Source organism: Erithacus rubecula (genome assembly GCF_903797595.1).
Source record: "Erithacus rubecula genome assembly, chromosome: 25".
NCBI lineage: Eukaryota > Metazoa > Chordata > Aves > Passeriformes > Muscicapidae > Erithacus > Erithacus rubecula.
In genome coordinates, this window is record NC_136677.1 from 1,859,479 (window position 1) to 1,927,298 (window position 67,820).

Below are 67,820 nucleotides of genomic sequence, written 5' to 3' on the forward strand. Positions count from 1 at the left end.
CTTCAACGACATCAGTGAGGATGGCAAGAGGGCTCTCGACAGCCTGCGCATGGACCGCGACGGCGTCAGGGCTCTGGTTTTCCTCACGGCGGGCACCGACGTCTCCGATTACTGGTCCTACATCCTGAGCGTGGTGCAGAGGAACCTGCCCTTCTGGGACCGCCAGCGGGTCCGGCAGCACCTCGCCCTCCTGCTGCAGGACCTGGAGAGCAGCCGCAGCCAGACTGCCAATCCCTGGAGGAAAGCCAAGTTCCTGCGAGTCGAGAGCGAGGTCAAGAAAATGCTGGGGAAACTGCAGGATGGGAGCCTCTAAACTGCTGCCCATCCACCAGCCTGGGGTGGGGCAGTGCAGTGTGCCCAGCAGCACATTCCCTCTGCCCTTACCCACATTGAGATGCTGGGTGGATGGTGCTGACAAAGGTGCTGGGTGTGTGGGGCTCAGCCTCATCTGCAGGAGAGGCTGAAGTGTGGGAATGGGACAGAAACCAGGCCAGGAGCAAATGGGACTTGTTCTTCTGGGCTTGTGGAAAGCCAGCCCCTGCACCTCGGCCAGAGTGGTGGCAGGGAGCAGGATTGGGGCTTGTCTGTGAATCTTTGGGAGCATTAAAGTGCACCACTCTGTTTCCACTGAAGCACACTAGTACCAAGACTTGATCTCCTCTCTGGGCCCTTCCTGGGGAGGGATGTGGAGCTGCCCCTGCAGCAGCTGGAGTGGATGGTTCTGCCTTTCCCCATCTCACAGCATCGGCATGGAGCAGCTCATCTCTGCTCCAGTGCTGAACCAGTCATTGTCCCACCATGTCTCCCTGGGAGCCACCAGGAGCTGTCCCCATGCTGGGTGTCCCTGGGTGCTGGTCCCTGCTCCCAGCTCTGACTGGCAGTGCCCTGGGGCTGGGAGGGCAGGGGAGACTCAGAGCTGTTTAACCATTAAACCTGGGGCGTCTTGGAAGAGGCGGGGACACTTCCCTGCCACTTCACCTGTACCTTGCTCCCTCTGGCAATCCCTGCAGCCATGAAGCAAACAAAAGGTATGTGCTGGGAATCCTCTGGAGACCCTTCCCCACACACATGGGCCCTGCTGCCAGAGGGAGCAAGACAATGTCAGAGGCCAGGCAGCCTGTGGAAAGGAGCCCGAGGCATGCAGGAAAATGTCTCCTTGTGGGGATGCTGGGGAGAAATGCCCTCTCCCTGGGTGTGGGGTTCCTTGTGCCCAAAGAGGTGTGGAGGGGTTTGGGGGGTTGTGTGTTGGGGAAGATCTCTGTTTCCTTCTCCTGGCTCCAGCAGCTCTCTGGAGTCATGGTGAATGTTCTCACCTCTCACTGAAGAGCCTTGTAAACCCCCAGGACTGAGCCCCTTCTGCTTGGCCCTGCTTTGGCCTCACACTGCCCATGGGACCTGAGCAGCAGGTCCTGCTGTTGGGAATGCTGGAGGACAGTGGTGACAGGGCCAAGGAACAACCTGTGCTGAGAGACAGAGGGGCTTGGGGGCTGTGTGGGCTTGGCAAACCCCCTCACCCAGCATGGCAGGCTCAGCCTGTGAGTGGACAAGCCCTGAGTGCTGGAGAGCTCCCAGCCCACCAGCTCCTGTGCTGACATCTCCTCTCCCTCTGCAGGGCTCGAGGGAGACAAGATGTCCATCATGTAAGTGCTGATCTCCCCTTGACCAGGGGCTTTCTGGGGCTCAGGGGAGATGTGGGGAATGGTCCGAGAGGCAAATCCCCTCTGGCTTTGCCCAAAAAGGAGCCCCAGACCCCAGCTTGCCCTTTCTGAGAGGAACAGACTCCCCAAGGCTGGGGGAGGCAGGGGCAAGGCCATCCTGCAATAACATGGCCTCTCCTGCCCTTTATCATTTCAGAAAATTTGAATTTAACCCCAAAGTTGGGATCGACAACCCTGCCTTGACACTGACTGAGGACACGGGTAAATACACGCCCTCATCTCCCAGGGAGTCCCTGTGTCTGCACGGGCTTGTGGCACCTGGGTGTCCTTGTGTCTGTACAAGATTGTGGCACCTGGGTGTCCTTGTGTCTGTACAGGATTGTGGTACCTGGGTGTCCTTGTGTCTGTACAGGATTGTGGCACCTGGGTGTCCTTGTGTCTCCAGAGGGTTGAGGCACCTGGGCACTGCTGGGGTCCTGAGCTCTCTCACACTGGAGACCTGTGGGAGGTGAACACAGAAGGGATGAGCAGATCCCCAGGCCAGGGTGGGGTGGAGAATTGTGTGAGGATGCCAGCAGAGCCCTGCTCACGGGCTGTGCCCCCACACAGACAGTGAGGGTGTGGGGGAGCCCCGTTTCTACCTCCTGACCAAGGAGAACACGGAGACCTTCGGCTTCTGCCTGCACGAGGAGCTGGTGTGCCCCGGCCACGTCATCCGGCAGCTGGAGATGGGAGGGGTGGCCCAGCGCAGGGGGCTGCAGGACGGGGACAGGCTACTCCAGGTCAATGGCCACTTTGTGGATGACATGGATCACCTCAGGGTAAGCTGGGAGCATCCCATGGGAACGCCTGGGTCCTGCCCAGCCAGGGGCACGGAGGATGCACGACCCTGCTGACCCCAGGGATCAGAGGGGTGTCTGCCCAGGGCTCACAGCCTGGGTCCTTGCAGGTGGTGCAGAAGATCAAGGCCAGTGGGAACCAGGTCCTGCTGGCCGTGCTGGATGGTGACTCCTATGAGGCAGCCAAATCCCTGGGCAGGGACCTGTCCCAGATGCTGCCCGATGACATCCGCCCGCGCCTCTGCCACGTCACCAGGGACAAAAGCGGCTTTGGCTTCAGTGTGTCGTGTCCAGAAGGTAAAGCAGGACGCTGCCACCACGAGCCTCCCTGCTGTAGCACCTCACTCACCCCAAAGTGCCCCTTCTGCTCCTCCTGCAGGCACCAAGGGCACCTTCCAGCTGTCGGTGCTGCAGGACGGGCCAGCGGACAGAGCAGGGGTGCCACCAGGCTCCTGGCTGCTGGAGCTGAACGGGGACAGCGTGAAGAGCTACTCCCACACACAGCTCACCAAAAAGGTGCCTGCTCCTGGCGTGGGAGGGCGAGGGATGGGGCTGGGAATGTCACTGAGCACCCTGTGCTTTCATCCAGCTCAAGCAGAGTGGCAACAAGGTGACGCTGCTGGTGGCATCCAGCGCTGTGGAGGAGTTCTACCGCCTGCGGGGCCTGCGGGTCACGGCTGCCCTGGCTGACACCTCCAGGCTCCCCTTCAAGGTCCGGGAGCTGCACCTGGTGAAGGGTCCTGCTGGCTACGGCTTCCTGCTCAAGGAGGATGACTGCAGCTCGGGGGGAGTAGGTGAGGAGGGCTGAGAGGGGCGGTTTGTAGCTGAGCAAGACATTTCTGAGGGTTGGGAAGAGGTGACAGCTCTGTGCCTGCAAAGGGACCCTGTCCCCACCTGCACACGGGGCTCAGCAGAGGCAGTTCCCTGTGTGAGCCTGTCCCCTCCCTGTGCCCCGCTGTGGCAGGCCAGTTCCTGTGGGATGTGGATGTGGGGCTGCCAGCTGAGCAGGCAGGGATGAAGGAAGGGGACCGTGTGCTGGCTGTGAACGGGGAGAGCATCGAGGGGCTGGACCACGAGCAGACCGTGCACAGGATCCGCGCCCACCAGGACCAGGTGACGCTGCTGGTCATCGACCCCGCTGCCGACGAGTTCTACCACTCTGTAGGTGTTGGGGGCAGGGTCCTGCCCTGCCTGGGGAGCCCTGGGGGCTGTGAGGCTGCACATGGATGGGTGATCTCCACACGGGTTGTGTGTCCATCCCTCTTCTGCTCTTCCAGATGGGGCTGTCCCCCCTGCAGTTCTTTGAGGACAATGACACCGCCTCAGGCTCCTGCACGCCCTCCCTGCCCTCCCGGAGTGGCTCCCCTGTACTCTGTGACGTGGAGGTGGGACCCAAGGGACCTGTGTCCTGGCTGATGGCTGCTGCCAACAGTATAGAGATCATACAGGTAACTCCTCAGGCCAGTGCTCACAGCCTGGAAGTGCTCTGAGTGCTGCCACCTCCATTTTGCCCATCCAGATATTTCCCTGGCACCTGTGATGCTGCCAGGAGGAGGCTGTGTGGTTCCCTGGCCAGGCAGAAAGATCCCTGTAACTGTCCCCACAGAGCCACCGCCAGGAGGAACAGACAAAGCTGTGCCAGGCATTCTAACAGCCCAGGAGCCTCTGGACAGGCTCTCCCACACAGCACCTCCACGCAGCCCCTCGGGCCTCAGCGCTGCTCAGCATGGACCCTGCACACGCAGCTCCTGTGTCTCCATGCCTGGCTCACAGCATGACACTCCCAGGGACTCGTCTCTGCTCACCGAGGCTGGCTCAGAGCTTTTACCAACCACAATGGCAGCTCCTTGTAACCTGACCACAGACCTGTGTCTTTGCCCGCCCAGCTACCTCCAGGAATTTCTCAGGACTTTGCACTGAAGCCCTTGCCCAGCTCCAGGCTCTGGGAGTTCCCAGGAGAGCTGAGGCACTGCCCTCTGCACCATGACCCAAGGGACTCGAGGGCTGGCTCAGATCTGCACGTGCATGGACATTTCTCCTGTGCTTCTCCTCCCGTGCCCTCCCTGAATCTGTGGGCAGTCAGTGTCCACCACCACCCTGTTCCTGCACCACCCTTTTGGGGTGTGATTAAAGGACAAATGCACACTGCTGTTTGTGTGGCTGATGTTATGGACAGCACTGTCACTTGGCAGCACATCCCAGGGCTGGATCCATCCTCCCTTCCCAAGCCTGGAGTTGGGCAGTGGATGTAGGAAGTTCTCCAGGCGTGCTGCTGAGAGGATAGGGGCTGAGAACCATCCTGAGAGCTCCTGGGCACTGTTACCACCAGGAATTGAGAGCAAACTCCTGTAGCAAACTCCATGGAGCAAACATCCCTTGTTCTCCATGGCCAGGGCTGTTCCTGAGGGTTCCCTCACAGGTGACACATCAGGAGCATCAGTTCGTGCTCTGCCAGGGCTGTGACAATGCTGGGGGAGGGGGACAGGGGGGATCCCAGCAGGGGAAGTTTCACCTCTCTGTGAACGTGGGAGAGTGAAAACAAGCCCTGAGTTTTGCATATGGCCAAGAACCACAAACCTCTGGCTGAGGTTTTACCTCGGCCCCTTCGCGAGCGCGAACGGAAACGCGATTCTGGAGCATCGCCCCGCCAGGCAGGGAAACCTCTGTGTCCTCTGAGCTCACTGCAGGCAGCTGGGCTGCAAGGAGTTCTTGTGCAGAGCCTTTGGCAGCTGAGGGAGCAGGGCTGGCCAGCTGCAGGCTGGTTTGGGGCTGCATGTCAAGGGAGAGGTGGGAAAAGCTCATCTGGGAGCCCCCAGCAGCACTGAGGTGTGGGGTCTCTGCACCCAACAGCCCCAAGTGAAACCCTCTCAAGAGCCCCAAGTGAGAGAGCCAGAACAGTCCCAAGCAAAATCAACCTTTGCTTGGAGTCTCAGACATAGCTACAACCCCAGTGTGGAGCAAATCCTGCCCAGAGAAGCAGATAGGCAGGAATGCAATTACTCAAGCGTGTTCCCTGATCTCTTTGGATCAGAGCCACGGTGATTTTTGTACTTGGCTCTCACAAAGGCAGTGTTGCCCTCCCCACTTCTCTCCCCAGGTACTTGTGGTAGCGTGGAGCTGGCCAGGGCACCTGCTGGTGGTCAATCCGGCTTGACTATTAGCCAGAATCCATTAGCACCTAATGGGAAAAGCCTCAGGAACACGGCCTCAATAAACGTTGACATATTTGAGGTCAATATAATCCTTAGGAAAATTTGCCCAGGTAATTAAAGCCAGACGAGGAGTTGCCTGTCCCAGAAATATTTACCAAGCTTTACCAAAGGCAATAAAATGAAAGCAGGGAGTTTTACAACCAATCCATGCCAGGCTCCCTTGTTGTGTTTAGTGCTTCTTGCTGTGCTGTCCACCTTGCTCCTCAGCAAGTGGGAGCCACAGGGGAAGCAAAGCTCCTTCAAGGGGGTTGGATCCAGAGGTTGAGGCTGTGCTGTCCAACCTCCAGGCCCAAGTTTGGGGTGCTTGCCTTCACAAAACTGCAGCACGCAGAGTTTTCCTTTGCCTGGTTCCCTTGTGGTGAGGCTGATGCCGTGTGGTACCAGCCACAGCTGCTTTTTGCATGAGGATGTGTCTTTCTGCCTGGGAGAGGAGATGAAAAGAGGATCTGAAGGCAGCAAAGAAACAGAACTCAACTGACTTTCAAACCCATGTTGTAATTTTTTTTGAAAGTTTGGTGGTGTCAGCTCTGACAAACTCATGCCTTGGTTCCCTTTGCATTCCCTGGTCCCCTTTTCTCCCTTTCCTCCTTTTGACACCCTGGTCCCTTTTCACTGCCCGGTCCCATTTTCTCTCCCGACTCCTGTTTTCTCTCCCTGTTGCCCTGCTCCTGCTCCTTTTCCCTTTGGAGCCGGGCTGTTGGCACTCAGCCCCGGCGGGTTCCTCAGGTACCTGCCCGGTGCACTGGCCGCTCTCCCGTTCCCTTTCCCCGCCTGCCATGGGGATGCCGGTGCTGTTCCTGCCTCTGGCGCATCCCTCTCTGGGAGAGAGGGAGATGCAGCGCCGCTTCTTAGAAAAGGGAAGGCGTCTTCAGGAAAGGGGAAGCGATCTTGTTTCGCAAGCTGGGCCAGGGGCACGGGAAGGGCCGCGCAGGCCGCGGGTCCCTCCCGGGGGCGGCGGGGCGAGCGCGGCCCCCGCGTTCCCATGGCGACCGCGCCCCGCCCCGCCCCGCCCGCACCAGGCATGGCCGCCGCGCCGCCCTCACGCTCCGCTCCGCGCACGCGCCTCTCCTCTCCACCAATCAGCGCCGGCTCCTCCCCGGCGGGGAGGGCGTGGCCTAGCGCCGGGAGGGGCGGGCGGCCAATCAGCGCCGGCGAGGAGGGCGGGGCCTCGCTGGAACCGGGCGCCGCCGCCGCCGCCACCGCCCACGGCCGCCGCCGCCGCCCTGCCCGGCCCGGCCCGGCCCGGAGCGCCCTCCGCCCGGTCCCCTCCAGGGCCGCGGCCCCGGTGCCGGACGGGCCCCGCGGGCCGGGTGTGGGCGCCCCCATGTCGGCGCCGCTGAAGAAGGGCCCCGGCGGGCTCATCGGGCTGATGAAGGACGCGTTCCAGCCGCACCACCACCACCTCGGGCCGCACCAGCCCGGCGCCGTGGACAAGAAGATGGTGGAGAAGTGCTGGAAGCTCATGGATAAGGTGGGGAGGGCGGTGGGGTGGCAGCGGCCGGGCTGGCTGTGGGGTAGGGCTGCCCGGGGGGTTGGGGGCTGTGGGGTGGCTGGGAGAGGGGCTGTGGCTCCAGGGGGAATATTTGGGATACTGGGGAGTGTGTGAGTACAGAACGGGCTGCAGCGCCGGGGGGAAGGATGGAGTGGCAGGACGAGGGGGAATGGCCTCTCACTGATGGAAGGCAGCCTTAGGTGGGATATCAGGAAGAAACTTTTCCCTGGGAGGGTGGGCAGCCCTGGCACAGCGTGCCCAGAGCAGCTGTGGCTGCCCCTGCATCCCTGGAAGTGTCCCAGGCAGGCTGGACATGGCTGAGAGCAGCCTGGGACAGCGGAACGTGTCCCTGCCGGGTTCTGGGACAAGATGGACTGTAAGGTCCTTCCAGCCCCAAGCATCCTGTGACTCCATGTGGGATCTGGTGGAGGATGGAAATGGATGGCAAGGGGAAGGGAGATCAGCAGCTCTGCAGAGAACAAGCTGGAGGGAGAAGGGATAATTTGGGTTTGGTCCTGCCTGAGAGGATCTGGGATGTTTCCCCAGGACAGTGGGCACAGCCCTAAGGCTGCCAGAGCTCAGCATTTGGACAACACTCAGACACTGGGTGGGATTGGTGCCCTGTGCACTGGCTGATCCTTGTGGGTCCCTTCCAAGCCAGGATATTCTGTAATACCTGTATTAATAATATATAAGTATAGATAATGCCAATCCTGTAGGTGCTGGGGAGGCACTGCTGGTGCTGGGAATGAGAAGGGGCTGGTGGGGAGCTGCAGGTGGTGAGAAGTCTGGGATTTGCTCCTGGAAAGTGCCTTGGGCTGTGATAGAGCCTTTGTGACAGGTCAGGTTATTCCTTTTGGGATGAACAGGAGTGTGCTGCTGCACTCAGCACAAAACCTTTTTCCTTAAAACTGACAGCTGAGGGAAAACTGTAACAGCCTGAATGAACCCTTTTGCAATAACTATAACACATAGTTACAGAAAGATACAGAAAGAGACAGAAAGTATCAAGTGATGTTCAACAAGAAAAACTTGTGGCGTGGGAGGTGGGAAGGCCTTTTTCCATTCCCACACCTTTAGGAGGGGCTCTCTGGGGTCATTCAGACTCTCCTCTCCTCCTCCTCCTTTCAAAATGCCAGGAAATGGCTCTTGCCCCGGGCAGCCAGCAGCCCTTTTGGCCTCTTGGTGTGATGGGATATTTGATTTACTGGCCTGGCTAGGTGTGCTGGTCAGTCCAGTGTTGTCAGAAATCCTGGGCACTTGTCAGGAAATGATGGAGTGAGTGAGCACAGGCACTCAGAAATAGGCACAAAATAAAAATCTAACTTTTTTTGGTGGAGCATTTATTGATAATAACTGTTCAACCCTGAAATCAAGGCGTGTTGGAGTCTGAAATGTCCTGTGCATTTTATCACACAGAGTCCAGGGCTCTAAAAGCAGAGCAAGAGCATCACCCAAGTTGCCCCCAGGCCTTGGGGACTGTCACCTGGCCACCTCCTTCCCCTCTGGGAGCAGAGCAGGCAGGGATTTTGGGCATCTCTCATACAATTACCCCTCAGGCTTATGCATTTCCCTTCTCTTTCCCCTGCATTGTTTATCCTTGTCTCAACCTCCTGCAGTAGGTGCTAAAAGCAGGCAGTGCAAATGACTTCTTTAAAGCAAATTAAATGATATTCCTGCCAAGAAATCACTCTGTGCTGGCTGGCTCAACAAAAGCCACAGTTTATAGCTGTGCCTTGCTGTGCCTGTGATGAGCTTTGATCACCTACAGAGAGACTGGGGCAAAGAAAAAACCCTTTTGAGAAGTGCCATTGGCTCTGTTACAGCCACTGAGGGCCAAGCACAAGTGCTAATGTAGGAAAGGAAACAGGACCCTAAATAAGTGTAAACTGTAAGAATCTTCATGTATGGAATGTTTAAATATAGATGGCAGCTTGTGTTTGACCTCATAACCTGCTCCATTCAAAGGAAAAACTGAAAAAAAAGCTGATTATCACAGCATTTTAAAATGCAGTGGGGTGTTTTTTTGGGGTTTACTCAGAGACACTGTCAGGTTTGAAGTCCTGCTCAGTCTGATTTGTACAGAAAGAGAGATCTGCCTCTGAAAAACCTTTCAGATTTCTGTTAGATTTCAGCTGTACTTATGCACACTCAAGTGAACACATCTGAATTCAAATCTTTTTAGTGGTGTAGCAAACACCCATGTTGAGAAGGGCTAAATGAATGGAAGGTGTTGAGAACAAGTTAGATTTCTGGGCCAAGAATGTGAAAATGCAGGTGCAGATAAAAAAACCTGCCTGTGTGCATGTTTAATAGATGATGTTTTTGCTTCTGAGAGCTTCGTGCTGTGTCTGTGTGGCTCCACTACACTCACAACCTCATTTGTTAGTCTGCAAAATTAGCTGCTGTTGTCAAAGTATTCCTGCATCTCTGCTTTTGGATGTGGCTGATGAATTTCCTATGCAAGTTGATTCTTGTCCAAATTTTTTCCCTCTAATGCTCTCCATAAGCTGCCTGACATATTTATATCTTTCAGATTCTTTCATTTGAAAGCCTGAATTTTGTCAGTACCATTCCTCCCCCAGCTCCACGTGGTCACACAGAGCAAGGACATTAAAAAAATCCCTTTTCCATCCCCTTGAGCTGAACAAGGTGTGATGTTGATGCATTTCTCTGCAGAGCAGAGATGAAATGCAGCCCCCTGGAGTTGCCTGCTGTGGGTGGTATTTGAGGTGGTTTAGTCATGAGCTGCTTGGGATGGAGCAGAGTAGAATAAATGTGGGAAGGCACAGAGGAGATAAAACTTCTCTGAAGGATTTCCTGATGCCATTCAGTTCCTAGAAGTGACATAGAGAAGTGCCAGACACAAATCTAGCAAGAGATAAGAGATGTTTGAGTAGGTTTTGTTTTGCTGTTGGCTTACACTGGGCAGTTGGCTGTTCAGCTGCTAAAGGAAGGAAAAAAATGAGTTTTCAGAACTGCCCTGGAAGGAAAAATCTTACCTGGGAATAGCCCCTGGATGTTGGTCAGGCCTGGGACTTTTAAATCCAGAATTAGTCAAGGCAAGCTGCAGATTGTTGAGGGGAAAGGTTCAGTTCCAGGCCTTGATTAGATGGGATTATTTTTCCTAGAATGAATAGATAACAAATTCTTTCCTCAAAACTCAGTTGGGAAATCTGATTTATTTTTATTATTTTCTCCTCTTGAGTTTGAAAAATGGAAATGAGTGAAGTCAATTTTCAGGTTTTTTACAGGCCCACCTCTCTTCATGTGTGTCTAAAAACCCAAAAATGTTTCCCTGAAAGGCAACAAAACATAAACCAGGCAAACTTTTGGATGATAATTTAAAACCATGGATCTCTTCTGTTCGTTGCCATCACACCTAAACCAAAAAAAAAAAAAAAATAGCAGCAGTTCCTAGTTGTGCTGTGCTTCCTTAGCTAATTTTGGTCTGCTTGGTAAATAAAGAAGCTGATTTGATGGTGGAATACAGGCAGCTTTGACCTTTCTGTTAACTCTTTGTGGTCTGTGCTTCCTGGGAGGGATTTCCCAGAGCTCTGCTGCTGTGCTGGAATTGTTCTAATGGATACCAAAATCTGAAATGCAGCAGGTCTGGCTGTTTGCAGATTGTTCTCTATTTCCAGTTACTGAGGGAAGTGCAGACTCTGCTTGCTTCATGTGGCTTCCTTCTCAGAGCTGACTGTGTTAAGGTTTTCAACCCACTCTAGGATAAACAATTTCTGCTGAAGGAAAGGTTTTGCTGCCCAGAGCACAGCTCAGCTGGGTCTGAGGAGCCTATTTAGAACCTATTCATGCTCATAGTGAAACTACTTTGTTTTTTTTTTTCTTTCAGGGGACAAATGTGTTGACTCAATTTGTTGATATGGTTCATTATACAATGTTCACAGGCTGCAGGGAAGCAGCAGTGGAGGCATCAGCATCAATTGACTAAGTCAGCTGTCTGGCCATCCATCTCTTTATCTTAAGACCTTGGCAGCCTCCTCAAAATGGAGGGAAAGTTTTGGTAGTTTGTTTTTTCCTTGTATTTTTGCAGAGGTTTTGTTTTTTGGTTTGTTTTTTTTTTTGCTGTCAGTCTGATTTTTCTGGTTTGATTTTTGATACACTGTGTTCATTTCTCTTGGCTGAAATGGAACCTTTCTCAGGTCAGCTCTAGGTAAAGGCACTGCTGTAATTCAGATAAAATTGGAGGTGTCACTTCACAAGGTTGCTTTTTTTTGCACATAAATGGCAAAGTGAAATGCTAGGGGTGACTCTGTTTACCATCCATGTTTAAGGGAAGTAGATATTTAAGTGTGCACTGTAGGGAACTGCTCAATTCCTCTTGAAGGTTTCACAAGGTTTTGTGGAAGTGAGGTACTGCAAAAAGATGTTAAATTGCTCTTCTGCTTTTTCTTATCCACTTGTCTTAAGTTTTGCATTCTGCACTGTTTGATATCTGTAATTCCCTCATACCTGAGTGTTAAGCAGCCAGATAAAATTCATTATAGGGGAAAAAACTTTAGGAAAGTGTAGCAACATTTTGTGCTCAGATTTGCTGGGAATCACAGAATCTAGAAGTGTTAGACTGCTGCTTTTTACCTTGTCAACTTGATCCAAAACTGACTGCACAATTCTAATTCCAGCCCTTTCTATAACTGAAAGTTCACTACTTAATTTTTCAAATGATTGCTTTGCCATCAACTCTCCCTTTACTTCTCTCAGTTTAGATAATGGAAAAATTTGACTATGGCAGATAGTGAAGTGGCTTCCTTTCCCCTCCCCTGTCACATTAATTTATTATCATCAGTTTCATCAGTCCAGCCCAGAAATTGCATTCTTTTATGGTGGCTGGGCTCACTATCTGGGGAAAAGAGGCTCAGGGGAGACTTTATCACTTTAAAACTCCCTGAAACAAAGTTATAGCGAGCTGGGTTGTGCTTCCTCCAGGCAAGAGAAGAGGAAATCACCTCAAGGTGCAGCAGGGAAGGTTCAGGTGGGACAAGGCTTTACAAGGGGCTGCCAGGGAATGCCCAAGGAATGCCTGGATGTGGGACAGGCTGGGCATCATCTCACAGCTCTTTACCAGCCTCAGTGATTCTGGAATTCTGCACTTCCATCTGAACTCAACCAGCGAGCAGGATTTGCAAGCAGGATTTACCACAGCTAACCATTTCACAGTGCCAAGCTGATTCTCCTCTCCTTGCATTTTCAAGCTTCCTTTCTCCATTTCCCACAGGTGGTACGTTTGTGCCAAAACCCCAAATTGGCCCTGAAGAACAGCCCTCCCTACATCCTGGACCTGCTGCCTGACACTTACCAGCACCTGCGCACCATCCTGTCCCGCTACGAGGGCAAGATGGAAACCCTGGGAGACAACGAGTACTTCAGGGTCTTCATGGAGAACCTGATGAAAAAAACCAAGCAGACCATCAGCCTCTTCAAGGAAGGCAAGGAAAGGATGTATGAGGAGAACTCCCAGCCTAGGTAATGCAGAGGGGAATGCTTGTGTTTGTTGGAGGGAGGGAATGTGGCAGAGGTGTTGTGATTAAGGTGTTGGTACAAAGGTATTGTTGAGGTCAAGGGACAACTTTGAGGTGAGCAGAACTTAAAAAAAAAAGGAGAGGTGGAGGTAGAAACTGAATATAAACCTCTCTTGAACAAAATTTAATGTGTCTGAGAAGGTGTTACCTCATTACTCAAAAAAAAGGAAAGACAAGGTGATTTAAGAGCTCTGGGGAAGATGAATCTTGCACATTTATGCAGGGTACAGATATACAGGGCATACATTTGTAACACTGCAGGTTTTTAAAGTAGGTGTTGAAGTTTTTTTTAAAAAAAAGGATAGAAAAAAGTGTGAAAACCACCCAGTGGCTGAACATAATTGCCCTGGGGAGAATGTGGTTAACAGGCTGGCAACAGCTTGGAATTACTGGAGGGGGGAAAAGTGCTGGCACGTGTTTCTGGTTTAATATTGAACTCTGTGTAGCATATTCCATGATACTGAGCTGCAAAGGCTGTGGCAGTGCCTCCAGAAGGCATTGCTGCTGCTGCTTGCATTGCTGCTGACTGTGTGGAAGAATGGATTAAGAAATGGAAGTTTCTTTCTGGAGTGTTGTTAACTGTGTGTGTATTGTGATCTTCATAAATCTGATGAGTTAGTGACAGCTGTGTCAGTCATGAACCCAAAATGCCACCTTGCTTTTTCAGAGAGGAGCAAAGAGAAGTGATTCCAAGAGAGTTAATCATCCTGGTTGGTTTGCCTGAGGGAGCAGGGGGAATGCAGATGATGGATGTGAATGTCAGGAGTGCAGTTCTCACAGACAGTCCTGGGGGAATTGCTAATTGTCCCATTGATGAATAAACAGCTTTAGCAGGGAAGGAACTGTGTGTTAAACACAGGCATGAAAACAGCATCACATCCTGGCCACTCTCATGGCATCTTCCTCTGCAGTGGCTGCACCAGGGGGGGTCACACCAGGGGGATTTTCCTTGTGCTGCTGCTCAGCTTGGGAACATTCTCCACTCTTTAATTTGTCACCAAAAGGGACAAGTTTGGAGCAGTCAGTGCATGGATTTGTATGCAGATTCAAGAGATAGCTGCACAGAGAATGAGGGTTTTGGTTTGGCTGCACTGCCAGTGCCAGGCTCCATGATTTTTGGAAAACAATCACTTCAGTGCTCTTTGTTAATTAAATTAAATGGATTTCTGCTATAAATGCACCTGGAGATATAAAATATGTATACAAATCTAAAATGAAGAAACTGGAATTTTCTCACCTTGAAGAAAAATATTAATATGTTTGCAATAATTAATAATTTCAAAATTAATAATAATCTATCAGTACATTAATAAACTGGAATACTCCAAGTGTGGGAGGAGCTTTCTGGAAGATGGTCAGCAGTCTGGAAAGCAAACAAATAGAACCTGAACCTGATATTCCCTGGGAATGTACTCATGGCAGTGTGTATATATTAATATACATTTATATATTTGTATTTATATGATCTAGTTTGCTCTTGATCTCCTGCAGGTTTCTGGCCATTAATCTGCACTGTTTGGAGAACAGGACTTTAATATTTTAATAAATGTCTTGTTACTTTTCTGACTTTTCCCCCCATTGTTCTTGAAGATTTTTTCCTCCTCCCTTCCAGACTTTGCATTCATTTTGCCTCCTGTTGTGTATTGTGTTATTTTCTCCCCCAAATGGCTCCTGGTGTGCTGCAAAAGGCACAATTCTGACATTTGCATGAGCTGTGGTTTGTTCCTACAGCCCAGTTATAAAAAATGACTGAAGCAGGATCAGAACTGCCCTGATCACTTGAGCATCACCCTTCTACCCTTATTATTTCCAACTTTGTGGATTTCCTCTCAGAGATTTGGGAGATCTCTGTAGCTCTGTGGTTTTGATGTGCTTCAAACTAGAAATATATAAATTAACCATGGGTGCACCTCTCCTGCCTTAAACTCACACTGTGATTTTTGTGAGGAGAACTCACTTATTTTGTTAGGAGAGCTTTCAAGATGCTATTTCAATCCTGCTTTAGCTCACTTCCATGATTAAAAATTCATATTGCTCTGGGTGCTTTTAAATCTCTGGGTGCACTTCCTGACTGAGAGGTACCAGCAGTAACTTCTGGTGCTGTTTAAAACTGAATTTTAGGGCGTGGATCAGATGCAATTTGGTGGCTTTGAGGTTTTTAAAGTAACATCTGCAGGTTTGGAATCAAATAATGTTTGTAGAATTAATAATTTTGGATATTTTGTTGCATGATTGTAACAAGGTGAAGGCAAATCATCCAATGATAGGTTGGCTGTGTGCAATAATTGGGAATTCTTGAGGCTGAAAACATTTCCAGAGGTGCTGCTTCCTTTTCTTGCCACATCCAGGGCTAAATATGTGAATTCTCTATTGTGAGCTTCTTGAGTTTCCTTTTTAACAACAAAAAAAAGGATGAAATAAACATATTTTTCCCTGCAATGTGTTGGTTCCCTTGCTGGACAGGAACCATCCTTACTCTGAACATGCTGAACCTGCTCAGATCTCAATTTCAGTTTCATTTCAATGCTTGGTGGTTTTGCTGGTCTATTTATTTTTTTTTTTTTCTGTTTCCATTGCAGAAACCTTTTTTTTTTTTTTCTCAGCCCTTTTGCTTGCACAGAGGAGCTGCAATTTGTCAGCTTTCCACACTACATAAATTACTTCTTGCAGCAGTGGTTTTGCAGTTGTGTAAATAGATTATACTTGACATGGCAGGAGTGAAAAATAGCTTGTTGATCAGGAGACAGGTAGAGGAATTATCTGTTCCTTGGGGAAGGATTAATTAGGCTGAAGAGTCCATTTTTTACTAAAAAATCAAATTCACTAATTATGTTAAACCAGTCTATAAGGAGGGTTATTTTCTAAATAAATTCAGAGCACTGCAAATATTTCCACATTAAGAGCACAGCTATGGAAGCTGCAGGGTGAGTGAGGAGAAATAATTTTTCAGGATGTGGATTGGATATTTAAGGAATAGAACAAGTTATTTTTCTAGTTCATGTGTGGGAAACAAACTGTTAACAATGCCAAGTAAAAAAAATAAATATATCTGTAGAGAAAATGGGGTTAAGCAGGGAATATAATAAACTGAAAAAAAAAAAAAAAAAAGCTTTAATTGTTTAATTGTTCTGACAACATCTTAGGGGATGCTGGCTCAGCAGGATTTCATATTCTGCTCCAGTTTCAATGTTAAGACTCACTAATTTACACAGGAAAAAGCTACCAGTGTTTAATGTCTCCTGGAAATGACCATGCATATCTCTGAAGGGGAAGGAAGTGCATGAAGAATGACTTGAAGAAAATAAAAAAAAAAATAGAAAAAAAAAAGGAAAAGGTTGGAATTTAAAGAGGAAAAAGTTGGAAAACATTTGTGTTAACCCCTGAACCAGAAAAGCCTCTGGGAGGAGGGGGGGGTTGGTGCTGTAATCTCATTTTTGAGACCTCTTGCACACATTCCTGCCCAGTGAAAATGAGATAGTGCAAAATGTGGAACTCAAAATGGTGCACGAGTCCTCTTTCTGTCACTTCCTTCTAATACAGCAGCACTTTTTTTTTTCTTTTTTTTTTTTTTTTTTTTTTTTTTGTAAACAAAACCCACTAGTGTGAAGTCTACATCTGCATTTAAATTAGAACATCTTAAAGAAAAGCACAGGCTCCAAAGCTGCCCACAAGAAAGGTTTCCTTGCCAGGCTCCAGCATATGAACACTAACTAACTGCTTATTACCCAAGAAGAAATTCATTATCATGGAAATGTTGTTGGAAGGGAGGAATGTGAATTATTTCTTTCTAATTTGCTTTTAAATTGCAGTTTAGGTGATAGTTTTGGAACTTAAGTAACACTTAGCATAATTGGCTTAAGCTTGCATTCATTATAGTTTTCTCTCTGTCTGTAAAATCAATTTGTGGAAAAATGCAAGATTTCAGATGATTGCATAATAAGGAAGGAAGATTTTTTATTCTTTCCTCTCAGTGCCTATAAAATTGTAGAGTTTTATGGGAAGCTGTGGACTTGTTGTTGTGGGTAAAATTACAAGTTCATTTGTAGTAATTATCATTGGAAATGTGATGGATTTCTCCATGCTGGCCAAAAAATGTGCTGCTGCTGCTAATTGGCAAATGTACTTTTGTGCTTGGCTGGGCTGTTCAGGGCTGAAATGCCACATTTGGGATTTTTGGGGTTGGATTTTAACTCATCCCAATCCCTGTCAGGGGTGGGGTCACCTCCTCTGCCTTTGGGCACTCCCAGGGATGGAACAGCCAAGCCCTGCCCACCCTGAGAATAAAGAAATTAAAGATTATTAAAGAAATAATAAATAAAATAAAGATAGATATTTAATATCTACTCTGCCTTGGCTCCTTTTCATTCCCACTTGGTATCCAAGCCAGTTTTGAGGTGGCTGAAGATGAATCATGAAATATGGAATTTTCCTTGACTTGCAGGCAGGGATTTTGTGCTGTAGTTTTCTCTTGAACTGTTGCAAAGAGCCCCTGAAATGCAAATTTTGATTCCAGTGCAGAGAAGCCAGAATCAGGTACAATGAGAAATGTCCTGAGCAGTATGTTTGTTGTGTAATCCCCTTGAATCTGGTAAAATAAATTAATCTGTTACCTAAGTGAGAGTTTTATCCCTTACCTTGTCAGTCCTCTAAATATATGTTGAGCTCTTTAAAGCCCATTAATAACATCAAATATATTCCTCTCTTTAAAGCATTTCCTCTAAAATTTACATTTTAAAAGTGGGTTTTTAGCATTTTAACAGTGGGAAAAAATTATAACACCAACACTTGTGCATAAAATAAAAAATCCAGATCCTTTAAAGTTCATTTGGTTTGGTCCCTGTGGTCAGCACAGTGGCCTGATGTCCTTTCTGCTGCACATCACTCACAGCTATTTGCATACTAATAAGGAAATAGAACAGTTTGGGGTGGTTGGTGGCCTGCAGTGTGTTTTGTGTCACCTCCTGAAGTGATGGGCAGGCTCTGCTCACACAACTCAAGGTGTTAAAATTTATTTATGTGTCCTGAAAAAGTGCCAGGGTCCAGCAGAGCATAACACCTAAAACACTGAAAAAGGAGCTGGTGGTGAACAATTCTATAGAACAAACAATACATTTAATATTAATCTGTTCTTTTAGTCACTCTGAGGAAATCCTGTGTGTGTTACTCTGTTGAGCCAGCAATAGTTAAGTGGAATTTCATTCACTTCCTGTGCTGCAAGTTTTGTTGAAAGTAGTTCCTCTGTTTCTATTTTTAAGCCCTATGGCTGTGTGGAGAGGAGCAGCCTCAGGGTTACAAAAACCAGTTTGGGATCACCTGGAGCATTTCCACTGCCTGTGAACATGAGCACAGAAAACTCCTGGCTGGGCTGGGAGCACAGAATCTTCTGTTTGAAAGCAGGCACATCAAGCTGCTCATGCCTGGTGTGACATCAGCACCTCACTTTGTGGTTTCTGAAAGGTGCATTTTACTTGTTGGAGTCGTTAAAAGTGCTAGTTGTTGGTTTTTTTTTGGTTTTTTTTTTTTTTTTTAGCTCTTCTAGTATAAAATTGTAAGATGTAGTTATAGGAAAAAAAAAACAACTTGTGGGTTTGTGGTTTGTGTTTTCATGAGTAGTGGAGCTTGCAGTTTATCCAGTGGATGTTAACCCTAAACAGAATCTGGTGGTAAAGATGTAAGAATAAGAAATAAGGACAATAATTCCAGAGAAGTGAAACGTTCTGAGGTTGGTTTCTTGTGCTGCAGCTCCTCAATCCTGTGTGTTTGTGCCATGCCTTCAGCAAAATGAGCTTTACAGCAGAGTGTGCACATCAAATGATGGCATGTGAGCACAATATTGTGACTAAATCAGCCCGTGGAGCTGATCCTTGTGAGAGCAGCTAAATTATACTGTGTCAGCTGGGGAGCTGGAGAAATACTGGAGGAAAATAAAAAAAAAAAAAATTGTAGCTGGCAGTGGCAGAAATGGTTGTGCCACGTGTGCATTGCCTTGAGGGGAAAAGGCATTTAGTCACAAAGCACATTAATTTAACTAATTGTGCCAAGGTGGCTGAGAGACACATCCCTGATTAAACCATCCTCTGCCTTCAGTGCCTTTCCACTGAGCCCATACAGAGGAAAAACACTTTTGTCCAGGAAACTGGGAAAAAAAAAAAAATCTGCTGAGGGTCTGAGGGGAGACACCAGCAGCAGAACTGGCAGGAGGGGCTGCACCTGGAATTTCTGCTCAGCCTCTGGAATCCCACAGAATGTGAGGAGCAAACCCATCCTGGTGCAGGAGGGAAGGAGGGGGGAGTCTCCTGGAAAAACTCTTGCTCTCTGCTGCTTTTGCTCCCCCAGAGTTGTGTGTTCAGCCTGCTGAGTGTGGAGCTGTTAAAAACCAGCTCAGCTCTCCCTGAGTGACTGATCCCTCCATGTCCTGCTGCAGGTGTTCCTCACAACTGCAACACTTGTTTACTCTACACAGCAGAAAAAAAAAATGGTTTTTTTACATATTAATTCATTGTTTCCAACCCAAACAAACCCAAAGCTTTGCAGATGTGTGTGGCAGCACTGGGGGATGTGCAGTCCCACCTGAGCTGCTGCTGTGACACAGAGCACAGGCTCTTTGAAGTGCCCCAGGTGTTTCTGCAGCTGTGCACACTCTGGGGACACTCCACTGATGTGGCCTGAGCCCCCTGGGTGACATTTTCAGCACTTGAAATTCCCCAGCTGCAATCAGCTCTTCTTTCTGCTTGGCATTTAATCCTTTAACTTGCAAAACTTAATTTTCCTTAATTCTTTTTAAGATTTAATTCTTGAATTTGTAAGTTAACTTGTGCTGGAGCCCTTGGTGACATTTTTATGTGGATTGATGTGTTTAGGTAAAATTTTGAAAAATGGCCATTGTGGGATATTACTGGAGGTGTGTGGCCAAAACTATTTGGAAATCTCCAGTCTCAGACCCATAAATATTATTTGAATACATGCACCTTCTTCTGGGAGCACATTCACAACTTTGATATGCCAATAAAAATATTCTCTATAATTGCAAGTGTTTATTTGGTCTGCATAAATTTACAAATTCAATTGTTAAAATAAAGACAACATTTGTCCTTTCAGCATAGGATTGCTAACTGCTGTATGTAAAAGTATTTTGCAATTTGCTGCTCTTCATGTTCACTTCCTGTGGTTTTTCCTGTTATTTACCTACAATAGAACTGAATATTTATTAAAAAAATTTTTTTGATAACCTTGTGAATTTAAAATGTTCAGCTATCCAGAATGGTTTTGGAAACCAAGTCCTTCAATGTGTGTGTGTATAAAACCATTTGTTTATCCATCCTTAAGCCTGAGGAAGTTCTTATTTCTCTCATTAACTGATGTGCTCAGCTCAGGCAGAAGAGATAAACAATGGGCCAGGAATATTCACAATAACACAAACTGTCTTTTTTTTTTTTTTGCCATTTTATGGGAGTGAGGGCTTTCAGAAGTCCACAGCTCACACCTCTGATTTACAAATTTTCTAGTTTTTATCACAAAAAGGCATTACAAGGACATGGTGGGAATCCATGAGGGAAGGAACTGGGTGTGAATTTACAGTGAAATCATCTTCCTGTACCACAAGCTCACAATCTGAACCTTCTCCTTCCAAATGCAAAGAGAAACACACAGCTTTGAATTCCTGAAGATGCCAAATCCAAGCTGTAGAACTTCCAAATGCCCAGTGTGAGTGTGTGACACACCCAGAGGCAGCTGGGGAATGGGAACAGCTCCTGAAGAGCAGCTGAGCCTTTTCCTTCTGCTAATCCCAAGCTGTTGTTGGACATGTAAGAAATGGCAAAAACCAGAATTCCTTCCAGGAACACTTGGAGTGGCTTTCATTGCTGTGCACTAATTGAAATGTAGCTAATAAAGAAGGGTAAGAGAGAAGTGCTGTCAGAGAAAATTTAGAGTTTTGGGCTCTTCTAATCTACCCAGATTGTCAGGGTATGGAGAAAGAGCTCATGTAAATACTGAATATATGTCAAGCACTATGGTCACTTCCAGTTGAGTCTAGACCCTGTGAAAATATGGGAATTGTCCCAAATGTCCAGGGAATTTTTGTGGAAAGGCTGAAGGTCAGTTCTGCAATCAGGCACATTAACAGGAAAAATCTTTCAAGTAGGAATGGCATGTTTGGAGCAAAAAAACATCCAAGGTGAAGTGAAAAGGAACCAATCCAAGCAGAATACCAGAAAGTGGTGGAAGGCTGGAGCCTGGGGGAGTGGAGTTTGCTGCCATCACCAGTGTCTTCTGCAACAGCAGCAAACTCTGGGGGGAGAGATGGCAAAACAAGAAAATCCAATGTGTTTGGGGCTGTTCCCTCCCTCTGTGGTTCAATATTTAAATAATCAGTGCCATGAGAGATTCTGTGCCATGCCTGGGTGGTTGATGCTTCTTCTTTCCCACATGATGCCAATTCCTTCTTTTACCTTCAAACATGTGATGAAAAAAAAAAAAAAACAACTCTGGCCTAGAAATCTCCTTTTCATGAAGTTTTCCTTGCAATGGAGTGGAGGAGAAGAGAGGATCCTTTATTTGGATAAAATAGTGAGAGAAAGGTACCTGTGGTGAAATAGAATAGCAGAAAATATCTATTCTCCAGCTTAAAAAAAGGGCATATCCTCTGGGATAGAGCACTCCTCATCAGGCAGAGAAGGGACTTGGGGCAGCAGCTGTAATTGAAATTGGATAATTAAACACAATCCATTGGAGAGCCCTGACCATGGAGCTTTTGTGTGTGAGTTGTTACCATTTCAGGAAAAAGCTGCAGGTGTTTCTGCATTCCCTTGGGAGCTTGGGGCTCTTGTGATCAGTTTGCCATTCCCTGAGCAAATCCATTGTGTTGGGAGCCTCTGGAGACCTGCAAGGACATTCAGCTTCCATTGTCTGGGGCAGGAGCAGTTCCATGTGCTCTCAGAAGGAATATTCAGACCCAAAGCTGATGAGATTTTGTCCTCAATGCTTATTTGTTGAGGTCTGAGTGCTGGTTTTACACATTTTCTGTGGTTGTGTTCTTCCATGAGAGGATTTTTGCCTGTCCACCTTGTAGAGATTATACAGAGTTTGTGGAAAATGTTTTGGCAAACACAGACTTTGCTGGTAATTCCCATGTTTTGGATGTTCTGAATGCTGAGGAAACACTTGAAAGAGAGCCCCAAATAAGAGTTTTATATCCTTGAATTGTAATAACTGCTGGTTCTGCTTTGCTCAGAATACTAAACCCTTTTTTTTACTAAAAGAAACAAATTTTTGTGGTCCTTTGCAGGAGGAACCTGACCAAATTGTCCCTGATATTCAGCCACATGTTGGCAGAACTCAAAGGGATTTTCCCCAGTGGTCTCTTCCAGGGGGACACCTTCAGGATCACCAAGGCAGATGCTGCAGAATTTTGGAGAAAGGCTTTTGGTGAAAAGTAAGTTTCTAACTGTGCTTAGAAGTAGAGGGGTGGGAGCAAATTGCACACAGTGTTTCTTAAGAATTCTGTTCAGAAAGGTTAAAAGAAATGATGGGAAAGACCTGCTGGTCATTTGCTGTGAGGTAAGGAATTATTCCTACATCAAATTTCCCAGTTTTTGTCCTGTCTGGTTTTAAATGTGTGTGAATGAATCTTTCCCCAGTTTCCCCAGGAGACTCTTTTATTGTTACAGTGCTTCCCTTGATAATTCTGCTTAAATTTTCCTCTCCTTGATTTAATTCTTTAACTTGTGAGTAAGCTCTACAAGCTATGCAAAATAATCCTTTCTTCTTCCAAAGGTTACCATACCCCCAACATGGGTTGTTCTTTAGCTAAGCCATAATATTCCATTCTTTTCATCTTCCCTCCAATTAGTCTTTCTAATCATTTACTCCCCTCTCTTCTTCTCTGAATTTCTGTTTGCAGAGTGAAGGGGAATCACAGCAGTCTGTGTGTGCAGGTTTAATTTCTGTATCTAATGAAACACTGACTAAATGAACCATGGAGGTGTTCACAGCAATGTTGGGGGATTAAAGTTAATGGATTGGCTGCTGCTTTCAAACTGAGGCACTTCACCTAAAGAGTTTAATTAGTAGCTGTCAGAACAAAAAGCCAGAATGTATTTACTCATGGATTGCACAGTTGTCTGAAGTGAGGCATTTTCTTTCTGTGTTTCTGTACCACTGATATATTTTAAAAAAGGAAAATACTCCTTTAAACAGGAGCCTGTGTTTTGGCTTCTGATTATCTTCCTTCTCCAGTTAATCCTTTAGAGAGTTGGTTGCAGCCTTTTTTTTTTTTTTTTAACCATATAGACTTAACTCCTTCCCTACCAGCTGCAACATTGTGAAATTATCCTCAAGTGATGCTCTGGTAGAACTGCAAAAAGAAAAAAAAGAGAAACCAATGGGGGACTCCTAATTCCAAAATTTTGCATGTGCAGAGAAAATGATCTGAAGTTCATTTGGCTGCAGATTTCCTGCAGTACCAAGAAATCTGTGTTTGTGTGATGTGAGTAAATCTCTTGCAGCTATTTTGGATTTTTCTCTGCTCTGTTCTGCCAGCATGGATCCTCACAAAGATGCTGTGTGGGTGTGTTCATGCTGCATTTGCCATTCCCTGCTTTTCCCCAGGACCATTGTTCCCTGGAAGAGTTTCAGGCAGGCCCTGCACGAGGTGCATCCCATCAGCTCTGGGCTGGAGGCCATGGCTCTGAAATCCACCATTGACCTGACCTGCAATGATTACATCTCAGTCTTTGAGTTTGACATCTTCACACGCCTCTTCCAGGTAGGAATGGAGAAATGGCAATTATCTTCTTTATCCAGGCCAAGATTTTACACACATTATTTATACTGCATGGGGTTTGCTTGTCTTTTTTGCCCTCCTTAAACAGTAATATTTAAAAACCCCACATTGCAGTAAAAGTGGGTGATATTTCTGGCTGTAGAATAAAAAAAAAATCCCTAAATATACACTGCAACTCCCAGGCACAGTCAACATCCTGCCATGAATCAGGTTTTCTCTTTCAAAGGTCACTTTGAGACTGAAGCTCTGACACAGCTTCAGGAAATGTGAAGCTGAGTTTATCACTCTGTCTTCCCTCATCCCTTTCTTTATTGTCAGATTTCTTTTCCATGGATGGGGGGGGGGAGGTTGTTCAGGATGGAGCTCAAGCATGGAAATTTGGGCTTCCTATCTTTTGAACTGACCCAGCCAGGATGTTGTGAACGTGTCTGTGTGTGTGAGAAATCTCTGTATCACTGAAGGGATATTAATAGTAGGTAAAATTCTTCTCCTCAGTCTCTAATAGTGCTAAATTCAAAAAAACACAGCTTCTGATGGTACAATTGGGTATTTACAAGAACAATCACTTACTTCTTTGGCTCTGACTTATCTTTTCCCATGTGATGGGGTGGGTTGTAATTAAGATATGTCTAGATGAAAAATTCCCATGTTTGGTGTTGCAATGGAGCTGATCTCATTCAGCACTTTTTCCAAGTGTTGTTCATAAAGAGCAAGTCAAGAGCTGCTGCACATTCCAGAGGATGCAGAGTTCTTAGGGAGTGCTGATACCAGTTAAAAACCTTGGGAAAATCAGGTGAGATTTACACACCCAAAGCCTGAGATTCCAAATGGTTGTTATGACTTTTGGGGCATCATTTGAAGCAATATTTGAGATGTGTGTGCTGGTTTCTTTATTCAGATCTGAGACCTCAGCCCTTGCCACACCCCAGTGAGGTTGGGTTGGTGAGGAATAGTCACAAGTTACAGACAGTGAAACTGAGACTCAGAGGGGAGGTCACTGTCCCCAGGCCATGCAGGAAGTTGAGAGCAGACCAGTCATGGTTCCTGGGCCTGTGTAAAATCTCATTAAACTCCTGCCTTTATCCCTGTCTGGGCAATGAGTCATTTGCTCTGCAGAAGCAGCACAATTGATGGCTATTCTTAAGCTGTGACCTCAGTGACTTCTCCTTTTGTATTTATTAAAGGAGTTTTGATTAAAGTCTATCTCAGGTGATGATTTTATTCCCCAACAAGCAAAAAACTCAAATGCCAAGTGCTGCATGGGAATGAGTGTTTTGGTTTCTCTGCTGGATTCCTGATGGAACAGAAACATCTTCTCCAAGTGAGGAACCCTTTGAATATTGACCCTTCCCAGAAGTGTGTGGTTAATTTGTTTCTTTGGTGTTTCCCCAGCCCTGGTCATCCTTGCTGAGGAACTGGAACAGCCTGGCAGTGACTCACCCTGGCTACATGGCATTCCTCACCTATGACGAGGTGAAGGCCAGGCTGCAGAAATTCATTCACAAACCTGGCAGGTGAGAGGGAGCAGGGCTGACATGAGCTGTGCTCCTTTCTTCTGGGCTGCTTTCACACATGGAAACCTCCTCTAGTCTGTTTGCTTGTTGGCTTTCTGAAACTTGATTTCAAACAAAGGATTTTTCTTGCTCTGGATTCTGGGTTTAACTTCACCTGGAGACCAATGCTTGGAATTCTTCTCTCATTTTGTATCATATTGCAAAGTTCCCCTTTGAACTGGCTGGAAAGCTGCTACAAATGATCAAGTTATCCCTACTAATTTTATTTACTGCCTTGATACGGCCAGACAAAGGCTGCCTGCTTGTCATTGAATCTTTTCTGTCTGTTTCAAGCTGAAGTTTCTTTTCCTTTGTGTGTTTCAGTTACATTTTCCGGCTGAGCTGCACCCGCCTGGGTCAGTGGGCCATTGGCTATGTCACTGCAGATGGCAACATTCTCCAGACAATCCCCCACAACAAACCTCTTTTCCAAGCACTGATTGATGGCTTCAGGGAAGGCTTGTAAGTAACTTTATAAAAACCAGCACAACAAAGCATTCAGTGGATAGTCCCATTGCTGGCAGTGGGATAACTCATTGCTGAACTATTTTGGCATCAGGAGTTACTGACAGCTGTCTGCACTGGAGAGCTGTGCAGTAGCAGATGATAAATGTGCAGCAGTGTTTCTCTTCTCATAAATCTCTTTTTTTTTGTCAAACCCTTAATTTGAACCAACACTTTCAAGAATAACATTAATTTTGCTCCAATCATAAAATTCTCCCAATACTTTAGAATTCAGAATACCTTGACTTCCCACCTTTTGCTTTTCACCTTCATTTTTTCTTCCCTTCCCACCTCCAAAATAAACCTTAGATTTGTGTGTGTACATGTGTGTACAGGCACATACAGATTATTTTTTTTCCCCAACTTCTTCCAGTTATTTATTTCCTGATGGTCGGAATCAGAATCCTGACTTGACTGGCTTGTGTGAGCCCACACCTCAGGACCACATTAAAGTTACACAGGTGAGTAAAATATTCCATTCCATTCCACCAAACTCTGCCTTTCTCCCTGATTTCTACCCTCCTTAGCTATTCATCCAGTTCTGGCACACTTGGTATTCCCAAGACTTCTTTTTAGGGCTGCAGTATTTTACAGAAATCACAGAAATCTTTGCATAAGGATGGGCAGATGAGATTGCAGAGACAGATTTTAAAGGTTTGCTTTCAGAATGTTCTGCCAGCATTGATGCTTTTGTGCCATTCAGCATGTCTTGAACCTTGCTTTTCTTGGGATTCTTAAATGAAAATTACTGAATAATTTGAATTCCACTTTTTTCAGAGCTTGATAGATGCACCTAGCACATAAAATGATGGTGAAATCTTTGCATATTTCTGTTCTCCCTGTGATTTGTGCTGTCTTTCCCTCAGGAACAATATGAGCTGTACTGTGAGATGGGCTCCACGTTCCAGCTGTGTAAAATCTGTGCTGAGAATGACAAGGATGTGAAGATTGAGCCTTGTGGGCACCTGATGTGCACCTCCTGCCTCACAGCCTGGCAGGTGAGCCTTGGCCTCTTCTTTATCTCCCTGAGGGCAGCTCCTTGATCTTTTACAGATATATTCCCCTCTCAGAACTGTTCAGATGTGGAGAGAAGGTAACAGAAACATTGTCTCATAATGTCAGTGCATCAGAAGCTGTTTAGATGCCTGATCTCTAAATATGGAATAAAGAAAAACTGTAAAAACCTCCCTAAAGTGCTGAAAGCAGAAAACATTCCGTATTTCAACCCAGTTTGCCTTTATCTTCCTCTCAGCTGAAAGCTCCCTGCCCAAAAGCAGCTTGAAAGCTGACAGTTAGAGAAGCAGGTGCTAAAAGGTGATAAACCCCAGAGCTGCTGTGACAGATCTCTCCTGTCCCCTGCAGGAATCAGAAGGCCAAGGTTGTCCCTTCTGCCGCTGCGAGATCAAAGGCACCGAGCCCATCGTGGTGGATCCATTTGATCCCAGAGGAGGAGGAGGATTGGCCAGGCAAGGGGCAGAAGGAACCCCCTCCCCCAATTATGATGATGATGATGATGACAAAGCTGATGATTCTCTCTTCATGATGAAAGAACTCGCTGGTACCAAAGTAAGGTCCCTGGGATGGAGCTGATAAATGTGGCAGTGCCTTTTCTGCAGCTGTTTTCTCTTTTGGTTTGTGCCTGTGAGGGTTGGCAGGCTGGAGAACTAAAGATCCTGCTGTGAAAACAGGGATTCAGGTGCAGTTTTATCAGCTCACTTCACACTGTCATTTTGGGATCACACTTTGAAGCCTTTGATCTTTTGTGTGTTGTTTTGGAGGAGTGGCCAGAGGGGTGAAAAAGCTGGCCTGACCTGTTGGAATGGAAGAGCTGGGTTTGGAACACTCCTCTCCGTGTTAGATTTTGATTTCCTAGCCAGAATTCACCCAGCTCAGCAGAAATTCATCCATTTTTCCCCAGTGGTGGATACAGCCAGACAGGCACAGCTTCCCCAAGGTCCTGATGAATAGAGGGAAGGCTCAATTTGGCTGTCACCTTTTGATATGGTGGCTGATAAATCTGTCTAATAAAGGTGTGATAACTCTGCCATTAGTGCTGTGTACAGGCATTCTTTGTGGATGCCTGCATGGCTTTTTCATTTGCATTTCTCACTTCAAAATCTGATTGCTGCTCTTGCATTTTTTTTATTTGCCTTTATTTTCCATCCTGTGAAATAATGTACTAATATTTCTGGAGGGCTTTTTATACATATTTTGAGGAAGCCAAGCAATTTTCCTGGTGTGACATCCTGTCAATGTTGGTATTTTGTTGGCTTTAGTGAGCTTCACATATGTGAAGCTTTTCAACATTAAACACACTAGCTTTGATTGTAAAAAAAAAGAGAAAATAAAGAGAATAGCAGGCACTGTGCTGCTTTAAGTGGAAAAGCAGCTTTCCAGGGACAGAAATGGAGGGTTTGGTGCACACCAGTGCTCTGTGGTGAAAGAACGGGATGTTTTGCAGCAGATCATGCCCTCTGCTGTTGAAAAGCAGCTTGTCCCTGCTGAGGGACACTGGGACAAGTTTGTTACTCCACCAGAACAAGTTTGTGTTTCTAAATGTGCATTTCAGTGTCTCCCAGCTCAGCCTGGATTGCTCCAAGTGCTGCAGTGCTGTGAGCTGTTCCTCAGTTTGTCACCAGGAGAGCCTCTGCAGAGAGCAGGGGCTGTGTGTGTTGAGCCCTGTGCTGACTGTGCCTCTCTCCTGTCTCAGGTGGAACGTCCCCCCTCTCCCTTCTCTCTGGCTCCCCAGGCTGCCCTCCCTCCTGTGCCCCCCAGGCTGGACCTGCTGCAGCAGAGAGTGGCCAACCCCCCTGGGGCCTCCAGCCCTGGCACCACCTCCAAGGTCAGCCACAGCTCCCCCTCCTTCCTTCTGCTGGGATTTGGGTGACCCCAACATGTTCTCTGTGATACCTTCAAGTATTTTCTTCCTTTTTGGTCTGGCCTCCCCTTAGTGTGACTGATAAATTATTATTCTCTGGTTTTCAGCCTCAATCCCTGTTCCCTGCACCCTTCAGATTTTCCTCATATTTTATTCTAGCTAATACAGAATGTATCATATTTTTCTCCCAACTTTTCTGCATTCATTTTTTTATCAAGCATATTTTATGTAGAAAATGAGGGGAGGAATTCAATGTGTGTGACTGGGAGAAATGAACTGGCTTTCTGATTGATCAGCAGGTGGCAGTAGGATGATCTTGGTGACATTAAGTTAATGGTTCTTGAGATGCAGCAGCAGTTCTTCATCTGGTTCAGATGAAACAATGAAATTAGGAAAGTTCAGGCAGAAGAAAATACCTATTCCTGTGAATACTCATCACTGCCTGATGAATGTTAACTTGTACAAATAACCTACAATTGAATCATTTGTTAAAATAATGGGGAGGCTGTGTTTGGAATGCAATCTGAGGCTGCTGTAAGCTCATGTTTTCCACCAGGAAGAGGAATCTGGGCTGTTCAGAGTGCACACAGTCCCTGTGTTATCTCCTCCAGCCTGTGCAGAAGGCGTGGAGACAACTCCTTGTAGAAACAGCCCACACCACCCCAAAGCCTCCCTGCTGCCTTTGTCTCCCTGCTGAGCTGCTTTGCCCAGCACCTTCCCTCTCCTCCCGCAGGCGGCCCCCGGCGCCCCGCACAAGGACAAGCCGCTGCCGATCCCGCCCGCGCTGCGGGAGCTGCCGCCGCCGCCGCCGCCCGACCGGCCGCCCTCGCTGGGCTGCGAGAGCCGCCCGCAGCGCCGCCCGCTGCCCTGCACCCCCGCCGACGGCCCCGCCGCCCGGGACAAGCCTCCCCCGCTGCCCTGCGGCCGCCAGGCCGAGCTCTGGCCGGCCAGGCCCGTGCCCAAAGCCCCGCTGGGGGCGGCGGGCGCGGCGGAGCCCTGGGCGGGCAGGGAACTGTCCAACAGGCACTCGCTGCCCTTCTCGCTGCCCTCCCAGGGCGAGCCCCGGGCTGAGAGCCTCCGGCTCGGCAGCACCCTCAGCCTGGACAGCCCCGCCGTGAGTAGCTGGGGTGGGGCTGGGGGCAATGCGGGGAAAGGCTCCTTCTTCTCGCACTGAGGAGTGGGATTTTGGCGTGGGAGAGGTGGAAAGAGCCTGGTGAATTCCAGGGGAGGGAAATGCTCTCATTCCTCTTGGAAACAAGGTTGAAATCCCAGTTGCAGCAATTGCAGTTTCAGCAACCATGAGCCACGATTGCCTGATAATTGTTCACCTTTCAGTGTTCACCTTTCAGTGTTCACCCTTCACTGTTCACCTTTCACTGTTCACCTTTCATTGTTCACCTTTCACTGTTCACCCTTCACTGTTCACCTTTCATTGTTCACCTTTCACTGTTCACTTTTCAGTGTTCACCTTTCACTGTTCACTTTTCAGTGTTCACCTTTCACTGTTCACCTTTCACTGTTCACTTTTCAGTGTTCACCTTTCATTGTTCACCTTTCATTGTTCACCTTTCAGTGTTGAAAAGCTGAGAATGTTTTCTCTTGTTATCTGGAAAAGTCTGATTTACTCCACTGGCCTTTCAGCCCTGAGAAACCTACACACATCGTCTGTGAGGAGTTTGGGCAAAATCTGAGTTCAATTTGGGTTTGTTCACCTGCAGGACACTGTTACCAGTGGTCTGAGTAGTCCAACATTTTATTCTCTAGAAGAAATTGCAGGCAATTTTGCTTTCCTTGATGCCATTTCCCTAATTTTTCCTTCTAATGCTTCCAACTTTCTAAAATTGAAAGCAAGCACATTTTTAGCCAGGTTTTTTAAGAAAATGGCATGTGCACAGTTGTTATCCTGTCTCCAAATATGTGTGCTTGTCTGCATCCTTTTCCTCTTGGCTCCCACTTTGGCCTGTTTCAGCTGAATTTGCCAAAGCCTTTGGAATCTTAAAACATGTGAAGTTCTTCCTGCAGGAAAATCCCTGCAGTGTCCTCACTGAGGGAAAGCTGTCAGAGAATTCCTAGATTTTAGAGTAAATTCTGTGGAATAAATGAGGATGCTTCATTCCCACAAAGGGTGTTAAATGACTGGTTTTGCAGCTACACTGGGACATGTGTTGTTTCTGATTCCTGGTTTGGAATTTTGTCTTTCAGAGCTCCAGCAGTGGTCCAGCAGCAACCTCAGAGTGTGAACACCCCAAAATCAAACCCTCCTCATCTGCCAATGCCATTTACTCCTTAGCTTCCAGGTCTGTTGGGATTTTTCACACCTTACAGAATTGCAGGGTGCTGGTGCCACAACAGAGTTGGCACAACTTTTTCAGTCTTAGTTTTAAACTCTGACAGATTCAAAACACAGTTTAGAGAAAACAGCTGAAATCAGCATCCCAAAGAGTTGTGGGGAGTGGTGGGAGTTCCCCTAAGCTGTGGCAGAAGGAATCAAGCTCCAGTTGTCATCAGCTCTTGGATAAATTCACTTTTAAGTTGGGCTTTGTGTAATGTAAATGTGCATGATATTGTCATTTCCTTTTGCATCATGACCTTGTGCTGATGTGACCTTGTGGGCTGCATCCTGAAAACCAAATTATTTCTTTAGGCAGACTTGCTGTGAGGTGACTGTGGATTTTAAAAGGCACCTTGGTATTAATTAGATTTGGTGTAAATGTTTTATATCTTGTTTCTCCTGCCTCCAGACCACTGCCTGTACCAAAACTGCCTCCTGGGGAGCAGTCTGAGAGTGATGAGGACACTGAATACATGTCACCATCCTCTCTGCCTGTGGTGCCTCCAGGTCCTGCTGTGCAAAAACCAGAGCTCAAAATGCCTTTGGAAATGACTCAGAGTTTACGGTGAGATTCTGGCTGCTTTTGCATTTCCTCCTCCCAGCTCTGGGGCAGCACATTTGGGACATCAGGGTGGGAATTTTGCTTGCTCAGATTTCTGAATTCCCTCAGTGATATTCACCAGATCTTGACTAAAATAGCAATAAAGGAAATGTGACCACTGCTCTTGTGCAGAGTCCTTGTACAGTATTAAAGGACTCAGATATCCCCTTCCTTCCCACTCTCCCTGCCAAAAACCTTTTGAGAGCAGAAATTCAAAACTCCGACTAAAATGTAATTTTTAGTGGTATCAGTTTTGCTGGTATCATTTTAACTCTTTTAAGCTGAGGAGCTGTACAATAAACATTAATAGAGCATTTTCTAGAACAGATACTTCACAGAGCAGTGGTGATTTCACCTTGAAACAAGAAGCTGTGCACAAACTCTGTCACAGAGACAGGGTGCCACCTGTGTGAAGGGGAATGTGTTCTCTCCCTCAGAGTTTTGGACTGTGACCAGCAGCCTGAGGGCTCCATGTATGAAGCAATGTACAACATTCACTCCCAAGCAGCATCCTCTGCTTTCGAGGCTGTCAACACTTCTGGTGAGTGGGTGTGCTAAAAAGCAGCTGAGGAACTGGGGTACAATGAATTGCTCCCAGTGGAACAGCATTTTAGGCTGAATTAAAGGAATTACATTTGTTTTTGTGTTAAAATAGCCGGGATGTATGTAGAAATATGTATTTGTGCATCAAGTATTTTTAACCCATCTGACGTGAGGTTTGAACAGCAAAGCTTTAGCTCTGTTGGAAAATGATGGGGCAGAGTCTGCCTTGAGAGCTCATCAGGTGCCTCTGTTGCAGATGAGGGGCAGCTGGCAGCTGGCAGTGCCAGCAATGGCCCTGAGGAGCCAGAGAAGGAGGAGGAGGAGGAGGAGGAGGAGGATGATGGCTATGATGTGCCCACGGCCCCCGCTCGCCGCACGCTGTCCGACACCTCCAGCGCCGCCTTGGGCCGCCTGAGCCTGGACAGTGACCCCAGCACAGGTCAGAGAGCCCTGCCCTGCCCTGCCAGCCCTGCCTGCCCTGCCTGCCCTGCCCTGCCCTGCCCTGCCAGCCTGCCCTGCCAGCCCTACCCTGCCTGCCCTGCCCTGCCAGCCCTGCCCTGCCTGCCCTGCCTGCCTTGCCCTGCCAGCCCTACCCTGCCTGCCCTGCCCTGCCCTGCCCTGCCTGCCCTGCCTGCCCTGCCCTGCCTGCCCTGCCCTGCCTGCCCTGCCCTGCCTGCCCTGCCTCTCCTGCCCTGCCTGCCCTGCCAGCCCTACCCTGCCTGCCCTGCCCTGCCTGCCCTGCCTGCCCTGCCTGCCCTGCCAGCCCTGCCCTGCCTGCCCTGCCCTGCCCTGCCTGCCCTGCCCTGCCTGCCCTGCCCTGCCTGCCCTGCCCTGCCCTGCCCTGCCTGCCCTGCCTCTCCTGCCCTGCCTGCCCTGCCTGCCTGCCCTGCCAGCCCTGCCTGCCCTGCCTGCCCTGCCCTGCCCTGCCCTGCCTGCCTGCCTGCCCTGCCTGCCCCTGCCCTGCCCTGCCAGCCCTGCCAGCCCTGCCTGCCCTGCCTGCCCTGCCTGCCCTGCCTGCCCTGCCCTGCCTGCCCTGCCCTGCCTGCCCTGCCTGCCCTGCCTGCCCTGCCTGCCCTGCCCTGCCTGCCCTGCCTGCCCTGCCAGCCCTGCCTGCCCTGCCAGCCCTGCCTGCCCTGCCCTGCCTGACCTGCCTGCCCTGCCCTGCCTGCCCTGCCCTGCCTGCCTGCCCTGCCTGCCCTCCCTGCCTTGCCCTGCCCTGCCAGCCCTGCCCTGCCCTGCCTGCCTGCCCTGCCTGCCCTGCTCTGCCCTGCCCTGCCCTGCCCTGCCCTGCCCTGCCTGCCCTGCCTGCCTGCCTGCCCTGCCCTGCCCTGCCCTGCCCTGCCCTGCCCTGCCCTGCCCTGCCCTGCTGCCCTGCCCTGCTGCCCTGCCCTGCCCTGCCCTGCTGCCCTGCCCTGCCCTGCCCTGCTGCCCTGCTGCCCTGCCCTGCCCTGCTGCCCTGCCTGCCTGCCCTGCCCTGCCCTGCCCTGCTGCCCTGTCCTGCCCTGCCCTGCCCTGCCTGCCCTGCCCTGCCCTGCCTGCCCTGCCTGCCTGCCTGCCTGCCCTGCCCTGCCCTGCCCTGCCCTGCCCTGCCTGCCCTGCCCTGCCCTGCCCTGCCCTGCCCTGCCCTGCCCTGCCTGCCCTGCCCTGCCCTGCCCTGCCTGCCCTGCCCTGCCCTGCCCTGCCCTGCCCTGCCTGCCCTGCCAGCCCTGCCCTGCCTGCCCTGTCTCCCCTGCCCTGCCCTGCCCTGCCAGCCCTGCCTCCCCTGCCTGCCCTGCCCTGCCTCTCCTGCCCTGCCAGCCCTGCCTGCCCCTGCAGCTTGCAGACTGGTGGCAAGTGTCAAATCAGCAGGATTACACTGGTTCTTGGGTGTTTTCTTGGATTTCTTTGATTTTTTGATTTGTAGTTTGGAATGTGCTGCCTTGGCCGTTTAATCCCCGAGCTTGCAAATTGCACTGAAATCACAGTTAGGAAAAGCTTTTTTTCAGTTTGAAGTAGATTCCTTTAACCACTGTTTCCTACAGGGCATAGAATATTTTTGTAGCAGGGTATGAAACAGAATTTCCCATCTCTGCAAGTGTCCAAGGCCAGGTTGGATTTGGTGGAGACAGTGGAAGGTGCCCTTGCCCTTGGCAGGGTGTGAAGGAGCTTTGGGGCCCATTCCCACCCAGAGCATTCAGGGATTGTCTGCAGTTCCAGGTGGAAGATCAGGGCTGGCCTGGCTTTGTGGCTCTGCCAGTGCCTGCAGATGGCACAAGTGTTCTACACAGTGCTCCCAGCTCCTCTGAGCAGGGACCAGGGCTCAGCAAGGTCAGCTTTTTGTCCCTGGGGAATAGAGGACATTGTGTCCTTCTGGCTGCAAGGCACATTCTGCATTCTCTGAGGGAAAAACTAAAGCCTCGTGTCTCCAAGAGCCTTTCTGAATAATGATTGACTTATTCCCTGCTCAGCAGCTCTTAAGGAAGCTCTGAAACTCTTCCTGTTGGGGGTTTTCAGTCTGAATTTCAGTGCTGGGGATTTGCCAAGGAGGAGGAATGAGTTTCTTGCTCCTTCTTGAGGCAGAACCTCCTGTACCCAGAACCCCTTCCCCCAGTGAGTCTTTTCTTTTCCTGCTTCACCATTCCACATCCCTGGCATTCTTAAACATAGAGAAGAGTTTCCTAGTGCAGAAAAGTTTATTATTTTTGCCCCACCTCCCTGTTTCACTTTTTAAATCTGTCCCTGTGTCTGTAGAATTTGGCTGAAAAGGATAAAAAAGAAACAGAACAAGTCCCACCCCCTCTCCCAGATGAAGTACTGAGCTTAATCATTGACACTGTGTTTCTACAGCCCTGAAATAACACTGCTGTTGTCTTGCTTTAGGGGTAGGAAAATGGAAAATGTGGAAAATGCTGGTTGTTACTGCTGTGGGAAGCAAAGCACTGGTGCAGGCAAGCCTGACTGCTGTGGGATTCATCTTGGCAGATTTATGCTCTCAGGAACTGGACCCTACAGTTTTAATTAATGATTTACCAAAATAAGTGTCTTAGTAGTTGTCCTTTCAGACTGACCCATGGTCTGTGAAACTTGATCCAGCTCAAGCTGAAACAGCTATTCCAGAAGGCAGTTTGGGGCAGAGGGGTGGGCAGACCTTTTTCTCACATGCACAAAAAGCTTTTTATGTGTGAGAAACTTGAATTCTGAAGATGAGGGAGTTGGACTGAGCTGTGGTCGGTGAGGAAGCTTCAGGGAATCTGATTCCTGAAGAGCCCTCTCTGTCTCAGGGCTTTTGGTGCAAGTTTTTCAGAAAGGCCCCACAACTGAGCAGGCTGCAGTCCCCACTCTTAAAAAGGGATTGTGTGGACATGATTTGTCTGTTGTGCTCCAGTTCTGCTGCCAGAAAACTCTGTAGGGTGCCTTGAGGACTTTTTCCAGAGACAAATAAATCTTTCTCTAAGATTTCTTTTAGGTGATGTCAATTATCCACACAGAAAAGTTTCCTGTGATTGGCAAAAAATGCTCTCTGTGATGATACAGGAGGTTAAATCTCAGAAATGATCAGATGCTGGATGAGCATGTTAACAATGTGTTTTTTCCTTGTTTGGTTTATTGGCTGTTATTTCCTCTTCCCAGCAGTGCATGATGAGGCTGCAGGGCAGTGTCACATCGGAATGACTCAGGGAAAAGCAGAACAGGCTGAGCTTTATTGATCTGCCATTAGTCAGGGAGAGCTTCAGCAGATGAAGAGGAGAACATAATTCAGTTGCTGGCCCATCAGAGAGCATAATTCAGTTGCAGTTGAGTTGGGGCTGAGTTTGTGCACACGGAGATGAGGGAACAGCCTCTGCAGTTAAACTGGGAGGTTCTGTCTGATTCTGGAAGGAAATGGGATGTCTGGTGAATTGAATATTCACTGCTCACACACATAGATCCTATGTCATTTTTTATATGGGTTTATCATAATAAATGAGCCTGATGAGCCCTGCTAATTAAGAAAAACCTCCACAGGAGGGGGAAGCTGAGCAGGCTGGGAAGGAGCACAACAGGGTTTGGGGGAAGCGACAGATCTCAGCGACACCTTTTTGAGGTGCCATTTATCCCCGTGATAGCATCTCAGCTTTGCTGCAAGCAGCATTTGCAGCTCTTTAGGCTGAAGTGCCGCCCTTGTTGTCCCGGCAGGTTTCCAGGACGGCTCCCCGGCCCCCGAGCGGCCGCCGAAGCCGCTGCCCCGGCGCATCAGCTCGGAGCGGAGAGGCGGCGGCTGCCAGGCGGGAGGGGCCGCCCCCTCCCCGCAGCTCTCCAGCGAGATCCAGAACCTCATGAGCCAAGGCTACTCATATCAGGACATTCAGAAAGCTCTGGTCATTGCACATAACAATATTGAGATGGCCAAGAATATCCTGCGGGAGTTCGTGTCCATCTCGTCCCCGGCGCACGTGGCCACATAGCACACGGACACCTCCACGCCTGAGCTGCTGTAGGACCTGGGCAGCTGCTGCCCGGCCGTGCACCAAAGGGGGAGGGGGTTCTTTAGAGACTTCGTGCTGAGGTCAGTCCTGCCTCTTGAAGAGAATCAGTTGTCGGGTTTCGTGGTTCCAGATTTCAAAGGAGCAGTGGCATGGAGCGGTGTTTTATACAGTGTGTGTCTTGGAGTCCTTCACCCCTACCTCTTGTCTGAGAGAGCAGATTGATTTCCAGGGTGTTGGTAGAGAAAGGTATCGTGACAAGGGATCCCCGAGCCGATGCCCTGGAGGCTGGGGGCAGTTGTTTTGTGCTGTGAATTTCTAAGTGGATGCTCAGAGAAACAAAGTCTCGAGGTCGGTGTGGTGTGTCCTGTGGTTCATGGTACTAGGTTTGGATCTGTTCGCTGCTGTGTGTCTGGCTCAGGCTTTTTAGAGAAGCTGGGAGGTCACTTTCTGCTGGGAATTTACAGGAGACCTTGGAAGAATCATTTGATAGCTTCCTGTTGGCTGTGATGTGTCCCTCTTGCCTGTAATAATAGCAGTTATTGCTTCTGATTTCAGTCCTCCCTTGCTGCCTGGACATAGCAGGACCAGCTTCTGTCAGGGGTTTTGATCCTGGCACTTCTGGGGGTTGGATTTCTCTCAGTCTGTGTGTGCTCTTGCACTGGAAGCACCAGATTCCAGCAGCTAGAGGAGCTTGGTGTGGTTTTGAGGGGTGGGAGAGGGAGCAAAGAATTTGAGCAAGAGCAAAGAACTGGGGCTGCTGCTTCTCCTCTCTTAGCCTTGAGCATTTTGTGCTTCAGTGCTCAAATTTGATTTGTGGCCCTGCTGGGCTGGAGCAGCCCTCACTGGACACTCCCATTGCTCTTCTCTAGGAATGTTGCACCTGGTAAATTGGATGTTTTATTTCTCTTCATTGCATGGTGGCTGTTGCAGACTAGTGGCCTTCACACCCATTCCTCCAGGAGCCATCGTGGTGCCAGGCTGTTTTGTGGAATTGGTAGATGCAGCTGATGTGTTTGTTGGAATCTCACCTGCTTTGCAGTCACAGAAGGGCAGCAGTTCTCTGCATGGCTGTCCAAACAACATGGGGGCTCTCCTTTCCATTTCCATTTTTCTAAGATATTGTCAGGTCTGGTGTTAAAATAGACCTGGGGAAAAAAATTCTGTGTTTGTGAAGTGATCACATGGTTTTTAAAGGTCAAAACTCAGCTGTTGCATTGGAAAAACCTGACTTGCCTACTCAGCTACTTAACTCTGTTCATACTGGAGGAGTGGATGGTTCCTTTGGAGAAGATTTAGATGCAGGAGGCACAGACAGATCACAGCCTGACAGCCTGAGAGGCCCTTGGCCTTTGGAGCATGTCCAGCATTATTTGCACCTCCTGAGGTCAGCAGAGGTCACCAGGAATATTGCTGGAGAGATTCTGGCACTCAGCTGCAGTTTGGCCTTTTGAGGAATCCAGAGGCTGGGCCAGGTGGCTGCAGTTGGCAGAGAGGCCTTGAGGAGTGTTAGCAGAGCAGAAAGTGGGTTTTTAATTAAAGCTGAGGTTTCTCTCTAGACCTACAGCTTTCTGAATTGCTGCAGTGGCTTCCAGGCAGGCTGAGCTGTGTCTCTTTCCTCCCCTCCTTTGTGTAGTGGAGAAAACACTGTCAGACAGGGTGAGGAGATCTGCCATGCTCTGAGAGCCCACTCTGGGCTGTTTTGGGGTCAGGACATGGGCAGGGGGCTCTGCAGGGCACAGGGGAAGGTGGGGTCAGTGCCTGGGGGAAGAAGAAGGGGAAGAAGAGCTGCTCCTGTGCCCCAGTGAGCTGCCAGCCCTGCTCCCTGAGCCTCTGCAGGAAAAGGTGCTGCTGGGGCAGGAGCTGGGGACAGCTGTGGCTGTTGTGGCACCCTGGGGAGCCTGAGCAGCCCAGCAGTCCCTGGGAGATCCAGGTGCAAACCCTCAGTGAGGGGTTTCTTTCCCTTCCTCACACTGAGCTCAGTGGGGCTCCTGCAGGGGCAGGGCTGGGTGCAGCCAGCTCCAAAGCCTTAACTCCTGTCCTGCCCAGTGTGTGTCACCACAGCAGTGACTCCCTGTCCCCTCCAAGCCCCTTGGGACAGGCTGGCTGTAATTTCCATGAAATCCTGCTTGGCAGAGCTGTTGCAGGCCTGTCTTTGGGGTCTATGTGCCAAGAGATGTTCCTGTGGGTGTTGTTCTGGGTGTTAGAGATTAGAGAGAGCAATCTTTGTGGCATGTTTCACTGATTTCTCTGCATGTGTCTTTTCTGTGCACTTGTTTATGTCTCAAACTGATTTAAGAAACTTAAGTCTTGCCTTTTCTTCCTTAGACACGTTAAGAATTTGCTGATTCCACTGAGGGCAGCAGAGTCCTGGCCATGTCTTGTGGCTGTGCTCTGCCAGCTCAATCCAGGCACTGCCCAGTGGATTTTTCTTGTTCTTTCTAAGCCCAAGATTGATTGCTCTTCTTTCCCTTCACCTCCTTCATACTTTAGAAAATTAACTTTCTGATGCTACTTTAAAAAGGAAAAACAACCCAAATGTCTAGTGCCTTTCTTAAGGGGATGCTGCATGGCCAGGCTGGATCCAAGAATCCCCTCTGGAAAAAGGAGCAGAGCTGGACAAGCAGCACCAAAGTGCTTTGGGAAGGGGTGAAAAGGAGAGCAGGAGAGATGGGCAATGGTCCCTTGGACTCTGACACTGTTTTTGTAGCATTTCAGCTGTGGAGCTTCTGTGCCTGGACTGGTGCTGTGCTGAGCTTGGGGCCGAGTTGGGGTCGTGGGGTGGGGGGAAATACTGGGGGGAAATACTGGGGGAAAAATGCTGGGGGGAAAATACTGGGGTTGTCCTCCATCTGTCCCCAAAAGGAGCAGGAAACTCTCCCTAAGGAATGGGAAACACTCCCCAAAAAATGGGAAACACTCCCCAGGGGATGGGAAACTCTTCCCCAAGGAATGGGAAACACTCCTCAAAAAATGGGAAACACTCCCCAAAAAATGGGAAACACTCCCCAAGGAATGGGAAACAATCCCCAAGGAGCAGCAGCTGTGGGAAGCAGGAGGTGCCCCCTGAGCAGGATCCAGGTGAGCCCTGAGCAGGATCCAGGTGAGCCCTGAGCAGGATCCAGGTACCCCTGAGCAGGATCCAGGTGCCCCTGAGCAGGATCCAGGTACCCCTGAGCAGGATCCAGGTGAGCCCTGAGCAGGATCCAGGTGCCCCTGAGCAGGATCCAGGTGCCCCTGAGCAGGATCCAGGTGCCCCTGAGCAGGATCCAGGTGCCCCTGAGCAGGATCCAGGTGCCCCTGAGCAGGATCCAGGTGCCCCCTGAACAGGATCCAGGTGCCCCTGAGCAGGATCCAGGTACCCCTGAGCAGGATCCAGGTACCCCTGAGCAGGATCCAGGTGCCTCCTGAGCAGGATCCAGGTGCCTCCTGAGCAGGATCCAGGTGCCTCCTGAGCAGGATCCAGGTGCCTCCTGAGCAGGATCCAGGTGCCCCTGAGCAGGATCCAGGTGAGCCCTGAGCAGGATCCAGGTGCCCCCTGAACAGGATCCAGGTGAGCCCCTGAACAGGATCCAGGTGAGCCTCTGAACAGGATCCAGGTGCCCCCTGAGCAGGATCCAGGTACCCCTGAGCAGGATCCAGGTACCCCTGAGCAGGATCCAGGTGCCCCCTGAGCAGGATCCAGGTGCCCCTGTGGCCAGAGCCCAGCAGGAATCCCAAATCTTTCCCTTTTTTGTGCATGTCCCTGCCCCAGGGCCAGGCAGGGCCCAGCATGTGGCTCCTGCACCAGACTGGTGACATTGCTGTAGCTGATCCTGAGGCAGGCTCCTTACTGTAAATGTGGTTTGCTTTGTTGGGTTTTTCTTCTTGGTTTTTTTTTTTTTTTTTTTTTTTTCAGTTGAGCAAGAAAAAATGCAACTCCCAGGGCACCTTCTCAAAGGTGCCACTTTAAAGATTAGTGGGGAATAAGGACATTTATTTTTAAAGTTCCTCCTAGAAATCTTTTTTGGTTGGAAATTCCCAGTGGAGGGAGAACTGCTGTTCCTGTTGTTCTTTCTCATGGATTACAAATACCAATTTGTAAAATATCAGTGTTAAAAAATGTTGAGATTTTCACAAGATATTTTAAAAAGAAAAAAAGTATAATAGTGTCATTAATATAAAATTATAATAGCAGTATTTAATCCTTTCAGATCTGTAAAGAATAAGGAAAAACAGAAGGTAAATATTCTTACAGAGAGTAGCTGAGCTTTAAGGTTCACTTGGTTTAAAGTCCTCATTTTGTTTGCAGATGCATTGTTAATGTTTAGAGGTTATACTAATGTTATTTATTAATTGTTTCCATCCTTGTATGCTGCCCACTAAGAGCTTCTTTGTTTGGGATTTCATTCACCTGTGTCAGTAAGAAAGAAAACAAAACAAAGTTTTATTTTTAAATAAAATTTCCTTTGTTGTAGCAGATGGTGTGTGTGTGTTGTGGTGTTTCTGTGAGTGCTGGAAAAAGAATATTTTAGGATTTTCATCTCCTGGATCCTTTGCAGACTGATTTTAGAGTTATTTTATAATTATTACCACAATTATCTGTTAAATTAAAATTATTCTGGCCCCTGACAGAGGCCAGGAAAGATTTATATAAAGATTATAATAATTAAACATGTTCTGAGAGAATCAATGAATAAAGACTCTGATCCACCAGGACCAAGAAGAACATGAAGTTACCACCCAGGAAAAGAATCCATGGGAATCTTCTGCAGACTTTTAAAGTTATTGCACAAAAATTATAGAAATAAATAAAGGTCATTTGAGGTCCAGATCAGGGTTACTTGAGGTCACTGGGGTCATTTGAGGTCACTTGAGACCCTGATTGGGGTTACTTTGGGTCATTGGGGTTACTTTAGGTCATTTGAGTCCCCAGTAATTGATCAAGGAGTTAATTCATTATTGTGAGCTGGGGCCAAAGGAGAAGGGGCACTTTGGTGTTTCTATTAATTTGAAATATTAGTTTATTAGTTTATTATTATCACCTCCTGTATGCATTAGCATCTATAGTATTAGCTCTTAATACAGTCATCAATAAACTCGGATATTAAATTCTGTTTACAATATTAGTTTTTAAGATCCAGTGGTATAATCACCCATTACAGTCTAAAACTAGGATTATTTCTTAGAATAAATAGATTTCTTAGCATTGGCAATAATTGGTGTATTATTAGAGCATTAAATGGATCCTGTGGGAACAAACTCCACCACTCAGCTTTGAATCCGTACTTTATTTTCACATATATAAAAAAAAAAAACCTTGCAAGTATCAGACAAAAAAAAATTATAAACTGAAACAAAACTCCTGGAAATGTACACACAATCCAACAAAAATATATATAAACCAAAGCTTTTGCTTGGACACCAGGTGTAGCAGGTCAGGGCTGGGGCAGCCAGGGGACAAAGTGGCAGCAGAGCTCAGAGATGGGGTGAGAGGCAGCAGGGGCTGGTCCCTCTGGGGTGGGCCAGGGAGGGCTGGCACAGGAGCTCTGGCAGGTTCTTGTCCATCTCCCCCCTCATTGTGGGGCCAGAGGAGGAGCTGGACCTGGGGCTGGCACTGGCTGAGCACAGAAAAACCCTGAGACGTCACTGACTGGCCCTAGGAGTGAATTGAAACCTGCTGGGGCAGTGCCTACAATGAACCAGATTGAGAGGGGAGAGGGGAGCCCTGCCCCTCCAAAACACACACCCTAAAGCCTGTGTGGACATTGGCACCCCTGCCTTGCCCTCCTCCTGTGGGATCACAGCACTGCTGGGACAGACTGACCCAAGAACAGCTCAAAGCAAGCACCCAGAACCTCTCAGAGCTGCAAACACCTCTAACACACACACCCCCTTCCACTCCTCTCTCCTCCAACCTGCACCCACTACCCTACGGTGCCTCAGACATCCCAAAAACCAAATTTCACCAACCTCTCTGAGCAAGGTCAGGGTAAAAATAACACATCAAAACCTTCCCACGACAGGTACAGAACAGATTACCTGAAAGCCTCAAATCCTTCCACCAAGTAGGGAATTAATGGGATATAGTTCTTCCTAATATTGCTGTGGCTTCTCTGGAGTAGTAAAGCGAGTCCAGCTTTGCTGCTAAGGCAACACCTGCAAGCCCAGGGCTGAGGTAATGGCCAGGTGAGGCAGGGGGTGTCCCCTGCTGGGTGACACACGGGGGGTCTCTGGCCGTGCTCCCCAGGGGCTGGAGCAGGGGTGGGACAAGGCAATCCAAGAGCAGGAAGGGTTTGAAGGAAGAAAGCACTTGGGAGGTTTCCTCTCTAGTTTCTCAGATCGATGTATTTCTCGCTCTTCAGTTCCGCCAGAGGAGAAAGGGGAGGGAAAGCACAAGGTTAGGGATGAGCACAAACCCAAACTGCTGCAGGAGGGGTGGTGACACTCACAGTGGGGAGGGGGACACTGGGGCACCCACCCCCAGGGGAGTGTGAGCTGTGCAGAGCCAGGCAGGGCTCTGGAGGCAAATTAAACACAGTGGGCTCAGGGGCTGCAGCAGTGAAAAGCTGCTCCATCCCAGCTGAGGGGAAGCACAAATCCCAAAAAAATCCCCCCACCACCTCTGCCTCAGAGGAGCCATTCCTGCAGCCTCTGCTCTGACTTCTGGCCAGAGATTTTTCTATTTTAGGTCCCTGGAGAGCCTGGCTGTTCCACCAAGGAGGGCAGGCAGCGAGCAGAGCTTTGTCCCCTCCTCACACTGTCCCCTCCCCTCCCTCCCACGGCCCCCAGGAGCGCTGCTGATGGATGATGGAAGCCCGTGCAGGGTGGGCAGTGCTGGGGGAGGGCAGCAAAGCGTTCCCTGGGTGCAGCCCCTGCCCTGAGCTGTGCCCCAGCTCTGTCCTACCTGATCAGCTGCGGCTCTCTTCTCGCCGTTGGCGCCCTGCAGCAGCCCCGCCTCTTCGGAAAGTTTATCTGACTTAACTTCAACTACAATCTTGTCTTTACGGGCCTCTGGCTTTGTGCTAGGGGAGGGAGGTGACATTTTTTGAGACGCTTTTGTGATAGCCGGGAGGGCACGTGGCTGACCGAGCCCTGGGGCTCCATCTCTGCAGTGGGACCGGGGCTCAGAGCGCTGGGGCCAAAGAGTCTCCAGCTGACAGAAAGCTTTGGGCTGCCCAGGGAGGGGAGCCCTGGCTGCTCTACCACTCTGCTGTCTCCTCCCTGCACGGCAGTGCCCGGTGGGAAGCTGGGAAAGCCGCCGTGCCCCGGGCAGGGAGCAGCTGGAGCAATGGGATGGGATGGGATGGGAAGCATGAGTGATATCAAGCACCCCCAGCCCCACGGGCCCCTGGCAGTGCTTACATGTCCTGCTTCCCAGCACGGCCACACGGGATCTTGCCTTTCTTGTGCAGGAAGTAGATGACAGCTCCCAGCACAGCCACCACCAGGATGGCCACGATGATGGCCACGATGATCACCCCTTGGCTCTCTGCTGTTGACTTTTGATCTAAACACAACGGGGAAAGGAAGAAATTAATGCCTGGCCCGCTGTGACCCCCCTCCTCTGTGTTAGGAAAGGGCCCCTTCTCCCAGAAAAGCTCCAGTGCTTCCCCAGCTGCCTGCAGGATGCAGATTTCAGTACAGAAATGCTGCGCTGGGGCAGTTTCTGTAGGGACGCAGAAATTCTGCTCTGGGCTGCCACGCCCATGTGGCACAGGAGCCTGGATAACAGGAATTCCTGCAAGGCACCAGGCCTTCCCTCTGCTTCCTTGCCCAGCAGGTTTGGGCTGCAAGAAGCTGCACTTGGTGGCCTCACTGAGGACAAGCAGAGAGTGATGGGGGCAGAGCCTCTGCCTCCCTCCTGGCTTGCAGGGAGAGAAGCAGTGCAGAGGCAGCAGCCAAGCTCCCTCCCCAGGCTAGAGGTGAGCATAACTCCTGTCCTGATGGGCACCAACAGCAGACTGATTATTCCTGATGGAATCATCTGGAAGAGCATGAAGGGAAGATCCCAGCCACCCCACGGCAGCACAGCACAGCCAGCACCTGGGCCAGGGGGGACTGACACTGCTGGGGAGCCCTGGGACAGAGAGCAGAGCCTGACACTCACCCACCAGCTGGATGTGCTTCTCACTGACCCCCAGCTCGTTGGACACCTGGCACATGGCCCCAGCCTGCAGCAGGTCCTGGCTCACCCGCACCGTCAGGTTGCTGGCGACGTGCTGGTTGTCCTTGTACTCGTGAGCCTGGGCAGGGCAGGCAGGGCAGGGCTCAGTGCCTGGGCAGCCCCTGGGGCAGCCCAGCCCGGCCCCTTCCTGCTCTCACCGTGCCATCGATGCTCCACTTGACGGTGGGCGGGGGGAAGGCGATGGCCTTGCAGCTCAGGGTGACAAACTCGTCCTGGCGCACGTACAGCGGGGAGCTGATGGACACGATCCGCGGCTTCCCTGCGGGCAGGGAGCAGGGGCTGGGTACTGGGCAGGGGTCACTCTGCACCCACAGCTGCTGGGGAGTGGGTGCTGGGCAGGGGTCACTCTGCACCCACAGCTGCTGGGGAGCGGGTGCTGGGCAGGCAGGGGTCACTCTGCACCCACAGCTGCTGGGGGATGGGTGCTGGGCACACAGGGGTCACTCTGCACCCACAGATGCTGAGAAATGGGTGCTGGGCACACAGGGGTCACTCTGCACCCACAGCTGCTGAGAAATGGGTGCTGGGCAGGCAGGGGTCACTCTGCACCCACAGCTCTCAGGGAATGGATGCTGGGCACACAGGGGTCACTCTGCACCCACAGCTCTCAGGGAATGGATGCTGGGCACACAAGGGTCACTCTGCAGCAAGGCCAGGTCTTACCCTGGACAGCCACAGACACTTTCTTGCTCTGCTCCAGCCCTGGCACGCTCGGGGCCATCACCTTGCAGCTGAAGGTGTTGGAGGTTTCGAAGCTGACGTTCTCCAGGGTGAGCTGTCTCCCATCCCCCACCATCTCGCCCTGTTGGGAAGGAATGTCCACAGCAATGAGCCCTCTGTGCCCATGTCCCAAAGGGGCTCAGACCTCTCATGAGCAGTAAGACTCTGCAAGCACAGGACCTCCCTGCAGCACTGGCCAGGAGGTGACAATGTTGGGGTGAACAATGTGGGTCCATGAAAGAGGGAATCCTTTCCCTGGCCTCTCTGGAGAGATGGAGCAAGATCCTGACTCTGCCTGAATTGCTGCAAAACCCAGGCTGAGCCTGAGCACGGCAGAACTGGGATTCCTACTCACCTTCTCATTGTTCCACTGGTACTGAAGGCCCACAGGGCTTTGGGCATCACAGCTCAGCTTGACAGTCTCCCCCTCACGAACGATTGAGGACGGCTCTGTCTTCACACGGACCCCTTCAATGTCTGGGAGAGGGATGGACACCAGAGCAGGGTGAGCAGGAGGGACACTGCACCCATCATGGGGTCCACAGGGTGTAGTCCCCTCCCTCTTACAGTTCACAACAAGATCCACAGCCTCCTCTTTCTGTGACATGTCGTCCAGGTCCAGGGACTGGCACTTGTATGTGCCACTGCTGCTCTTGTTCACATCGTGCAGGTTCAGGATCCCGCCCTCGGACTCTGCCAGCGATGACAGATCCTGCCACTCATCCAGCTGCTGACAGGGGGCACAAAGCAGAGTGCTTAGCCCCACCCAGCCCCCTCCCACCCGGCCACCGCCCACCCCTCGTCCCCAGGCAGGGGACAAGGAACAGCCGGGAGATGTTTGCCAAGGGAAAGGTGCCCCAGCCCCCTCCAGCCTCACATTTTTCTTAAAGAAGCTGAAGACGGGCGGTGGGTTCCCATCAGCCTCACAGACCAGCGTCACATTGTCCCCCTCCTTGACCAGCGCCGAGGATGGCAGCACCTGCAGCGTCAGGGTCTCGGCGGGGTCTGGGGGCAGGGAGGGGCAGGCTCAGTGCCCAGCCCCGCTGCAGGGCACCAGCGCGGCCCCCCCGGCCCCAGACTCACAGAAAACGTTGACCTTGACCCGCCGTGACTCCAGGGCGTGGCTCTGGCCCCGCAGCAGGTAGTGCACGGTGCAGTGGTAGCGGGCCAGGCGGTCCTCGCGCGTGACGGGCGCGTAGAGCGCGCTGCTGACCGTGTACAGCCCGCTGGACTCGCGGGTCACCGTCACCTCTGCGGGGACACGGCCACACACCGGGGCTGCTCGTCTGCCTGCCAGCCCCCAGCCCCTCTCCCGAGCTGCCCGCCCATCCCCAGCTAACTCACGGTTCTCCTCGGAGTGCAGCTGCTCCCCGTTCTTGTGCCAGGTGATGTTGGGAGCCGGGAAGGCGTTTTTGCTCACACACCTGGCAATCTGTGTGGCAGAGGCAGCCGTGAGCACAGGCTGGGCTTAGCAGGGAGCCTCCCCATCCCCTGTGTGCAGCCTCACCTCTGGGATTTCAGTGCTGTGCACAGAGATGCCTCCTGAGTTGGGCTCGATCTCAGGGGTCTGGGGGACCTCTGGAAAGAGAAGCCACCCCACACGTATTAGGAGGAATGGGATGGGATGGGATGGGATGGGATGGGATGGGATGGGATGGGATGGGATGGGATGGGATGGGATGGGATGGGATGGGATGGGATCCCTGCCAGCCCCATAGAGCAGCTGCCCATCTGTGCTGCCCTCCTGTGTCACTCACTGTAGACTCTGAGCTCGGTGCTGTTCTCGCCCACGCCGTAGCTGCCAGCTCCAACCTGGCACACGAAGGTCCTGTTGTCCTGCACTGTCACTGGGTTGATGGACAGGGACTTGTCCTGCCCCAGTGACACCCTGTTCTTGTAGTCCGTGTCATCCTCCAGGACATCCCTGGCCGTGATGTGGTACAGCCTCACCTGCCTGTTGCTGCGGTCCACCTGCAAGGTGAGGGGTGAGGCTGGGCAGGGGAGCCCAGCAGGGAGCCCAGGGCTGGCTGCCACCCCAGCCCACCAGCCAGAGCTGCTCTCCCGGGCCAGCACTCACGTAGAACCAGTCAATGTAGGTGTAGGAAGCATTTTCAGGGGTGTAGAAGTTGCACTCGATCCTGGCTGTGCCCCCGACTTCCACTTCCACCTCAGCTGGCATGGAGATCTCCAGCTTGCTGGCTGCAGCTGTGGGACAGAATTTGCTGTTAGGGGCAGGAAGAACAGGGAATAATGGGCTGTCCAAGCACAGCTTGTCCCCATCTCCATCCCCCAAAAGCTTGTGCTCTACAGTGTCCTAGCCCAGCAGGAGTGACAGCCAGGACGCCACTGCCACTCTGCCTTCAGCATCTGGAGAGAGCCCATGGGCTCAGGCCGGGATCCTGTTCCCAAGAGGGCACTTGGCATGTCGTGCCCCCACCAGCTGTGTCCCCAGGACACCGTTGGGAGGCAGCACATCACCACAGCCAGGACTCCCGGGTCCCTCCAGGAGCTGTGACCCTGCCACCCCAGCAGGAGCCCAGCAGTCAAAGCATCCATCCCTGCAGCATTGCCAAGGCTTCCCCTCTCTGCTGCTCTGCTCCCTGCACAACACCCCTGTGAGCAGAGCTGGCCCATCCCTGCACCCCACCTTCCCTCCCAGCCCAGCCCAGCCGCCTGCTGCAGTAATGGAGCTGCTGGCCCTGCTCCAGAGAGGATGGGGAAGGTAATGGCTATTGATCCAGGACAGGGCACCGAGCAGCTTCCCAAGGGATTGGGAGCAGAGCAGCCCCAGCTGGGTGGAGCAGAGAACAAGGGTGGCATCACAGCAAGGCTGGGAGTGTCACTGCCACCGTCCCTGCCAAAGCAAAGGGAGGGTCTGCATGCCCTGGGCTGGCACACGGTCCTGCAGAGGGGACAACAGCCTGTCCCCAAGCAACAGAGGCAGTCCAGGTATGGGAGCTGGGGACAGGAGGCTTGGAGGAAGCAGCTGTGTCAACATCTCCCTTGATAGCGCCCGCTCCGTAACAGCCACCGCCGAGCGACTTCAAAGGCAGCGCCGTGCCCACAGAATGCTCTTTGTTTGCAGTGGGTATGGGGTGGCACAAAGCCAAAATGCAGCCAGGGGCCCTTCTGCCACAGCAAAGGCCCCCACAGGCAGCAGCAGCCACCTCAGACACAGACACAGCTTTTGGCTCTCGCCATCCGTCAATGATTACAGCTGGCACTCGGCAGGGATGAGCAAATCACAGCACGGCAAAGAAGGTGCTGGAAAAACAGGTGAATGTCCCAGAGATAAGCACCAAGCAGGGCAGGAAACTGGCTGAAATACAAAGGAAAAGATAACTGCACAGGAGGCAGCTGCCCAACCTGTACGGCCACAACTTGGCTGCCTGCTGCAGGAGAGCACCTGCACAACTGGGCAAGCCTGGGGCTGGGGTGTGTCCCGCTGACCCTGCACAGCTTCCCCTGAGCCCTGGCGCTCTGGACTGCAGGCAGCCAGGCCTGTCGCTGCCTCTCCATCATTTTCAGACCTTCGGCAAGGGCCCCAGGCAGAGCCAGCCCCCGGGAGAGCAGCTGGCCCTCCCCCTGACCCGCTCGGCATGAGAGCCCTCAACCAGGCAGCGGAGCAACCGAAACCATGAGCTCAGAGCTGGAGAATGGCTGGCATCCGGGGCTGGCATGAGGATCACAACCCTCCCAGCCATCCACTGCCCTTGAGGAGGCTGACAGGGTCGCTGCAGCCCCCACCCTGCCTGGAACAAGTGCTGCTCCCCACCTCCTCTGGGACAGGCTGGAAGAGGGACACAAGGGGACAATCACAAGGTCCCCCACAACCTTGGGGACACAAGGCTGGCATCTACAGCTCCAGGACCTTCTGCTATGTGCGTGGGCAGGCTAAAGAGGCACTGGGCACAGCCAGCCTGGCACAGCAGGCTCCGGGGAATTGGCGATCCTCCCTCGGGCCCAGCGCAGCTGCAGGTTGGGTGATGGAACCTGGGAGATCTCTCAGCCCAGCTGCAGCACCGAGCTCCATCCACCCCAAGTGCCTGGCACAGCTCCAGCCAGAGACCTCGAGATGTGGAGAGGGCGTCTGCAGGCAGCGAGCAGGGAAGGAAGGAGAGCCCCCGTGCCTTTTCCATCTGGCTGGCGGACAGCCGGCCGGCAGCCAGAGCTCCACAAGAACAAAGATTTGCTTTTAGAGCTGGGGAAGGGGGTGGGGAGCTGCACAGTCCCTCGCCAGCCTCCTGCAGAGCTGAGGTGTGCGGGGAGACGGCGAGAAGCGCGGCTGCCTCGGCGGCAGAGCCCCCGGCACTGAGCCCCCGCCCGGAGCCAGGCGAGAGGCGCCGCGGGGCTCTGGAGCCGCACGTGGGATGCCTGAGGTTTCCCCGCGTTTGTGTTCCCTTCTCAGGGAAAGCAGCTGCGGCCAGATCCCACACCACACATGCTACCCTCCTATTCCCCAGCAGAGCTGCAGATCCCCGAGCTGGGGTGGCATCAGCTGCACCCTGCCTTCTTCAAAAAGAGAGAGGGTGCAGAGTGCCAGCGCCACAGGAACTAACACCACCAGCATTAGCCAACAACTCTGCCCACCAACCACTTCCCCACCCAGCCCTCATCCTGTCAGGGCTCTGCTACAGCGGGCACCAGCACTTGGCACCCCCAAAACAACCCCAGCACCCTGTCAGGACCCCGTAATGTGCACCTGGAGAGGCAAAACTCTCAACCCTACCCCGCAGCTCACTGACAACATCCAGACACCTCTCTAACAGCCAGACCGCGGTGCACAAAGGGATGGGGTGGCTCAGGCAGTCTCGGGGTGGGCTCAGCCCCCCGTTCCAGCAGCCCTGGCTGGGAATGTCTTGGCCGTGGCCCCTTGTGCTTCTGGGAAGCATCAATCCTTTCACGCGGCTGGGCTTCCAAACACACCGACGCCGCCAACCATTGAGAGACTCCTGGCTCGGCACATGTGCTGTGGGAAGGGGATCCCGGCACGGGACGGGGGTGGGAGCAGCCTGCTCTAGACTCCGGTCTGAGCCTGACTTTGGCTCCAACAGCTCGGCCTGGGCAGGTTCCCAGCGCCGGGGCCACCTCCGCAGCTCAGCGGGGCAAGGAGCAGCCAGCGCACCGGGACCGCTCCCGGGCCCCCGGCGAGGGCAGGGCGGGATGCGGGAGCGGGGCACGGCAGGAAGCGCAGCCACCCCCCGAGGGTGAAAATGGACTGGAAAGTGGATAAAAAAAGAAAGCGCGAAAAAAGGCCAAGAGAAACACAGCGCTCAGGGGAAAACTCCTTAGAAGGAAAGGGGTGGATGCTTCCTAACAACAACCAGATCACCCCGGTGCGCGCCGAATGCACGTGGGGCACCCCTCAACCTGCCCTGCCCTGGGGGGGCTGCAGAGGGGCCCCGAGAGGGGCACGGGGCACCCAGAGCAGACCCGCCCCGCCGCGGATCGCGGGGCCGTGCGGGCGGGGACCCGGGCTGGGAAGGGCCGATCCCACCTGGGCTGCCCCGACCCCGCGATCCGAGCATTCCCGGCGCCGCGCCAGGCACCGCCCGAGGGGCGCAGCGCTCCGGGCTGCCGGCCCCGCCGCGGCTCTGCGGGGACACCGCTCCGGCTGGACCCCGGGGAGCTGCACAGGGGTGAAATCCAGCCCCGCAGCCCCGCTGCAGCCCGGTGTCCCCCGGGGCGAGGGACATCCCTGCCGGGGCTCCGCGGGACCCCGCGCCGCGCCCCGGAGCGCTCCGCAGGTGCGCGGGTGCGCCCGGCCCGCACCGCCCGGCCCCGCACGGCACCGCCCGGCCCTTCCCGCAGCCACTCACCGCAGCACAGCAGCAGGCAGCAGCCCCAGCCCAGGGCGAGCCCCGCCGGCCGCCGCCCCCCAGCCATGCCCGCCGCCGGCCGCCCGAGACTGAGCGGGGCCGCGGGCTGACGTCAGGCGGAGGAGGAGGAGGAGAGGAGGAGGAGGAGGAGGAGGAGGAAGGCGGCGCGGTGCCTGCCCACCGCCCGCAGCCGCTTATCACCCCCAGCGGCACCGGGGGGGCACCGTCACCGCCCGGCCCCGCAGCGCCGTGCCCGGCCCCGCACGGTTCGGCCCGGCCCCGCACGGTTCGGTCCGGCCCGCTCCCCAGCACGGCCCCGCCGCGCCCCGGCCGTTCCCAGCTGCGCCGGAGGGGCTCGCAGACCTGCCCGCTCCTGCCTGTCCGGGCGTGCACGGGCTGAGCCAGGCAGACAGCCGAGCGCTGGAGGTGGAATCACTCACAGACCCAGAGAACGGGGCTGAAGCGTGGGATGTGTTTTTCAAGAGTGTTTGGGGAATGTCGGCGACAGTCCCTGAGGGTCCAATGTGCAGGTAGCGCTGGCCATAATCAGAAGTGACCTGCTGCCCTGCTCAGCCCCAGCCCCACACTGCCCCAAAGCCCAGCCGCAGCTCCTGGGTCACCTTTGAACCCACGCCAAACAAGGACAGAGTCAAAACAGGGAGGCAAAACACTGTTTGTCATTGTCCGGGCTCCGACAGACACCTGGGGGCACTTTGGACCGAGCAGGGTCGTGTCCCAGGGTCACCATGGTCTGCAGGGTTGGCACCCCAGCCCCCGCCGAGCCTCGGTGTCCCCCAGCCCCGCTGGGAGCCCGGTGCTGTCCCCGAGGCGGGGCCCCAGGGCATCGCAGCGATCACAGCCGAGCCCCCGCGCAGCTGTTGCTGAATGGGGCGGCTGTGGAGAAGCTGCTCCCTGCGGCGGCCGGGGCAGCGGCCTGGCCGGGGGCCGGCCCGGGGCCGGGGGGGCTCGCGGGGCTGCACAAGGCTCCCATTATCCAGGGGTAATCACCCAGCCCAACACAGCCCGGCCCCTCCGGCAGCCCGGGGCAGAGGCGGGAGGAGCGCAACAAACCCCGCCAGGTGCTGCGAGTTGCCCGCAGCCAGCCCGCAGGACAGCCGGCCACGGTGTCCCTGTCCTGTCGCAGCCTGGCTCCGTGCCTCAGTTTCCCCCAGGTCAATCTGAGCCAGAGGACAAACGTTTTCGTCCCTTTCAAAGCCTTCAAAACTCACTGATCCAGGTTTATCACACATGAGGACAAACCCGGGGACTGCCCAAACTCCCAGGAGCTGTGACATCGCTCTCCTCCCTCTCTCAGTCCAGAGCCTCTGAACTTTTGCACGTCCTTTTCCCTCCTCCGCTTGCTTTCCCTGCAGCACTCCTGTCCCCCGGCAGCAGGAGCTGCATCCCTCCGACCCTCCCTGAGCCACCCAAGGGCTGGGCTGCAGATTCCCCTGAGGCACAGCATTCCTCCTGGGAACGCCCCAGCACCTCTCCCACCTCCAGCCCCCTGTGCCGGCCCCCGGCCCCAGCGCTGCTCCCTGGCTGGTGCCATGCAGGGGCCCTTCCCGTGCCCTCCTCCACCTCCTCCTCCTCCTCCTCCTCCTCCTCCTCTGCATGCCTGACCAACACCCCCCCACAAGGCTTTCCCAGCCAAACACATTCAGTGATTCATCGGAAATGATTAAGTTTTTTCCCCAGGAGATCAGTTGCTTAAAATGGCAATGCTGGGCAGCGATAAGGCTCAGAGCCCTCGTGCTGCTGCTGGACAGGGGAGGCCTCCTCCCTTTGCTGGGAAGAACAAGTGCAAGGGAGCTGTGCCATCATCCACAGGATGCTCAGGAGCTGCTCTGCAGCCCCACAGCTGCAGTTTTGGGATGCTCTCACACCTCAGGGCAGGAGCACCCTGTCTGTGGTGGGGAAATCCACCCTGAGTGGGTTCCCCAGGCTCAAGGATTCCCTGACAATGTTCTCACTGTTCCCCTCCTTCCAAAGGTCAGGATGCAGCACCGGAGGAGCCTCAGGCTCTGCTGTCCTTGGAGCAGGGAAATGGATGTTCCACTTGGCACAAAACACCCCATAAATGCCACCCCGAGAGGGAAGGAGGCCCACGGGAAAGCGTCCACCAAAGTCAAACAAACAAAGCAGGAGAGCTCGGCTGACACGCCCCTGGTGCATTTTGTTCTGGGGCTAACTTTTATTCCGTGTTAAAAATAAAGCAGAATGTTGCTAAGAAAACCTCTGCAGAAAATTCTCAGCAGTTGGAAAGGGCAATGCCAATCCCTGGGGAAAACAGGCTGGGGAGCATGCCACCCTCAGACAGCCCCTGCTCTCACTGCATGGCTCTGCCTCCAGCTGCTCAGCATTCAGCCTGCTTAACTTTGAAGAAAATTCAAAGTGCTTTTTCCCCCCCATCCCTGATAAACTAATGATTCTGGGGAAAGGGGGGCAGGATTTGAAAGCAAGGCATGAACAGATGGCATTAAATCACCCTGCCACGCTGTGTGTGGCACCCGGCGGGCTCGGGGACTCTGCGTGGGGAGCGTGGCAGGCTGGCCACCTTCATCTTCCCTCCCTGCTGCCTGATCTCACACCTCCTTGTTTATCTGCTTGCTTAATGGATTTGGCTGCAGTCCCCACTCCCAGGCAGGCACACAAACCGTGGATGAGGCTCCCGTGTCACAGTCCCACGCACACAGCTGGGGTGGGAAAGGCAGGGAGCAGAGGTCTGGCTCCCCCTGAGGCGCTGAGCAGCTCCTCCTGGCAGTGGAGGGAATATCGGTGCCTGGGCCCCCGCAGCTCCCAGCACTCTCCCCCTCCATCCCTCCTGCCACCTCTCAGATGAGGCTGTGCCTGGGCAGGCAGTTCTGCCCCTGGCAGTGGTGGGGCTTTGCCAGTCCCTGGCACAGCTGCTGGAAACCTGGGATCCTCAGGACCCTGCCCAGGGCAGGGCTGATTTCCTGGCGTTATCTGAGCATCGCAGGTTGCAGGAATGATGTGGAAGTGAGCAATTGCATTTGCCTCCCTCCTCTGGCTCCTGCTGGGCCTGGCTCTCTGCAGCAGCCAGGCCTGGGGCTGTGCATCCCAGCACACACCACAGCCCCTTCCACCTTTTCCTGCACTCGCAGACAGATCCCTGCTGATACGGGGGCCTTGGGATGCTGCCAGAGGGAGCTGGCCCAGCGTGGGCTGTGCCTGTGCCTGTCCTGACACGCAGCTCGATGTGTCCCAGGTGGGACAGGGGCCCTGTGCCTTCCTCAAGCCCTGCAGCCAAGCCCAGACGAGCTGGGGTGGGCTCTGGGGGGAGCTGGGGGTGCTGTGTGCAGTGAACCCCCACCCGGAGAAGGGAGGGGATGTGAGACAGTCCCGAGTGTCCCCACAGCACCCTGCTGCTCCCCTGCCACTGCTGCCCTCACCCTCAGGGCACCTTCTGCCACTCCCTGCTGCAGCATTCTGGGGGGCTCTGGGGCTCACACAAGGCTTTGCACTCTGGGACCCCTCCTTTGCTGCCCAACCTTTGGCTCTCTGCTCCCTGGGTGCCATGAGGTCACTTTGGGGGACCCCTGCCCCATCTCTGTTCGCCCTCTTCGAGTCCCGTGTGCTCCAGCCCAGGAAAACGCCTCCTTCCAACCCCCTTCCTCGGCTTGGCTCCCAGCGGCTCCTTTGTGTCTCCCCTCTCCTTCCTCTCCTCTTGTGCAGGGCTTTCTGTGGGGATTATTAACCATGGCTACGGGGCCTTTGTTCAGGAGGGGCCGGGCGGGAGCTGGGAGGGTGGAGGAAGGAAGAACAGGAGCGGAAGGGGGGAAGGAAGGTGGGAGGGAGTGGGGAAGGAAGGTGACATCTGGATTTCTGTCACGGAGGACTGCGATTTTTGGAGCAGCTGTGTCGGGGAATCAGCGGATGCAGAGTGGTGGCAAAGCCCCAAAAAGGAGCTGAGCTAGCAAGGGGCACTCAGCCCAGTGCAGACAGCTCAGCACCCTGGCCTGGTGATGGTGACAGAGGGCAGAAGCAGCACCCAGGACTGGCTTTGAGGACTGGTTTGTAGTGAGGAGGTGGCAGGGAAGGCTGTGGAGCTGTGCAGCCCTTCCCTTGCTCCCTGGCTCAGGAGCTGCGTGCGGGGTGGATGGACAAGGACAGCTGGGGCACGCCTGGGAGAACCTTATCCAGCTGAGAGCCACTGCCAGGACACGGGGAGAAGGAACCCTCTGCCCAGGGCTGTCACTCGACATCCTGGGGGTACAGGAGCCCCACAGCCCCGAGCAGGTGCAGCACAGGGACAGGGTGTGACAGCCAGGTCCTGCCACGGCGCACACACGTTCAGCTGTGCTGCTCACAGGCAGCACCCAGGCTGCTCTCCCAGCCTGGGAGCACTGCAGGCATGCAGCAAGGCGCAGGGCACTGGGATGAGAGCTGATAGGGTGGCTTGGGGAAGCCAGGAGCTATTTATAAACCATCCTTTTCCTTGGGAGCACTTCCGAGTCCATCTCCCCCAGCGCCGGCCGGAAAAAGGTCCCATTGTGCTGGCGCCGGCTGGGACAGGGCTGGGCACTTGCCCACACAAAGGGGCACACGATGGGCTCGGCTCTGGGGTCCAGGCTGCTGGGAGAGCCTCAGGAAGGATGTGCAGCTGCAGGGAGCCCAGCCCACTGCTGTCCCCAGCAGCCACAACCTTCGCTCACCCTGCAGCCCTGTGCAAGAGCAGCAGCAGCAGGGCTGCTCGCCGGGTTCCTGCAGGGCTCTGTGTCTCCCCACAATGGGAGCTGGGATATCTGTCTCCTCCTGGAGCATGGCCAGACAGCCCTGGGAAAGGCAAGTGCTCTTCCATGGGAAAGTCCTGCAAGAAGAAATTCCTCTTTAGCCAGCCCAGCCCCACCGCTCCCCTGGGCCCTGGTGTCCCCTTGTGTCCCCAGTGCTGTGGGACTGTGCCCTGCTTGCTGCCTTATCCCAGCCAGCCCTTGGCTGCCACCACCCCTCTCCACAGGGAACCTTCCCCAAGGAGCTCCAAAGGGATCCCCTGCAAGAGGGGCTCCCCCAAAGCTGGGCCTGCCCAGGGCTAATCTCTCATTAGGCTTTGTCCCAGATGATCCTAATGAGCTGTGGTGGGGGAGCCCTGCAGACAGAGCCAGCAGGAAGAGATCCCTGCAGCAGCCCAGGCAGTGATGCTGTGTCCCCATCCCGGCTTGGCCGCAGGGAGCCGGAGCAGCCGGGTGCCAGGGGCACAGGGCAGGGCTGTTCCTCCTGCCTGCTCCTCCTCACCTGGGCCCTGCCAATGCTGCCTGAGCGTGGCCAGGACCCCTCACTGTCCCCTGGGCAGCTCAGGATGGAGCCCAGAGCCGAGCCCACCGTGTGCCCCTTTGTGTGGGCGAGTGCCCGGCCCTGTCCCAGCCCTGTCCCAGCACAATGGGGCCTTTTACCAGCCACTGCTGGGGCAGATGGACTTGGAAGTGCTCCCAAGGAAAAGGATGGTTTAGAAACAGCTCCTGGCTTCCCCAGGCGAGCCCATCAGCACCCAGCTCCAACTCTTGGGAGCCCATAGACCTCTCTGCTCCCCTGTGCCCTGGCAGTGGCTCTCAGCTGGATAAGGTGCTCAGAAGGACCAGACTGCCTGCTGTGGATCTCAGGCTGCTCTAGGCTCAAGGAAACCAACAGGCCTTGGAACAGCAAAAGTTGTCAAGAAAACTACAGATAATGCTTCCATCCATTGCAGAGATCAGTATTGTGCTTGCTAGCAAGAGTTACAGCCTAGTCAGGCAGCGAATGTGAGCAGCAGACACCCCACAGCATCCTGCCCTTCCAGCACCATCCACAGTTCTTTGCAAGCTGCTCCTGGCAGCTCTGGGAAGTGCAGACAGGGGTGCCCCTGATCTCCTGGCAAAACATCCCAAGCCCCCCCGTGGGCTCACAGGTAGATGTTCATGGTCTTCTGCATCCTCTGGTGGCACAGGGGGCAGTGGCACTGGTCCTGCTGCAGCAGCACCTCTGTGCACTCCTGGCACAGGCACAGGTGCCTGCAGGGCAGCAGCAGCACTGTCTTGGTCTGGTCCTGGCAGATGATACATTTCTTACGCTCCTCTTGTTCTTTCAGCAGCACCCAGACATTTTTGGGGGCTCCCTCAGCATTCCCGGCTGTGCCGCTCAGCCTCTGCTTCCTTGGGGCTCTCCACAAGGATGTGCCTAGTTCCTCCCTGGGTGTCTGGGGAAGCTGCCCTGGCCCAGCAGATGGCTGTGGCACCTGCCCTGCATCTGCCTGGTCCCTTCCCTCATTCATCATCCTGCTTGCTTGGCTCCTTCTGGTAACCTGCAGGATCCAGTCCACCAGCCTGCTCCAGAGTTGGGAGGTCATGGCCACAACCAGGTACAGCATGGTCATGCCCAGGGTCAGCACGACCAGCTGGCAGAAGGCCAGCACGAGTTCTGGCAGCGCCCACAGCATCTCCTTCTCGTCGTAAATTAATATGAAAATGACAATGAGAAACATAGTGCTCAAGGGCGACCCCAGGATGTAAACACTGATGTAGAAGATACTGGTGAAGAAGATCTGTGTGGTGAAGTAGTGGAGCAGGAAGACCAGCTGGAAGGGCAACCACAGCAGGATAAACAGGGCCCTGAACACGTATGCCAGGAGCATCACCAGCACATTGGTGACCCCGAGAACCAGACTGGACAGCAGGTCCCAGAGGACGGCCAGCAGCATGGAGAGGCACTGACTGCCCATCAGACACAGGCTCAGCAGGCTCTCCAACAGGTTGCTGACCAGGACCCAGATGCTGATGAAGACCTTGCCAACGAAGCAGACGAGCTCAAATGCACCACTGGACACATGTGCTAGGAACGCTGCCAGCAGGTCAGTGACCCCGAAAATGAGACTGGTGAGTGAGTTGCAGAGGGTGACAAGCAGTGCATTGGGACTCTGGGCACCACTGTGATACACAACAGGTTGTGTAGACCAGGAAGCAGACGTTGATGAAGACCACAGTGGTGGAACAGAGGAATTTGAAGGCCAGCTGGCAGTGTGGCCAAAGCCGGATGGCCACGGCAGGGGCTCTACTGGCCACGTGCGGCAGGACCGCGGCCAGCAGCTCCCTGACGCTGAGAACAGAGCCGGCCAGCGAGTCCCAGAGGGCGGCGAGCAGCGTGAAGAGGCTCCGTGCGCCAGCCAGGCACACTTTGCCCGGGTCCATCAGCAACCAGGTGCCAACGCCCAGCACCTGCCCGAGCTGCACCGGGACCGACAGCCCCGATGGTCCCGACAGCCGCGATAGTCCCAACAGCCCCGATAGTCCCAACAGCCCCAACAGCCCCAACAGCCGCTCCGTACCCGCGCAGCTCCCGCACAACAGCAGCCAGAATAGAACGGCTGTGGCCAGCAGTAGCCACAGCACCGTGGCCAGCAGCCCGGAGCGCAACAAGGAGCTGTAGTGGAGCAGCAGCACCGGCACGTCCCGCAGCAGGCGCAGCCCCCCCGCAGCTCCCGCTGCACGTCCATGGTCCCCCCGTGCTCCCCCGTCCGCTCGGCCCCGCAGCCTCTTCCGCGATGGACATCGCCGGATCGGTGCTGCCGAGCCCCGGGGGGCAGGAGGTGGCCGGGGAGTGGCTGCCGGTGGGGTCACACCTGCTGTCACTCGTTTAAAGTGCTCGCTGTCCCGCGGCAGCTGTGCTCCCCGCGCTCGCGCCGCAGGGTTTTAGCAGGTTTTTGGACAGGTGAAGAAGTTATATAGTAGTTATATATATATATATATATATATACAGTAGTTATATATATGTGTGTATGTATATATATATATATATATATAAAAGTTATATAGTATTAATATCGATTTAGTTAATTAATATTACTTGTATTAATTGATACTATTGTATTTAATTTATATGCTGATGATAAAGAAATCAATATACATATAAATCAATATTATAATATTGAGCTAATTCCTGATCTCTCTAGGGGCTGTCGGTCCCGGTGCAGCTCGGGCAGGTGTTGGTGTCAGCACCTGGCTGCTGATGGATCCGTGCAAGGTGTGCCTGGCTGGCGCACGGAGCCTCTTCGCGCTGATTTTCACGCTGCTCGCCGCCCTCCGGGACTCACTGGCTGGCTCTGTTAGCGTCAGGCAGCTGCTGCTGGCCGCGTTCCTGCCGCACGTGGTCGGCAGAGCCGCTGCCGTGTCTGACCTTCCCGGGACACTCACCGCGGAAGGGCCTGCGGGGCCGAGGGGCCGGGCCGGGCCATGGACGGGCGGTCGGAGCTGCGGAACGGGCTGCGGGACTCGCTGGCCAAGCCGTTCGCGTTCGCCTTATTCCTGTGCTTGTGGCAGCTGGGGGCAGCGCAGTCGTGGCCGCGGGCGCTGCTGTGGCTGCTGCTGGTCGCGCTGCTGTGGCTGCTGCTGGTCGCGGCGTGCGGGGACGTGCTGTGGTTGTCGCAGTGGTTGTCGCGGCTGTCGCGGCTCTCGGCCCCGGAGCAAATCGGGCAGGTGCTGGGCGTCGTCATCTATCTGCTGATAGACCTGTGCGAAGTGTGCCTGGCTGGCGCACGGAGCCTCTTCACGCTGCTCGCCGCCCTCTGGGACTCGCTGGCCGGCTCTGTTCTCAGCGTCAGGGAGCTGCTGGCCGCGGTCCTGCCGCACGTGGCCAGTAGAGCCCCTGCCGTGGCCATCCGGCTTTGGCCACACTGCCAGCTGGCCTTCAAATTCCTCTGTTCCACCACTGTGGTCTTCATCAACGTCTGCTTCCTGATCTACAACCTGGCTATTGTGTATCACAGTGGTGCCCAGAGTCCCGACGCACTGCTTGTCACCCTCAGCAACTCACTCACCAGTCTCATTTTCGGGGTCACTGACCTGCTGGCAGCGTTCCTATCACATGTGTCCAGTGGTGCATTTGAGCTCATCTGCTTCGTTGGCAAGGTCTTCATCAGCATCTGGGTCCTGGTCAGCAACCTGTTGGAGAGCCTGCTGAGCCTGTGTCTGATGGGCAGTCAGTGCCTCTCCATGCTGCTGGCCGTCCTCTGGGACCTGCTGTCCAGTCTGGTTCTCGGGGTCACCAATGTGCTGGTGATGCTCCTGTTGCTGCCCTTCCAGCTGGCCTTCCTGCTCCTCTCCTTCATCACACAGATCTTCACCAGCATCTTCTTCGTCGGTGTTTACATTGTGAAGTTTCTCCTGCAGATTGCATTTCTAATTGTCTTTTTTATTGTCATTTGCTACAACTGGGAGGTGCTGTGGATGCTGAAGGAACGTGTGCTGGGCTCCTTCCACCGCCTGCAGCAGGATGTGGGGCAGCTCTACCAGGTGGCCGTGCTGACCCTGTGCAGGGCAAGGACCTCCCAACTCTGGCGCAGGCTGGTGGACTGGATCCTGCAGGTGACCAGAAGGAGCCAAGCAGGGAGGATGACGGACCAGGGAAGGGACCAGGCAGATGCAGGGCAGGTGCCACAGCCATCTGCTGGGCCAGGGCAGGGTCCCCAGACACCCAGGGAGGAGCCGGGCACGTCCTGGGAGAGAGCTCCAAGGAGTGAGCAGCTGAACAACACAGCTGGGAACGTTGAGGGAGCCCCCAAAAACGATCCCTGGGCGGTGCTGAAGGAACAAGAAGAGTGTAAGCAATGTGTCATCTGCCAGGACCAGACCAAGACAGTCGTGCTGCTGCCCTGCAGGCACCTGTGCCTGTGCCAGGAGTGCACAGAGGTGCTGCTGCAGCAGGACCAGCGCCACTGCCCCCTGTGCCGCCAGGGGATCCAGAACACCATGAACATCTACCTGTGAGCCCACGGGGGGCTTGGGATGTTTTGCCAGGAGATCAGGGGCACCCCTGTCTGCACTTCCCAGAGCTGCCAGGAGCAGCTTGCAAAGAACTGTGGATGGTGCTGGAAGGGCAGGACGCTGTGGGGTGTCTGCTGCTCACATTTGCTGCCTGACTAGGCTGTAACTCTTGCTAGCAAGCACAATACTGATCTCTGCAATGGTATGGAAGTGTTTTCTGCAAGTGTCCAAGGCCAGGTTGGACGGGGCGTGCATCAGTCTGGGATGTGGGAAGGTGTCCCTCCACCATGAGATTTTCCTCTTACCGTAATGGTCAGGCAGATCCACGTCCACAAAGTGATCAGAAATTAGCTCAATATTATAATATTGATTTCTATGCATATTAGTTTATTTATAATTCGAATATAGCAGCATATAACTTATACAAAAGTGTATCAATATGTTATATTAATTAATTAAATACATATTAATACCATATAACTTACATATATAACTACTGTATCTATATATATAACTGCTATATAACTTCATTGCCTGTCCAAAAATCTGCCACAACCCAGCGCTGTGCGCGCAGGAAGCGCAGCTGCCGCGGGACAGCGAGCACTTTAAACGAGTGACAGCAGGTGTGACCCCACCGGCAGCCACTCCCCGGCCACCTCCTGCCCCCCGGGGCTCGGCAGCACCGATCCGGCGATGTCCATCGCGGAAGAGGCTGCGGAGCCGAGCGGACGGGGGAGCACGGGGGGACCATGGACGTGCAGCGGGAGCTGCGGGGGGGCTGCGCCTGCTGCGGGACGTGCTGCTCGATTTCAGCTCCGTGCTGTGCTGCTGGCCACGCTGCTGGCGCTGCTGCGCGGGTGCTGCGCGGGCGCGGAGCGCCTGTCGGGACTGTCGGGACTATCGCGGCTGTCGGGAATGCCGGGGCTGTCGGTCCCGGTGCAGCTCGGGCAGGTGTTGGTGTCGGTACCCGGCTGCTGATGGATGTGTACAAGGTGTGCCTGGCTGGCGCACGGAGCCCCTTTACACTGCTCGCCGCCCTCCGGGACTCTCTGGCCGGCTCTGTTCTCAGGGTCAGGGAGCTGCTGGCCGCGTTCCTGTCACACAGGGCCAATAGAGCCGCTGCCGTGTCTGACCTTCCGGGGCCGCCCATCGCGGAAGATCCTGCGGGGCCGAGCGGCCGGGGGGGACCATGGACTGGCTGTGGGAGCCGGGGAATGCGCTGCGCCTGCTGAACACGTCCAACCTCAGCTTAGTGCTGATCGCCTGGCTGCTGCTCCCGCTGCTGTCGTGGCCCCGGGCGCTGCAGTGGCTGCTGCTGGCCACGCTGCCGTGTATGCCGCTGGCCGTGCTGCTGTGGCTGCAGCTGGCCGGGCAGCTGCGGGTGCCGCTGGTCATTCTGCTGTGGCTGCCGCTGGCCGCGCAGCTGTGGCTGCCGCTGGCCGCGCTGGTGTGGTTGCCGCTGGCCATGCTGCTCTGGCTGCCAATGCCCGTTCTGCTGATGATGCTGCTGGCCTCGATTGTGATGTACATGAGCGTGCTGGAGTGGCTCTGGGACATGCAGTGGTTGTCGCAGCTGTCGCGGCTGTCACGGCTGTCGGCGCAGCGCTGCGGGCAGGTGCTGGGTGTCTGCACCTGCCTGCTGATAGACCTGTGCAAAATGTGCCTGGCTGGCGCATGGAGCCTCTTTGCGCTGCTTTTCACCCTGCTCGCCGCCCTCTGGAAATCATTGGCGGGGTTTGTTCTCAGCTTCAGGGCCGCGTTCCTGGCACACATGGCCAATAGAGCCCCTGCCCTGGCCAGGGAGGAACCGGGCACGTCGTGGTGGAGAGCCCCAAGGAAGCAGCAGCTGAACGCCAAAGTCGGGAACGCTGAGGGAACCCCCAAAAACAATCCCTGGGCGCTGCTGAAAGCACAAGAGGAGCGTAAGAAATGTGTCATCTGCCAGGACCAGACCAAGACAGTCGTGCTGCTGCCCTGCAGGCACCTGTGCCTGTGCCAGGAGTGCACAGAGGTGCTGCTGCAGCAGGACATCCACCAGCGCCACTGCCCCCTGTGCCGCCAGAAGATACAGAAGACCATGAACATCTACCTGTGAGCCCAGGGGGGCTTGGGATGTTTTGCCAGGAGATCAGGGGCACCCCTGTCTGCACTTCCCAGAGCTGCCAGGAGCAGTTTGCAAAGAACTGTGGATGGTGCTGGAAGGGCAGGACGCTGTGGGGTGTCTGCTGCTCACATTCGCTGCCTAACTAGGCTGTAACTCTTGCTAGCAAGCACAATACTGATCTCTGCAATGGTATGGAAGTGTTTTCTGCAAGTGTCCAAGGCCAGGTTGGACGGGGCGTGCATCAGTCTAGGATGTGGGAAGGTGTCCCTCCACCATGAGGTTTTCTTCTTACCGTAGTGGTCAGGCAGATCCACGTCCACAAAGTGATCATGGTGGATGTGGAATTACCTCAACATTATAATATTGATTTATTTGTATAGTAATTTCTTTATCATCAGTATATAACAGAATATAATTTTAATAAAAAAGTATAAATTAATATATATAATATTAATTTATTAAATCTATATTGATGCTTTATAACTTATAGTTATAATATAGTTATAATAGTTATATATAGTTTTATGTATATATATATATAAAAACTATATATAACTATATATATAACTGTATATATATCTAACTACTATAAAACTTCATTGCCTGTCCAAAAACTTGCGAAAACCCAGTGGCGCGAGCACGGGGAGCGCAGCTGCCGCGGGACAGCGAGCACTTTAAACGAGTGACAGCAGGTGTGACCTCACCGGCAGCCACTCCCCGGCCACCTCCTGCCCCGCGGCGCTCGCATCACCGATCCGGCGACGCCCATCGCGGAAGCGGCTGCGGGGCCGAGCGCACGGAGGGAGCACGGGGGGACCATGGAGGCGCAGGGGCTGCTGCCGATGTTGGTGCAGGGCGTGGTGGAGAGCGTGCTGCGGGAAGTGCTGCGGGAAGTGTTGGGGAAGATTCGGCCCTTCCACATCTTCGTCCTGTGCTTGGCCCTGCTGGCCGGAGTGTTCTGCCTGCTCCTGGCAACGCAGCTGTGGCTGCAGCTGGCCGCGCTGATGTGGTTGCCACTGGCTGCGCTATTGTGGCGACCGCTGGCCACGCTGGTGTGGCTGGTGCTGGTCACGCTGCTGTGGCTGCGGCTGTCGGCGCTGCTGTGCCTGTCGCGACAGTTGCTGTGGCTGCCGCTGGCCGGGCAGGCGTGGCTGTCGCTGGCCACGCTGCTGTGGCAACCACTGGCCGCGCTGCTGTGGCAGCCGCTGGCCGCGCTGCTCTGGCTGCTGCTGGCCATGCTGCTCTGGCTGCTGCTGTTTTCGGTGTGCCTGTGTGTGTTGCCGGAGGACTGGGACACGAAGCTCCTATCGCGGCTGTCGCAGCTGTCGGGGCAGCGCTGCGGGCTGGTGCTGGGCGTTGGCACGGGGCTGCTGATGGAGCTGGGCAAAGTGTGCCTGGCTGGCGCACGGAGCCTCTTTACACTGCTCTCCGCCCTCTGGGACTCTCTGTCTGGGTCTGTTCTCAGCGTTAGGGCCGCGTTTCTGTCACACATGGTCAATAGAGCCCCTGCCCTGGCCAGGGAGGAATCGGGCACATTCTGGAGCAAAGTCCCAAGGAAACAGCAGCTGAACGCCAAAGCCGGCAATGCTGAGGGAATCCCCAAAAACGATCCCTGGGTGCGGCTGAAAGAACGAGAGGAGCATAAGAAATGTGTCATCTGCCAGGACCAGAACAACACAGTCGTGCTTCTGCCCTGCAGGCACCTGTGCCTGTGCCAGGAGTGCACAGAGGTGCTGCTGCAGCAGGATCAGCGCCACTGCCCCCTGTGCCGCCAGGAGATCCAGAAGACCATGAACATCTACCTGTGAGCCCACGGGGGGCTTGGGATGTTTTGCCAGGAGATCAGGGGCACCCCTGTCTGCACTTCCCAGAGCTGCCAGGAGCAGCTTGCAAAGAACTGTGGATGGTGCTGGAAGGGCAGAACGCTGTGGGGTGTCTGCTGCTCACATTTGCTGCCTGACTAGGCTGTAACTCTTGCTAACAAGCACAATACTGATCTCTGCAATGGTATGGAAGTGTTTTCTGCAAGTGTCCAAGGCCAGGTTGGACGGGGCGTGCATCAGTCTGGGATGTGGGAAGGTGTCCCTCCACCATGAGGTTTTCCTCTTACCGTAGTGGTCAGGCAGATCCATGTCCACAAAGTGATCAGGGATTAACTCATTATTATAATATTGATGTTTTTGCATATTAATTTCTTTATCATCAGAATATGACAGAATATAATTCTAATAAAAGGGTATCAATTAATATAAATAATATCAATTATTGAAATCGATATTGATACTATATAACCTTTAATATAGTTATAATAGTTATCTAGAGTTTTATAGATATACTTGTAACTGTATATATATATAAAACTACTATATAACTTCATTGCCTGTCCAAAAACCTGCCAAAACCCTGCGGCGCGAGCGCGGGGAGCAGAGCTGCCGCGGGACAGCGAGCACTTTAAACGAGTGACAGCAGGTGTGACCCCACCGGCAGCCACTCCCCGGCCACCTCCTGCCCCCCGGGGCTCGGCGGCACCGATCCGGCGATGTCCATCGTGGAAGAGGCTGCGGGGCCGAGCGGGGGGAGCACGGGGGGACCATGGACGTGCAGCGGGAGCTGCGGAGGGGCTGCGCCTGCTGCGGGACGTGCCGGTGCTGCTGCTCCACTACAGCTCCTTGTTGCGCTCCGGGCTGCTGCTCACGGTGCTGTGGCTACTGCTGGCCACAGCCGTTCTATTCTGGCTGCTGTTGTGCGGGAGCTGCGCGGGCACGGAGCGGCTGTCGGGACTATCGGGACTATCGCGGCTGTCGGGAATGCCGGGGCTGTCGGTCCCGGTGCAGCTCGGGCAGGTGTTGGTGTCGGTACCCGGCTGCTGATGGATCTGTGCAAGGTGTGCCTGGCTGGCGCACGGAGCCCCTTTACACTGCTCGCCGCCCTCCGGGACTCTCTGGCCGGCTCTGTTCTCAGGGTCAGGGAGCTGCTGGCCGCGTTCCTTTCACACAGGGCCAATAGAGCCGCTGCCGTGTCTGACCTTCCGGGGCCGCCCATCGCGGAAGATCCTGCGGGGCCGAGCGGCCGGGGGGGACCATGGACGGGCGGTCGGAGCTGTGGAACGGGGTGTGCCTGCTGCGGGACCTGCTGGCGAATCCGCTCGACTTTGGCTACGTGCTGTGCTTCTGGTTTCTGAGCTCGGTGCTGTGGCGACCGCGGGCGCTGCTGTGGCTGCTGCTGGCCACCGTGCTGTGGCTGCCGCTGGCCGGGCAGCTGTGGAGACCGCTGGTCGTGCGGCTGTGGCCCCCGCTGGCCGCGCTGCTGTGGCTGCCGCTGGCCGTGCTGCTCTGGCTGCTGCTGGCCACGGTCTCGGTGTGCGGGGACGTGCTGCTGTGGCTGTGCAGCACGGAGTGGTTGTCGGAGCTGTCGGAGGTGTCGGGGCAGCGCTGCGGGCAGCTGCTGGGCGTCTGCACCTGCCTGCTGATAGACCTGTGCAAAGTGTGCCTGGCTGGCGCACGGAGCTTCTTTACACTGCTCACCCCCCTCTGGGACTCGCTGGCTGGGTCTGTTCTCAGCGTCAGGGGATTGCTGGCCGCCTTCCTGTCACACATGGTCAACAGAACCCCTGCCCTGGCCAGGGAGGAACCGGGCACATGCTGGAGCAAAGCCCCAGGGAAGGGGCAGCTGAACGCCACAGCCAGGAACGCTGAGGGAATCCCCAACAACGACCCCTGGATGCTGCTCAAAGAACAGGAGGAGCGTAAGAAATGTGTCATCTGCCAGGACCAGACCAAGACAGTCGTGCTGCTGCCCTGCAGGCACCTGTGCCTGTGCCAGGAGTGCACAGAGGTGCTGCTGCAGCAGGACCAGTGCCACTGCCCCCTGTGCCGCCAGGAGATCCAGAAGACCATGAACATCTACCTGTGAGCCCAGGGGGGCTTGGGATGTTTTGCCAGGAGATCAGGGGCACCCCTGTCTGCACTTCCCAGAGCTGCCAGGAGCAGCTTGCAAAGAACTGTGGATGGTGCTGGAAGGGCAGAACGCTGTGGGGTGTCTGCTGCTCACATTTGCTGCCTGACTAGGCTGTAACTCTTGCTAGCAAGCACAATACTGATCTCTGCAATGGCATGGAAGCGTTACCTGTAGTTTTTTTGACAACTTTTGCTGCTGTTGGTTTCCTTGAGCCTAGAGCAGCCTGAGATCCACAGCAGGCAGTCTGGTCCTTCTGAGCACCTTATCCAGCTGAGAGCCACTGCCAGGGCACAGGGAAGCAGAGAGCTCTATGGGCTCCCAAGAGTTGGAGCTGGGTGCTGATGGGCTCGCCTGGGGAAGCCAGGAGCTGTTTCTAAACCATCCTTTTCCTTGGGAGCACTTCCAAGTCCATCTGCCCCAGCAGTGGCTGGTAAAAGGCCCCATTGTGCTGGGACAGGGCTGGGACAGGGCTGGGCACTCGCCCACACAAAGGGGCACACGGTGGGCTCGGCTCTGGGCTCCATCCTGGGCTGCCCAGGGGACAGTGAGGGGTCCTGGCCACGCTCAGGCAGCATTGGCAGGGCCCAGGTGAGGAGGAGCAGGCAGGAGGAACAGCCCTGCCCTGTGCCCCTGGCACCCAGCTGCTCCTGCTCCCTGCGGCCAAGCCGGGATGGGGACACAGCATCACTGCCTGGGCTGCTGCAGGGATCTCTTCCTGCTGGCTCTGTCTGCAGGGCTCCCCCACCACAGCTCATTAGGATCATCTGGGACAAAGCCTAATGAGAGATTAGCCCTGGGCAGGCCCAGCTTTGGGGGAGCCCCTCTTGCAGGGGATCCCTTTGGAGCTCCTTGGGGCAGGTTCCCTGTGGAGAGGGGTGGTGGCAGCCAAGGGCTGGCTGGGATAAGGCAGCAAGCAGGGCACAGTCC

The 67,820-nt window shown here is 53.3% G+C and overlaps 5 protein-coding genes across 9 annotated transcripts in view; 4 read left to right on the plus strand and 1 right to left on the minus strand.

Annotated features, from left to right (window-relative positions):
• The window catches only part of NLRX1 (NLR family member X1), a 6,064-nt gene extending 5,424 nt beyond the window's left edge, over positions 1–640 (plus strand). For all 3 annotated transcript variants that reach the window (XM_079326857.1, XM_079326856.1, XM_079326858.1), the window contains exon 10: positions 1–640. This exon is cut by the window's left edge and continues 6 nt beyond it. In XM_079326857.1, coding sequence (XP_079182983.1) covers positions 1–313 — 313 coding nt within the window. In that variant the 3' untranslated portion in view covers positions 314–640.
• A 148-nt stretch (positions 641–788) lies between these two features.
• On the plus strand, positions 789–4,646 carry NHERF4 (NHERF family PDZ scaffold protein 4). Its single transcript, XM_079326859.1, has 10 exons — positions 789–1,028; positions 1,613–1,640; positions 1,855–1,919; positions 2,268–2,479; positions 2,608–2,794; positions 2,877–3,013; positions 3,087–3,291; positions 3,462–3,658; positions 3,775–3,945; positions 4,104–4,646. The coding sequence occupies exons 1-10, from the start codon at positions 1,013–1,015 to the stop codon at positions 4,146–4,148; spliced, it is 1,263 nt and encodes a 420-aa protein (XP_079182985.1). The 5' UTR covers positions 789–1,012; the 3' UTR covers positions 4,149–4,646.
• Positions 4,647–6,870: 2,224 nt separating this feature from the next.
• On the plus strand, positions 6,871–38,165 carry CBL (Cbl proto-oncogene). The gene is made up of 16 exons (XM_079326941.1): positions 6,871–7,180; positions 12,438–12,685; positions 22,028–22,174; positions 23,350–23,506; positions 24,917–25,038; positions 25,402–25,539; positions 25,955–26,042; positions 26,448–26,579; positions 26,944–27,147; positions 28,292–28,423; positions 29,193–29,573; positions 30,662–30,756; positions 31,201–31,356; positions 31,830–31,933; positions 32,192–32,374; positions 36,091–38,165. Exons 1-16 carry the CDS (start codon positions 7,034–7,036, stop codon positions 36,357–36,359), a joined length of 2,703 nt encoding a protein of 900 aa, XP_079183067.1. The 5' UTR covers positions 6,871–7,033; the 3' UTR covers positions 36,360–38,165.
• A 3,462-nt stretch (positions 38,166–41,627) lies between these two features.
• On the minus strand, positions 41,628–51,232 carry MCAM (melanoma cell adhesion molecule). Of its 3 annotated transcripts, none has more exons than XM_079326869.1 (15): positions 51,084–51,232; positions 47,342–47,469; positions 47,022–47,235; positions 46,772–46,842; positions 46,609–46,696; positions 46,348–46,515; positions 46,142–46,269; positions 45,832–45,994; positions 45,620–45,741; positions 45,208–45,346; positions 44,682–44,803; positions 44,467–44,602; positions 43,722–43,866; positions 43,264–43,381; positions 41,628–42,715 (listed from the first exon to the last, which is right to left on the minus strand). In XM_079326869.1, the coding sequence occupies exons 1-15, from the start codon at positions 51,148–51,150 to the stop codon at positions 42,686–42,688; spliced, it is 1,839 nt and encodes a 612-aa protein (XP_079182995.1). In that variant the 5' UTR covers positions 51,151–51,232; the 3' UTR covers positions 41,628–42,685. The 3 variants fall into 3 exon arrangements, with proteins under 3 accessions (XP_079182995.1, XP_079182996.1, XP_079182997.1); XM_079326870.1 differs by having other exon boundaries at positions 42,551–42,715; positions 45,832–45,991; XM_079326871.1 differs by lacking the exon at positions 43,264–43,381 and having other exon boundaries at positions 42,560–42,715.
• An 8,070-nt stretch (positions 51,233–59,302) lies between these two features.
• On the plus strand, positions 59,303–63,260 carry LOC306812303 (uncharacterized protein; the record flags this gene model as incomplete). Its single annotated transcript, XM_079326800.1, has 3 exons — positions 59,303–60,831; positions 61,474–61,795; positions 61,971–63,260. The coding sequence occupies 3 exons, from the start codon at positions 59,303–59,305 to the stop codon at positions 62,925–62,927; spliced, it is 2,808 nt and encodes a 935-aa protein (XP_079182926.1). The 3' UTR covers positions 62,928–63,260.
• Positions 63,261–67,820: the final 4,560 nt, after the last annotated feature.

What these genes read in the sequence shown, in the direction of transcription:
- NHERF4 (XM_079326859.1), top strand. An exon ending in GGAGACAAGATGTCCATCAT is followed by an intron (nt 1,641 to 1,854) that starts GTAAGTGCTGAT and finishes TTATCATTTCAG; the next exon opens with AAAATTTGAATTTAACCCCA. An exon ending in ACAGTATAGAGATCATACAG is followed by an intron (nt 3,946 to 4,103) that starts GTAACTCCTCAG and finishes CTGTCCCCACAG; the next exon opens with AGCCACCGCCAGGAGGAACA.
- CBL (XM_079326941.1), top strand. Translation starts at nt 7,034, where the DNA reads ATGTCGGCGCCGCTGAAGAAGGGCCCCGGCGGGCTCATCGGGCTGATG. An exon ending in GCTGGAAGCTCATGGATAAG is followed by an intron (nt 7,181 to 12,437) that starts GTGGGGAGGGCG and finishes CATTTCCCACAG; the next exon opens with GTGGTACGTTTGTGCCAAAA. An exon ending in TCTTCACACGCCTCTTCCAG is followed by an intron (nt 23,507 to 24,916) that starts GTAGGAATGGAG and finishes GTGTTTCCCCAG; the next exon opens with CCCTGGTCATCCTTGCTGAG.
- MCAM (XM_079326869.1), bottom strand. Translation starts at nt 51,150, where the DNA reads ATGGCTGGGGGGCGGCGGCCGGCGGGGCTCGCCCTGGGCTGGGGCTGC. An exon ending in ACCAGTGGAACAATGAGAAG is followed by an intron (nt 45,347 to 45,619) that starts GTGAGTAGGAAT and finishes CCTTCCCAACAG; the next exon opens with GGCGAGATGGTGGGGGATGG. An exon ending in CGTGCTGGGAAGCAGGACAT is followed by an intron (nt 43,382 to 43,721) that starts GTAAGCACTGCC and finishes TCCCTCCCCTAG; the next exon opens with CACAAAGCCAGAGGCCCGTA.